Source organism: Dryas octopetala, chromosome 1 (assembly GCF_963921425.1).
Source record: "Dryas octopetala chromosome 1, drDryOcto1.1, whole genome shotgun sequence".
In the NCBI taxonomy this organism is placed as follows: domain Eukaryota; kingdom Viridiplantae; phylum Streptophyta; class Magnoliopsida; order Rosales; family Rosaceae; genus Dryas; species Dryas octopetala.
In genome coordinates this window covers 30,115,568-30,187,656 of record NC_141366.1, presented here as the reverse complement: position 1 = coordinate 30,187,656, position 72,089 = coordinate 30,115,568, and the positions used below count along the sequence as shown (strand labels likewise).

Genomic DNA, 72,089 nt, shown 5'->3' with positions numbered 1-72,089 from the left:
GTAAAAAAAACAAGGCCTAAAATAAGAGAAAAGTTCTAGCTCATTGATTCAAATATAATATAACTTTCAAGCATTTGATAAAAAAGAATGAATAATGAGATCATACAATGACTTGAATGACAAGAAAGTAGAGAGTAATATGTAAATACTTATGAATCAACAACATAGGCTCAACAACCCACATTAGGTCATAAAAGTCTACTCTAAGATGCATATAATCGAATCTCTAAATCATGCAAATCAGAACTTAAGTTCATGAAGACAATAGCTTAATCACATAAAATTGCAAGATAAGTTATGGAGCAATGTTAGAAAGTAAAGATCTTATGCCATATACACAATGCTAAACATGTTTCTTAAAGGTCATATACATTCAAATCAATGAGTTGGGACCAAAAACTATTTGAAAACACTCAAAAAGTTTGAAAAAAATGTTGCAACCAAGTACTGGGACCAATTCCATTGCTTTTGGAATGAAACTATAGCTAGAAGATTGCATTTTTCTGTGGGCAGGGAGCTACTCGTTCTACCAAAAATTATGAAAAAAAAAAAAAACACAGATTTTACCTCTCCCCCCAAACTTATGTGTCCTCAATGTGAATGAAATAATCATGCATGCTCATAAAAGTAAGGGAATTGAAACTAATATCCAACATAAACATAGATAAAACCAAATTAACTTTGTTCTTAGAAGCAAAAATAAAAGAAATTGTTTTACTTGCATTGCAAGCACAACATATAGGAGTGAACGGCCACTGTGGTACGTACTCTTGGTTCGCTTCTTAATTTATTCTTCTAAAAACCTTGGGCTGCCTCCCAAGCAGTGTTAAATTTCATGTCTTCAATTGGACGGTGCTAATCTTCTACTCGAACTTCTTCTTCTTTAATTCCTTCCTTCTTATATATTCTTCTTGGCTTTGGAAAAATTCCCTTCCTCTCTTGACTGTTTGAACAGTCTCACAAGCTCACTATATTGCTTATCCTCCATCAAGTCTTCGAAGTAATTCTCCTCATCTTCCACAATTCCTTCGATATCCTTGTATGGCCATACATGATTGTTGAATGAGAGAATTAGTACCCCATAACGTGCTTGAATGTTCATTACAATTGTGCACATAAAAGGTCTCCCAAGAATGATTGAGATTTCTGATTGCACCTTAAGAGTATCTAATACAACAAAATCCGTAGGAGTTAATAGACCTTTTCATTTAACCAGAACATCATTGATCTTACCAATAGCCTCCATCATGGAGGAATCACCAAAGTAAATATGCGCCTCATATGGTTTCAAATCTCCCAAGCTTAAACTGAGCTCTTTGTGTACACAAAGGGGCATCACATTTACACGAGCTCCATCATCGATTAAGGCATGATCAATCTTATGCTCCCCAATTAGGCAATGGATAGTGAAGGGACCAAGATCTTTTTTCTTTCTTGGAAAGCTTTGAGAAAAGGTATGGTCTAGTCTCACTCGAAGCAATCATGATATTTCTATGCTCTCTCACCATCTCTTCTATTGCACGCAATTCTTTTAGAATGGAGGGAAGCTTCATAGGATCAACAAATTAAAGGTTTGCTTAGGTGGGGAGCGGGGTACGACTTCCTCTTCCTCATCCATAAATAGATCATCCTCCTCCTCATCACTTGAAATGTCGATGACCTCTTTCTCTATCTTCAATTTCCACATGGTTCCTCTTCCCATACTCTTAGTCCTTCTTGTGATCACATTCACGTGCTCGTGCCCCTTTGGATTCATAATCGGTTGACTTGGCAACTCCCCTCTCTCTCTCTTTGGCTCAAGGCATTTGCAATTTGTCCAATTTGGACCTCTAGGTTAGTGATGGCTTTGGCATTGGCTTGAAGTTGCTGCTCGGTCATATTCATGAATGCATTGGTGCTTTGGGCCAATGAATTGGTTGTTCCAATGGTGGCTTCAAGTATACTTTTCGGAGGCTCGTCCATATGATATAAAGTTTTCTCCCAACCAGGTACTATGTGAGAATTTACTTCAACTAACACCCAAGAAGCAGCAGGTGGAAGATTACTTCACTTATTTTTATGATTTGACCATGTTCTCCTTGGCAAACTTCTCTACTTGCTTGGATTGGAGCTACCCATTCTTCCTTACACTTGAGCTAAATTCTTTGTACAATTATGATAGAAGGATGAATGAGCTTAAGAACCTTTCGACTTACATCTGACTTGCCCGATATCTATATTATGAACTTTTCATTGCTAGTCCGCCCAACCATTCATGTGGGAGTAAGCTTTATGGGACACCAGTCGTGGGCCACCAATTTGGCTTTAGGCAAGCATATTCTCCTCCAACTTGTGTGAGGTTTGGTGAGGGGAACTCACTGATACATTGATGGACCAACCTGTTCTCGACAAAACAAATCTTTTTGAAGTCTTAATTCGATATGCCGACATCAATGCATCGGCCGAATTTGTATTTTGGTGGATGAATTTCACTTACCCGTGGTTTAGAGACCTGGCCAAGGACAAGACCGACATCGTATTCACCACTGGCCGGGTGTTGGCCAACTAAAAGAAAGTGACTAAGCCGAAGCCTTCCAAGGCACCTACCAAGAATTAGGGATTAGGGTTTCGATCCCACCACCATCCAAAGGAAGGTTCAAAAAAGTAGCAGTCAAACGCAAAGCTCCCGCCCAAGGTTAGCCTATTTGTCCTTTTGATTTTACCTATTTTTTATAACCTTGATTGCCTTCTTCTTTGTAAACTATGTGAGCAACCAAGAGGAGCTAACCGACTAAGCTCCTAACAAGCGACCCAAGAAATTCGGCCACAAGTTTGTCTCTAAACTTTGTTGTTGCATACTTGTATTTTAGTCAATTTCATGTTCATTTGAATGCATGCACTTACTTTTCTTATTTCAGGGCTCAATCTCCTCCACCACATCTACTCCCCTAACAGATAAAAACTGCCCTACGGCAACCAATGTGGTGACGAAATCAGCCCCCAATGAAAGCCTCTGATCCAATTCATTTCCTCTCCCAACCTAATAGTAAGGCACTTGAATTCATTCTTTGAAGTCTTTTCTAATGCCTTTGGTTCCATTTAAATTTATATCACAAAATTTATATCAACTGGAGGGTAATCGTGTTGTGGTTTGTATGAATAATTGTTATGGTTAGTTTTATTTAATGTTTGAGAAATTTGCACATTTACCACCCAGACTATAAGGGCTATGTGCAATTACCACCCAAAAAAAAAAATATTTTACTATTTGCCATCCAAAATTTGCGCCGTGTAGCATGTGGCACCTCCATCATATTTTGTCCATTATTCTGTTAAATTATAAGGGTATTTTAGTAAAATCATATACAAGAGTTTTAGAAAAAAATTCTCATTAAAAAATTTATTTAAAATTAAAAAATAATTAATCTAACCCAACCACCTTCCCCTACCCTCTCCCCTTCCCTTTCCCTTTTCCCTTTGCCTTCCACGCTCAGCCCATCCTTGTACTATTCTGCTCTTTTTTTCTCTTTCTTTCTTCGTCACTCCCTCTCTTTCTTTCTCTATGTGCAATGCCATTTTCGCCGACCCTTCTCGCACTGCCTATGATAATCTAAAGCCATTCTATCTCTCTCTCTCTCTCTCTCTCTCTCTGTGCGTTGATCTGTCTCGGTTTTGCGGCGAGCTCACACACTCGCCGATGACGGTATTGGCGAAGATGACAATGGTGACAGCGAGTGGTGGGAGAGAGAAGGAAAGAAAGAGTGGTGGTAACAACGAGAGGTGGTGAGGGAGGAGAGAGAGAGAGAGAGAGAGAGAGAGAGAGAGAGAGAGAGAAGAGTGGAGGTGACGGTGGTGATCGGAGGGGAAGGTTGGGTGGTGGTGAGCTGCGCAGTCGGGTGGGGGGAGGGGTATTGGATGGTTTTTTCTTTTTTAATTTTTTTATTTAGTTAATCAATAAAATAATATTTTTATTTAAGAAATAATTTGGGGAAAAATTGAAGTTTTCTAATTTCATATAAGAGTAAATAGGGAGTTTAAAGAAAAAAAAAATGTCTAAACTAACAGAAAATGTGACATTGCTACACACCCCCAAAGTCTAGATGGCAAATAGTAAATTTTTTTTGTTCAGGTGGTAATTGCACACACCCCTAATAGTCTAGGTGGTAAATGTGCAAATTTCTCTTAATGTTTATTATTCTAGTTATCATATAACATTGAAAATGTCGCTAACAATATATTTTTATTCTTTTGATAGAGATAATATAAATATTTTTGTTTGATTAGAGTTTGATCAAAGAGGGAACTTAATATTTATTAAGAACAAATAAAGATCTTCACTATCCTAGTTGAAGGCACAATACTAATTAACAATCCATACTGTACAAAAACATTTATTGAAGATTACAAATTAACATAGATGTAATGCTGCTCTCATTATATATGTTTCAATCAATAATTACAGTACATGCATAATGGAGTTTGTATAATAGCTTGTATTACCTTTTTTAGAAAATCTAAGAATTCTTGTTGTATTGTCAATTATCACCACATTCGTATCACTTAAAAAGACAATTATAATTTTCTCCAGTGTCAACATGTTCTAAATTGCTCCTTCATATATAGTAAGAAGATGATGTGTATATATCATGCTTCAGAACATCCGTGAGATGGCCATGCCTTTTTAAAGGAATAAAAAGATGGGCTAATTACAAATAAGTCAATAAAACTTTTCATAATTACATTTTAATCAATACACTTTTTCATAATTTCATTTTAGTCACTATTGACCAAAATGAAAAAAATATGAATTACAATAAATTAATAAACATACATTACTATTCATATTTAGATTTTTATTAGGTTTGTATTTGACTGCTATGCAGCAAAACGACGGCTTAGAGAGCCCAAAACCCGAGACCTAAACCCAAAGCCATAAGCTCCGGAACCCTAATTCTAAACCATAAACTCAATTTCTAAACCCTAAACCCCATTTATATACCCTATATATATTCAATTTCTCTACCCTAAACTAAATTAAGAGTAACGTCATAATTTTACGCCCATAAGTAATGAAAAAAAGGATGGGCAAATTGGTATTTTCCAGTGCATCAAATACATGACATCATTAAATAGATTGGGCTTAGTGACTAAAATGGACTGGATCATTGACTAAAATGTAATTTCTCAAAATATACTATTAACTAATATGGAATAGGAAATTTTGTATTGACCTATTGTAACATAATACATGACATCATTAAGTGGATTGGGCTAATTAGTGACTAAAATGGACTGGGTCATTGACTAAAATGTAATTTCTCAAAATATACTATTGACTAATATGGAATAGAAAATTGTGTAGTGACCTATTGTAATATTTAAACTTTTTATTGACTTTTTTGTAATTTGCTATAAAAAGATTATAGCGTAGGCCATAAATTTACATTTGGTGAATTAAAATTCATGTAAGGCCTTACCCTAATATAATAGACCAGATCACACACGATGCAAGATTACTTGTTGTAAAGGAACAATATTACATCAGAGGTGATGGGAACAATATTACAAAAACCAAAATAAAAATAAAAGTAGTTCAAATATGTATAGGAATTATATAATATGATGTGGTACCTTGGAGGTTTGGGCATGATGAGAAGTGAAAATATGGGACTCGAGGTCCAATTGCGAGGAGTCGGATCTTGTCAACTTTTGCTCTGAAAATTTCTTCCCTGCTTTGATTTGTTCCACATGATGATCATGATTATATATAACTTCCTCTTCCTGATGAATATGATTATCTATTAAACCTTCTTCAACCATTTCTATTATACCTGTATAATGAACTGCGATCACTCACATGCTCACTCTAATAATATAGACTACTGTATATATTACTTGCTATTTCTCGCTATTGGTACAAGCAGACATATATAATACTTGTAAAAACAGCTTTCAAATAAAGAATGAAAAAAAAAAAAAAAAGTCGACTAGTGAAGAAGAAAGTAGCAATACAAAAACAAAGAAACAACAGGCACCTTGATAGTGCGGTGGTGAGGCAATGGCGTTAGGTGATGGCTGGGCTCTTGCTCTTAAAGACATGCACATAAAAAAGTCTCACTTCAAGTCCAAGCAGACAGAGGCGGCATGCAATTGAAAGAGAAGGAAAAAATGGCAGTCAGTACCTGGAGAAGTAAATCAAGAAAAGCAGTGAGCCCGCTGGTTCTACTTAAAGAGGAGGAATTTCAAGTCTCATGCGATTTGGATTCTTGTTAAGGAAATCCCAATCCAAGGAAAATAAGGATTGTGTGCATTCAGATATATTTCTAACTAGATTATTCTAGTGGGCTTGTTATTGGTGGTAGGAATTGGTTTATCAAGTGTAAATGGGTCTATATCAAAGTTTCAAAACCGTGATGGTAGTTAAAATATAAGGCACAGTTTCAAAACTGTGAAAGTTTACAAAATTGCCAACGGCCATTATTTTAATAATGCTTTGACACGGTTTGCTAATGTATGAATATATTCACTTCTCAATCAGCACCGCCCAACCCAATGCGATGAATTCTTTATAATAGTCACAATTTTGAGTAAGTACTATGTTTCGAGTCATGGTTTTGAGTGAGTATTATGTTTGAAGTCACAGTTTTGAGTGAGTATTATGTTTGGAGTCACAATATACTCAAAACCGTGTGTCAAAATTTTTTTAACCTCACATTTAGCCAACTGTGAGTCAAAGTCGGTGTCTACTGTCCATTTTTCCAGTAGTGCAAGTTTCTTTAAAGTCTAAGGCTCAGAGAAAGACTGCCGCTAAAAATAAGAGAGGAAAAGTGGCACAAAGCCTAGCCCGTATATTGTTGTTGTCCGATTCCCCATTTTAATTTTCAAAGAAGCAAACAAAGCTTGTTGCACCAAACCTCATGTAACAAAGTAAGAAAAAGTTGACCTCACGACAAGAGAAGAGAAATTGGGTTTGTGTTTTTTTGCAAGGGAAGTAATGCACAAGAAGACAAGAAAGCAAGAAGCCCAACGTGTAGAACCAATCCAACTAGAAAAAGAGTTACAAAATAAATCCAATCTTTAAATAGTAGTGAGGATGGAAGCAAACACAAAGAATGCCTGCTATATATCAAATTTTGGAAGTGTTCACTTGTTTTTTGGCCAAGGTTGGCCGGAAGCAACACTTTGGTCCGTTTTTGTATGAGTGTAGGGCGTGCCACTGTCAAGCCAAGTTTTGGCTCGATCGGAATGTGATAGTGATTGAGTTGCGTGATTGCACCTAAAACTGATTCTATCAAACGATTGATCGGCCGAGCTAGGATCCGCTCTCGGCCTAAGTTCTTTTCTAGCCTCGGGGACAAGGCTCTTTAAGGCCTTGTCGGAATCAGAATCCGACCCACTAGTTGGCCTCCTAAGAATTATGTGATCGAATTCGTGCACAAAGTGGTGTAAGTGTCCAAGCAAAACAAAGAAAATAAGAAAATAGCGATTCTCACTGATCGAACTAACTTCAAGATTAAAAGCAACTAAGAAAATAGCAGGCATTTAGATTGAAAGTAAGCAGGAGAAAATTGCATTAAAGTTGAAATAAGAACAACCAAAGTCGCATAGAAAGCAAAGAAACAAAATTAAATCGATACCACAAACCCTTGGTCGAAGAATGGCAGAGTTACAAACCTAGAGAAACTTGAATCTAAGAGCGATTGAAAATCTAAAAAGCACTTTGAATGGAAGCACCAAAGAAAATACGAAATCAAAAGAACTTTGAATAATTCTTGAGACTTGAGAATTTGTGAGTTGATTGTTGTGTGTTGAATGTCTGTTCTTTTTTTCTCTTCTGAATACGTGCGTCTATATAGAAGGGTTAGGATAGTAATGGGCCATTACTTGGCCCGGAATTCCTTTTAGACTCCTTGTACGAATGAGATTTGAACTCTCTTGGATTTAGGATTCGACCGGATTTTTCCTTGATAACCACGTGATCTTGAGCATTGATGGTTGATCGGAATTCTTTCTAAACTTGGACTCTTTACCTGAACGTCTTGGATTCTTAATTCAACTGAGATACTTGGTCTCCAAGACTTTCTGAATTCTTCCCTTGGTAGGATTTGCATTGATCTTGTATTAAATTTCCAAGTTCCTCTCCAAGCAAAGATTTCAACTTGAATTCTGATCTTGAGCGGAGTCCTAATTCGAGTAGGATTTAGTGACGTATTAGAAAAGCCCTACCGCTTGGGTTGAGCCATTATTGGCTAGTGAATTTCAATCAAGAGACTTTTGGGCTTGATCGAACTCCTTGAGGGTTTAAGCTTTAATTAATAAAAATCAGGCCCAAATGTTGAAACCAAATCTTAATTACAAAAGTTAAAAATAAAATGAGACGACCCAGCCTCAAAACTAGGCTGGAATCACCTATTTTATTTTTCTTGCACAATACTAAAATAGCCCAGCCCATTTTTATCTTTGATTGAGTCGATTTCGCTATTTTGTAAACATAACCGGGCCTCACAACTAGGCCGAAATTATTTCTCTTGCTTGAAATTAATACATGGCCTCACAAATTGCATTTAATAGGGCCATTACACTCTATTTTGATAACAATTCCGATCGAAAAATCAATCGGAATTTATTGGAGCTAAAGTTGATCGGAAGGAATTTTACCCAATCCAATCGACATTGTAAAATCAATTGGAACAAGCTCCATGGCGCCGGCCGATAATTCTATAAATTGATCGAACTAAAACAAAGTCGATCGATATTTCTTTTATCGATCAGGCCGCTTGCCTCTTTTTAACCATGAGTCGGAATAAATCCTATCGAACTAAAATTGGCGAGGTCGATTGAAATGTTTTCATATTGGGTCACTTATGTTACTTGGCCTTCTATTTTTATCTCACATTTTGATCGGATTCCAACCCCTTTTCTTGTCTAAAACCCAAATATTGTCGAGACCCATATATTAGAAAGGCCACAATTTAGGCCAATAATTTTGATAGAAAACATATCAGTCTTTGGTTGAGAGTAGCCATTCATATACATATGTACATATGTATTAGCAAACCCAATTCTTTGGGTTGACAACAACGTCATCTTAAAGCCAAGGTAAGGTTTCTTTCTTTCTAGTATATATATATATATATATATATATATATATAGGTTCCTTCTATTAAGGTATACCTCAACTTATTTATGTTAAGGTATGACTTTATTGAGGCCCACACGATTCGTTTTGTGTCGATCTGAACCGTTCATTTTTTACATCTTCATTGATAGATCATCCTTAAAAAAAATTATATATATATACATACACGCTTCTTCTATTGAGGTATACCTCAACTTATTTATGTTGAGGTATGACCTTGTTGGGGCCCACAAGAGTAGTTTTGTGTCAATTCGAACCTTTCATTTTTTACATTTTCATTGATAGATCATCCTTGCAAAAAATTAGTCAAATCGGAAATCATTTGCCTATCTAACTTTGATAAAACAAATGGACGGTTTCATCGAAAATATTTGGTTCGTCCATTTATTTGATCAAAGTTAGATAGGCAAATGATTTTTGATTTGTCTAATTATTTGCAAGAATGTTCTATCAATGGAGATGTAAAAAATGAACGGTTCAGATCGACACAAAACGACTCGTGTGGGCCCTAATAGGGTATACCTCAACATATTTTCAACATTTGCCTATACGAGTCGTTTTGTCTCGATCCGAACCGTTCATTTTTTACATCTCCATTGATAGATCATCCTTGCAATAAATTAGTCAAATCAGAAATCATTTGCTTATCTAACTTTGATCAAATAAATGGACGAACCAAATATTTTCGATGAAACCGTCCATTTGTTTTATCAAAGTTAGATAGGCAAATGATTTCCGATTTAACTAATTTTTTGCAAGAATGATCTATCAATGAAAATGATCCTTGCGAATGGTTTGGGTCGACACAAAACGACTCGTGTGGGCCCCAACAATGGTATACCTCAACATAAATCAATAGAAGGAGTCTGTGTATATATATATATACTTGTTTGTGCGCAGCTGCCCTTTGTGATTAATATTCAAAGAAAAATGATTCATCTCTCCTCCCAGACCAATCATCACCCTTTAATCTTTTCCTTTTCTTTCCAAACTGACACAACCCCACATTACTTCTCTCTACAAATCAACATATATCTTCCAAAACCATCCTCCTTTCAGACTAACAACCATTAAGCCTCAATAAACATATATATGTGTAATATGTCTACTGAGCTGGTCGATAAAAACAAAGAGAAACAAAACTGCCCGATGACTTTGAAGCAAGACAAATGCTGCTCGACCATCTTGCTACTGCATTTTTCTTTCAAATTATCTCCTTTGCATATATACCATTGCCCAACAACTCATCCTAGAATTTCCTCTTCCTTTCAACTTTCAAGTTTCAGCATATGTACATCCAAAGGGTAGGAATGTGTAACTGCCCAACAATTTCTAATTCTAAAGGAAAAGCTGCCCGATGAGAACAAAAAGAAAAGAAACTTTTACTCTCCAGCTTGACGCCCCCAAAGCTTCTCTTTTCTGTTCTTCCAGATCTAGCCAACCAAAACAAAACCATTCCCTTTTCTCCTTTCTTTAAATCCACCATCAAGCTCTCAGTATACATAACAGCTGCCCGACACCAAACAAAGTTTCTTGTTGCCAGGCCGACGTCAAACACATCCACAAGCCACTATCATTTGGTTTCTCACGCTGCCCTTTTCATTTGGTTTCTGTAAGCATAACTAGGATTGTTTATTTTGGAGTGGATTTGATCACTTATCATTCAGCCATCCTCACCCAAGTCGCTCGCACACCATGTGTTTGATGAAATTCTCCAACCAATTGAGATGCCTCAAATGTTTCCCAATGCATAGGCAATCCGATCAATTATGATGTCATCACCTTAGTACAACAAGCTACTCCGATGGGTGTCAATTTTATGCCAAACAGGAAGGGCCAACTCTCTCCAACATGGCATAAAAAAAAAAATCAATAAGTAGAAAGATTGATTATAATATACCTCCAACTGTAAATAAGGCTTACTGAAACAAATTTCGATTCACGAAAACAAGAAGTACTACGATCTTGCCAAGGAAAAACTCGTGCGTGCAACTATATATTCCTACGAACAACTGTTATAAAAATCATTTACAATATCAGGTAAAACAATTTAATAATTGTAACTATAATGCTCAGCCTTCAAGATTTTTGTGGCCTACAACATGACATAAAAATAGACAATTAATAACTAGAAAGATCAACAATATACCTCTAACTGTAAATAGGCTATGATCGGAACAAATTTTGATACACGAGAACAAGACTACGATCGCGCCAAGGAAAAACTTATGCGTGCAACTAATCCTATAAAAATCATTTACCCTCATTGGACCATAATTAACAAACTTAATGTAAGTTCCAAACTAAATCTGATGTCTATGGTTTTTTAAGTTGGAAGTAGCAAACTTCATTGAAGCCTAAAAAACAAACGTAACAAATCAATACAAAAACCCAAAAGGAAAATTTACTCTTCAATATTTGATTTCTCAAAGATTTCCTAATAAACCTTACAAAGTATAAAAATACAAGAGTACGCTGATGTTAAAAAAGAGCTAATTTGCTTGTGAAGAAAATTAAATATGACTAGGTGCTTGTTGATTTTCAAGATCGTGTAATTATGAAGTATGAGGTAATGGTTACTGATATTTTCTGACAGTAAAATTAAAATGTGATTATTAAGTCGTTAAATATAGGAGATATGAATTACGATTTATTAAATATGCAAGAAATGTCCATTGATGAGTAATGGTCCACTTATGTTAAAATGCTTATATATCATATGTATAAAACAACTTTTAGATAATGATATTGATAATAGAGGGGTAATCGTGTTGTGGCTTTGTATCAAAATTTGTTTCGTTTAGTTTTCTTAAATGTTTATTTTTCTACTTAATTATCATATGAATTAATTTAAAATATCGTTAACAATATATTTTTGTTCTTTTGATAAGGATAGTATGAATATATTTGTCTTATTAGAGTTGGAGGATGGAACATATTAATTATCAAGAACAAAACAAAGATCTTAACTATCCTAGTTTAAGGCATTTAGTGATATTCTTGCTCATGTGTTGAGACCAAAACAAGAACATCAAGACCTTTACCTTATATTTTCTTTGTGTTAGGATTGATTAGCTTATTTCACAAAGCTACATCTTAAACCCATTCTCCTAGGACAAACTTATTGTGTAAGTCATAAAGGAATTTCAATTGTAATTCTAGAAATCAAATGAGGAGCTAGCCAAACTCAAGGAAGAGATGGAAATGAGGAGTTTTGTAACTTGGACCTAGCTCCAAGGGTGGAATCTACAAGGGTGAGATTCTCAATCCTATCTTTTGTTTTATATTTTATATTTTTCCATGTTCTGGGCAACTAGGTCCTATAAATTTAAAGGAATGATCCATTGATTTTGAAATAATTTTGAAATCATACTTTCTCAAGGTATAGAGCTTTGATCATCTAAAGATTTGGTTAGAATGCCCACCAATTGATGTTCGGTTGAAACATGTTCTAGAACAAGTGTATTGAATTGCCTCAACTAAGTCGCGTAATGAAATGGTTGCGAATGTCAATGTGATTAGTTTAGAGTGTCAATGTCAACGGGTAGATGAATTCTGATTTGGCCGATTTGTTGCAGGATTGATCTTTGATTATAAACATAGAAAATGAACGGCTTCGATCGTTGAAATCATGTTATGGTCTTCGCAATTATTGAAATCATGTTGTGGTCTACACATTCTCTTGTGACAATATTGTGCTTTGTCGACACATGCCAAACCTTGGGTGACAACCATTTAAATCTCAAGGGACGAATATTTTGTCGCATATAAGTATACAAATTAATTCCTGCCTCACTAAATTTATTTTTTATTTTTATACCCGCCTAAATGAATTAGTTTGCGTCAAAAAAATAGATTTGTCACGCAAAGTCAAATTGTTTTTGTTAAACAGTGTCGTTTTGTATAAAATAAAGAACTGTTGGGACAAAGGGTTGTCTCCTAAGTTTTTCTGGGTTTTTAGTAAGCAAACGAAAAGACGCTCTTTCCTTATACACAACGTCGATTAGTTTCCATATCTATCTCTCTCTCTCTCTCTCTCTCTCTCTCTCTCTCTCTCTCTCTCTCTCAAACCCAAAACCCAATTCGGCTTCCTGCTTTCTCTTCGGCTCCGACTCCAGCTGCGCCTCCCCCTCTGTCTCTCTCCGCCTCTCAGTCTCCGATCTTCCTCTCCCTCCGTCTGTCCTCTGCTGCTTGTTGAGACTCGACCATTGTAGGTTAAGTCTCTAGGTTTTTCACTTCTTAATTCTGTTTTTTAACAATTCTATGATATGTTATATTAAGTTTTCCATAGTAAAGATATTTTACATTGAATTAGATTTTTTTTTAATAGGGATGTGGGTTTTCATTTGTTTAAGACTTCAAAGTAGTAATTTTTAGTTCATGGGATTTATTTTCTAGATTTTGATGTTGTTTAGTTCTATTATTTTTTGGGTTGAATAAAAATTGGGGGTTTGTATGATGAGGGGTTGATGCAGGTCAGACATGGGAGGGGTTACTTATTTTGTTGTTCTTATTGATTGAGAAGTCATCTGCATTGGCCGAGACTAAGTGTATGCCCAAATAGTTTATTATTGTTGGTCTCCTACCATCCTCTAATGGGGGAATTAATGGATTGAGTTATGTATATCTGAATGTCACCATTCTGCTCCCATAAGTTATGTATCTAGCTCACTTCTTATTTGCCATTTTAAATTTCAGGTTGCAAAACAGGGCAAAAAATTTAGTGGAAGTTCTCATCAACTACTTATTATGCTTGAGAGGTATGAGGTGCCTTGTCTATATGCCAAAGTTTTAGAGCAACTTTACATAAAGAAACTCTATGGAAAACAACTGTTTTTTTATTATTGTCTTAGCAAGACAGATTAATATTTAGTCACCCAATTATCTCTTAGATCTGCTTCTTGTATGATATGTGAAGTTTATTCCAAAAGACCGTGAGAGCTATATAGGAGTTCTGTAATTGTTGCTTGTTGATATGGCATAAGAAAATTAATTAAGTGTATGTTAAAGCTTGGTTATTTAGGGAATATGCCTGAGAAAAATACAAGAACTCCCCTTTGCAGTTTGGGTTAGGGTATCAGTACATAAACCTCAAAGACTGTAATTGCATGAAAGACTCTTTAAATTTATGAATTAAAATGTTGCATCAACAGCTAAAATGATTAGCAGTGGATGATGCATGCCTCAGCATAGGGGCTGCACCAAGCTCTATCTCTTTCCCTCTCACTCTCTCTCAACGAATCTCTAAAGTGTTGCTAATATTATTTTTGTTGTCCAATATAAAAATTTCAGATATACTCTACTCACCCCATTACCACTAGATTACCACTAGAGACAAGGCCATTGTCAATATGTTGATAATAGTTTACTATTAAGAAAATACTTTATGCGTTAGGATACCTGTTGTTGTGAATCTAGTCACACATTAGTAATACTAATATCTTCTCTCTGCTAGCTTCAATATTTTTTATTCTTGATTTCTGACAGGGTATACAATCAAGGCGCTGTGACAAGTGTTCTACTTACAAGCCTCCCAGGACTCATCATTATCGTGTCTGCAGAAGGTGTGTTTTGAGGATGGTAGGTTGGATTTGATTCTTATTGCCATATATTTTATTCATGACTCTTTTTCTTGCACATGGATTAAATTGTTTATTTATTTTTTCCCGGACAAAATTGGATGCAGGATCATCACTGTATGTGGATCAATAACTGTGTTGGTTATTGGAACTATAAGGCCTTTTTTGTACTTGTCTTATAAGCAACAATAGGAAGCATATAGGAAGCATGTATTCTACAGTAAATTTAATCTGGTTATTACTTTTACATGTTATGATAGTACTTTTACATGTTAGGATAATAAACAGCCTCAAGTTCTAACAGTAGCTTTTGACATGTTTAGGCCATGATTATAACTTGTACATTTCAGAAGGACTAGGAATTCAGTGGAAGTAGTAGCCTCAAGTTTTCTTACGTGAGTTGGTACCTTTCTTATTTTTCTTTTTCTTTTGATGAGGATGTGAGTTGATACTTAATCATCTGTATATTTCTATTGTTTTGGAGTAAGTTCCTAAGTACTTAAGTTAGATCAGAAATCTAGTTAAGCCTCTTCTGTTTTGATACACCTTTAAGTGAGTTCAATGCAAAAGTAATCTTGTCTACTACAGAGAAGTAATCTTGTCTACTACAGAGAATCTTATTCCCGGGTTCGTACCACCACCACTAACTTATCAGCATGATGCTAGTGATGATGGCTAATGATGATGGAAATGATGAGGATGATAATGATGGTGATGGCGTTAATGGTTATGATGGAGCTGATGGTTATGATGGAGCTGAGATTATGAAGATTATAATGCTCTGAGATGATCTTTAGGGTAGTTTCTTTATCTTAGATTATTGCACAATACACTTTTTGGTATATTTGGGAAACTTAGTATGTTTTGGTTTATATTTGGACCATATGTATGCACGTACATCTTTTGGTACACTACTTCACATTCAATATAAATTAAAAGTAATTTTATTTTTAATTTAGTGAGTATTATTGATTATTGATTTTAATTATATTATTATACGTTTTTATAATAATAATAATAAAATTAAATAAAATGATCAATTAAATTTTGCTTTGGCCGACAAAAGAGTGATTGCCAGAGAAAACTCTTTAGGAACAAAGTCGTTGTCGGCACAGGGTACTCTTTCCGAGCAAGTCAATTGTCAGTACAAGTTAATCTTTCGGAACAAATATTTTGTCAGTAAAAGGTATTCTTTTGAGACAAGCTCTTTGTCACCTCAGTAAATTGTGTAGTGACAAGCCATTTGTCGCTTAAGAAAGTTATCTGGTGACAAGTCGTTTGTCGCCTCAGAAAATAATCTGGGGACAAGCTTTTTGTCGCCACAGGACTCCCTTTCGCGACAAGCATCTTGTTACTATAGCGGACGCTTGCACGACAACAGATTGCCGCGTTAGATTTCTTACGACGATGACCAACGTTGTCACCCAAACTACTTATGGGGACAAACTGTATCCGTTTGTCACGTAAAGTCTAATGCCACGGGGATCTAGCGACAAACCTGGTGACAAAATGTGTTTGTCACCTAACTTCTTTGGAGACAAATAGTAAGTTTTAGTGACAAATTTTGTTTGTCTCAAAAACAAATTCTGTTGTAGTGTGGACCTGGTTTTTGAGGCAGTTCATAGTTGATGTTGGTATTGAGAACAATCACCATTATGTTTTCATAACAGATAAGCAGAAAGGGTTGTACATGCTTTGCAAGATCTTGTCCCAAATGCAGAACATAGACATTGTGTTATGCATTTGTACAATAGTTTCAAGGGGTCTCATCCTGGACTTGGTTTGAAGAATAGAGTGTGGGCAGCTGCCAGAGCAACAACAATCCCTTGGTTCAATACTGAGATGAGAATGATGCAAGAAGAAGATCGACATCTTGGAGCTGCTGGCTGGTTTGATGACAAACCTGTAGCTCATTGGAGCAGGAGTCATTTTAGAGAAACATCCAAGTGTGACATCTTGTTGAATAACCTATGTGAGGCATTCAACAAGGCAATATTGGAAGCCAAAGATAAACCCATCTTGACCATGTTGGAGAGGGTTAGGACATATATCATGGTTAGAATGGCAAGAATGAGAGAACTAGCAGACAAATGGGTACATATTGGGCCTAGAATTCAAAAAATCATTGAGAAAAACAAAGTGGACAGTGGCTCATATGTTTCATTCCTTGCTGGTGATAAGACCTACCAAGTGTTTCATATTGGTGGATTTTCGTTTACTGTTGATTTGGCAACCAACACATGCACCTGTAAGAGATGGGACCTAACTGGGATTCCATGTTGCCATGCAATTTCTGCAATCTGGAAAAGACAAGATGATCCAATTCAGTATGTGAATGAATGCTACAAGAAAGAGGCATACATGAGAGCATATCAACCTTATATTAGGCCCATGGCCAGTCATGAGTTCTGGCCCAGATCTGATAACACACAAGTCATGCCCCCTGCTTATCACAAACAGATTAATTTGGAGGCCCAAAAAGACTAGGATTAGAGAGCATAATGAGCCACCACCACCATCACAAGCTCAGTCCAGACTACCTAGGCATTATGTGAAGATAAAATGCAAAAAATGTGGCCAAGAAGGCCACAATATTAGGTCATGTGGTAGGAATAAGGGACAAGGAAGCTCAACCAATAAACAAGTTAGAACTTGTCAACTTTAATGTTTGTGTGGTTAGAACTTGTCAACTTTAATGTTTGTGTTGTTAAAATTACTGCTGAATTATTAATTTTTGTGGTTAATGCAGCCTGAAGCAGAATCCAATTCACAGGCCACTGAGCAAACTTCATATTCAACACTAGTGGTACTCTAGTTTTACTTTTATAGCATTGTGCATGAATTAAGCAGTCTTGTTGGTTGTCATTTTGTATGATTTTTCTAACACGGAATTGATGTACTAGGTGCAAACACCACAAAATGAGTCCATTAAGGTTGCTAGAGTAAGTCAAGCAGCTAAAACTCAGCCAACAAATGTGCAAAGGAGAAAAGGCTCAGTAAGTATTGTCTTTAGTGATTTGGGTGGTGTGATCTTGGGCTTTATATGTGATAAAATTCATACTGTGGATGTGTTTGTAGGTTCAAAGAGGAGGCAGAGTGACAAGACAAATAGGTAGACCCAATCCATCATATTCACAGCCTTTGCCCCAACATGACACGAGTGGATCCCAATCTCAGCCTCAATACCCTCCAACTGGTTCACAACCTCTGCCCCAGACCAGTGGAAGTGGTTCCTTAGCAAAGAACAAGAGAGTAATGTCCCCTGCAAAGAAGCAGCTGCAGAAGAAAACCACGCACGCAACACTGAAAAAGTCAATCCCTTGGATGCCTTGACATGAATAAATGTGGGAAGAAATGCTTGTTAAGGATTTTGAACTCATTGTGGCAGAGTGTTTGGTTCATTAGTCTGTTCTGTTTTTGAGATGTATATGTTTTGAAACTCTGCCAATGTTTATATACTCATTTGGAGATGTGTATGTTCTAAAACTTGTAGTTCCACATGATTATTTTGGAAGTCTGCTAATATCATTTTGCATTTTGGGATGAATTTTAGATGGAAAAATGTAGGTGAAATGTGGAAGTGCAAATTTTGCCTTTGTTTGATGGTCATTTATTTACATAAATTATGTTCAATTTATGCATCAATTAAGTTCCAATTGTGCATCCAATTGTGCATCAATAAAACTCCAATTATGTCAAAATTACTACAACTTTCATATTATGCTAATTTATTAGAGAGGTAAACATTAAACAAGCTCATTTATTAATTAATTATGTTGGTGTAGTTGTACTCAGTAAAACACCATGTTGGTCCAATTTGTAAAACAACAAGTTGTTCTTCTTACAGCACCTCGCAGAGTTAGAATTCTACTCTGCTCTTACTTTGCTGATGAATGCCTTTCATTTGGTAAAGCATCACAAATTGAATATTAATGCCTCTTCTTAAAGTTTCTCTAACTTTATTTAGTTAGCATCCAGTTTTAAACACTAGCTTTCTCTTTTTTTTCTAGACCAAAGATTTAATTTCAAAAATCAAATTGTTTTTAAACAAAAGTATATTCTCTTTATATTTCTTTTCTCAACTCAGTAGTATCTACCATTACTCCACTCAAACTGCATTTTATTTGATAATTTGAGTAATCCTAATATTGGGCAGCGGTGGACAACGCTCATAATTTGATTAATCCTAATATTGGGCAGTGGTGGACGACGCTATTAGCAGCGGTGGACAACGCTATAGCAGCGGTGGACGACGCTATGAGCAACGATGGAAGACAGTATGAGCAGCGGTGCAGCACGGCATCGTCGTCCATTGCAGATACTTTGTGGGTCAGCGACTAATGGCCCAAACTGCAGTTATGACTAAAAATGGTGGGTTTTGGAGGGAAAGAACCCCAAAAATGGCAGGATTCTAATAGGTTAGGAAAGGGGGGAGGCGCCAAATCTGGTACAGTGATGGTTTAGACATAAAATGATGAAAAAACCCCTTAAAAGGGAGTCACGTGCGCAGCACATGGACATTTTTAAAGAAAGTTCAAACAGAATGAGCTTCAGGTCCTACATTGCAACAAATATTTAATTCAGGTGGTAAATTAACACAATTTTTTTTTTCAGGTGGTAAAGTGAGATTGAGGTCAAAGTTCAGATGGATAAAGTGTAAAAAAGCCTAACTTGGGTGATGATCATTGACAATTTTGGACAAAAAAAAAACTCATAGGACAAATATGTTTATAAATATTTTAGTAAATATCTAATGGTCTACACATAAAAATGAGGTAGCTATCATTATACATGTGCAATATAATTTTTTGTTTGTTTGAAATATACTTCATAAAGCCCAAAAGGAGCTGCTCGAGCAAAACCCAAATTATTAATGATAAAAAGGACAAAATAATTTATGTAAGTATTGGATAATAAAAAGGTGATTGGTGGACCTTTTATCAGGTAGGCTTTTCTTTAACATTTTTAAAAGTGGATCTTTATATGAGGTAAATTTTAGGGTTTTTTTAAAGTTCAAAATGAAAAAGCCCATCATCGGTCGACTCACCTGCAAAAATACGGTGACAGGCCGGTCCACTTTAATGAGCCGAGCGCTCGGCACTTTCATCAAACACTCGATACTATTCATCAAGCGCTCGACAATTGCCACTGTACGACATTAACTATTTGAATTGCATAAAACACCTAGTGGCATTTTTCCCAATTAAAAAAAAAACACACACACACACTAAGCACAAAAAACACGGAAGAAATTATAACGTGGGTTTTATTTGTACAAAGTGAACCTATTTGACATTGTAACCTTTTAGGTGAATTTAGTTATCAAAGTTCAAAAGTGGACTTTAGAATCATTATCTGTAAATTTTATCAACATTTTAAAAATAATAGGTGAACCTTTTCAAGGTTCAACACTTTTATTTTTATTTTTTTAATTCAGGAAAGAGGGGATCCAACTTAGGTGCAAGAGAGCAATTCTATTGCCCTTCCAACCGAGCTACCCTATCAACTGCTAACATTCAACACTTTTAGTGGATCATTTTATTATCGAACACTTACATAGCATAATCAAGTGAATGAGACATGGTTTAAAGATTATATGAAAACAAAAATAGTGACAATTAGAGATTAGACTCAAAATTCAAGGAATCGAGAAGGAAATGAAGATAATTGGCAATATTGATAAGTTAGAGACGGAACAAAGAGGGGTAAGGATTTAATGCGGATGAACAGTAAATAAGCATGAATGCAGGCGCGAACATGGTGCCGACACGGTGTTGACATATCATGAACTGGCTACAGCACACAAAATCGAGATGTGCTGACATTGTGTCGGTACCATGTCTGCGTTTGCATTCATGTTTATTTACTGTTCATCCGCATTAGAATCTGTCCCAGAACAAAGAGATTGCAGTTTCTTGTACACTGATGCTCTCTTTTCACCTTCGATATCTTTAATTGTAATCTTACTTTTTAAGTGAAAACCATGGCTGATGATTTGGGTGAAGACAACACAAAATTTTTTAGATGGAAAGGACACATCCATGGCTAATGATTTTGGGTGGTTGTGTTCTTGTTTTCTTTTTTTATATTTAGGTTTTTGTATTGTCACGTCATCTTTTGTGAACTCTTTATATTTTCAAATTTTTTCTATGTTTATCATAGTAAATATAATCCACATAGTAGATATGTTTATCATAAATAATTGGCAAAATGTATATCAAAAGGAAAAAATTATAATAAGTTTTATGCTTATGGCATAAAATGAACTGACATGGTGCAATAGAAGTAAAAACAAATCGAACATATGTATAGCTTTCAAATGACATTTTACTTCTCTTGATTTTGATTTCAAATGACATTTTGATTTTGATTTCTTAGTTTTGGGGTTTATGTTCTTGATGGAGATTTTGATTTCTAGGTTGGTTTGAGATTGGATGACTAATTTGAAAGCTATACACATGTTCTAGTAACCTAAGAAACTGATTTGGGGTGATGAATTGAAGGAAATTAAAGTAGAGTGAAATTTGGAAAATCTGCAATTTTTTTTGGAAAATTTAGCTGTTTCAGATAGCCTAGTTTGTCACCAATTATCTTGAGTTTCATAGCTTCTTTTTGAATTATTTTTATATGATTGTAAAGAGGAGATTCATAGCTTCAAAATAAGTATAAGATTGTTGATTTTGATGGAAATTTGATAAGCCAAAAGTAAGGATGAAGTTGAGATAAAAACTGGAAAACATGAGGCTTGAGGTTGAAGATGTTGAACAGTAAATTAACATAGAAAGACCAAAATACCCTTATTCTTAACATAAAATGTGACGAAATTGGACAGGAGGTGTCACATTGAAATTTTTAAAAAATTCAGGTGGCACATTGAGTCGAAAAATTTATTAGATAGTGAAGTAAAAAACGGGTCAAAGTTCAAGTGGATAACATGATTAAAAAAAAAAAAAAAAAAAAAAAAAAAGCCTTAAAAAGTAACTATAGCCAACTCATCTTATTTGTAGTTCCTTAAATGTAATTAAATTTAACAATTTATAATTTTTGTAAAAATATTTGCAAAGATATTTGTTTCATAATTCTGACCCGATTATTTTATACATAACAAATAGAAATTGTATTTTAAGAATATTGAAATTTTTATGTGCATTATTAGTCTATATAACTTATAGTATTATTTAAAGCGCCCTCTTTGAAATAAAAGTGTGGCTCCGCCGCTGTTCGGGTGGATTCAAATTGGGAAAGTCCAACGTCTGCTCAAACTATAAATTGGGCCTGAAATTACTAAGTATCTCAGTTGGACAAAAGAAAATGTCAAAATGTTAAGCTTAACTAAAACTTGTCCAATAGAGAAAAAATAACATCAGTTAAGCACAACTTAATATTTTTTTAGTAAACTATTAAAAACCCCCACTTTTGAACTTGAATAATTCAAAACCTCCAGCCTTAATTAAATTAATTCAAAACCCCTATTAAGGATTTAATCTCTCCCAAAACCCTCTGGTTAATTATATTCAGCTAGGTTTGACCTCCCTTTGTTTTCAATATTCCAATTATAACCATGAAAAAATATCAACCGACTATTTTGGAAATTGCTTTCTCTCTCCCCCAACCCGATCTCTCTCTTCTCTCTCGTCACTCTCTCTCCCCGCGCCTGTTGACTGGCGATATCGTCATCGTTCGGCGACATCGTCATCGTCCGACGACGGTTGCTAGCGAGACCACCATCATCAGCTTCGTCTCTCTCTCCTCTTCCTCCCTCTGCCATCACTCGCCCCGATTCATGCCCAAACAGCCCAAATCACCGCGACCAGATCAGTGGTGCTCGCAGGCGATCTGCCTTTTTCGGCGGAGTTGGAATGCCAAACCACCCAAGCCTTCTTCCTCTCGACGTCCTGAGCACGATGGTGTGCTCGGATTCTCCATCCGATCAGCCACGGTGGCAGATCGAAGCCACAAAGGCCGCAGCTTCTCCGCCAGCAATCTGCCTTTTCCGGCAGCCATGGATGACTTCCTCTCGTCGTCCTGAGTTTGCTGGTGCTCTCGAACGTCACGACACTTCGATTTCTCTGGAAATGGCGACCTGAGATGGTGATCGGAGGTGGCGACCTGAGATGGCGACCGACTTAATCCTTGTGTGTAATTTGGATTTGAGCTCATAGATGGTTTTAAAGGTTAATTTCCATTATTATTTAAATTATTAGTTGATGTTCAAAAAAACAATAGTTGGATAGGGAACTTTAAGCCTACATTTATTGATTAAACAGTTCAGTTCGTGAAACATGAGTTTTAAATGAATTTTGAATGAAATTATGGTTCTGAAATATGATGAATCAAATTTGCAGGTAGAAACAGATTGAGGCAGTGGCGACTGTCGTGTACTCGTCGCGCGTGAGGTGATCGGACGACGTTGTCTAGGGTTTCAGTTTCACTAAATTCAATTTCACTGAATTCAGTTTCAGTGCATTCAGTGAACTGAATTTGAATTTAATGAATGCAATGAAACTGAATTCACTGAAATTGAATTCAGATTAAAACTGAATTTAGTCTATAGTTGTTTGATAGGCTCACATCGATGGCTTGCTGTGTTGGCTACTCCTCTCATCTCGATGGCTTGTTGTATTGTTGTTTTTTTTTTTTTTTTTTTTTGATAAGGTTGCTGTGTTCTTTATAGTGAAACGGAATTCAGTAAAGGTGTAACTGTTTTAGTGAAAGTGTAATTGTTAGTGAAAGTGTAATTGTTAGTGAAGGTGTAATTGTTTTTTAATTAAGGTGTAATTGCATTTTAGTCAAGGTGTAATTGTTTCATCACTTAATTCAGTTTCACTAAGTGAATTCATAACTGAATTCTTCAATTCAGTGTAACTGAATTTCTGAAATTCAGTTTCAGTGTAATTGAATCCTTGAAATTCAATTTCAGTGTAACTGAATTCTTGAAATTCAGTTTTAGTGTAATGAAATTCAATTTCAGTGTTTGATTTTAGTTTTAGCGAAATATTGAATTTTAACAAAAACTTCAATTCCAGAAAAAAAAAAACAGTTTCACCAAAATTCAGTTACAGTAATGTCAGCGTGCGTCAGCACGTGTCAGCATGCGTCAGCGTACATCAGCATGTGTCAGCGCATGTCATAAGAGTAATTTAGGATTATAAGTTATAGAGAATTTTGAAACAGTTTCTAGATGGGTGGGGGTTTAGGCAAATTTTTTAGGTGATTAAGGAGTTTAAAATTACGGACTAATATTTTTTTAGCTAAATAAAATGGGATTTTCTTTTAATTGCTGGACGGAATCAAAATGGAAACAAGAAATGACTACTAGACCACATTACACCAGTTTAACTTATTAATATTCCAAGAATTATTAAACCACATTTGTTATTGCACTGTAGTACCAAAAGTACCAATTAAATGTGTGTATATATATAAAGAAAAAAAAAAATAAAGCACTGTTCTTGTATATAGTACCGACTACGTGCATGAAGCTTGAAAAGAAAATGGCCAAAAAAATATGAAATGTGTTAGCTGTTAAGGTTTTTATGTAACTGTGACCAATCAAATACCGATTACATTCTTCTCTTTGCAATGAGCCAAGACTGTAAACAATCAAATTCTTTATAAACTCTGGGCTTTGCAAATCATAAATATTAGGTCTATTAGTTTTTCTGAGAAGCAAAAGTGATGCATGCAAAAATGTGGTGGGAAGATTCAGAACCTTTATTTCTAACTCATAAATTGGAGTGCATGTACACATTCATTGCTGCAACAATGAGTAAGTGAAGCAACAACTATAGGTTGAAAAACTAGTCAAATGTAAGACTGTCATGCAGATTTGGCCGCGTTAACTGCATTCTGAACATGCAAAGGCTTCTTATAAGACTGCAACAAGAGAGAAGAGCATACCACACTTAGAGATGAAGCAGCCATACAGGCACCGGCAAGCCAAGGTGGTAATCGAATTCCAGTGAAAGGGAACAAGATTCCAGCAGCGATTGGCATGCCAAGGATATTGTAGCCAAGGGCCCAGACGTAGTTCAGCCGAATTCGAGACATGGTCTTTCTAGAGAGATCTATGGCTGTAACTACATCTTCCAAATTGCTCTTCATCAGAACTATATCCGCAGCTTCTATAGCTACGTCAGTGCCCGCACCAATTGCCATGCCAACATCTGCTGCAACCAAAGCTGGTGAGTCATTGATTCCATCTCCCACCATTGCCACAGTCATTCCTTTCATCTGCATCCAATTTCAGTTTAACAAGTCAGAAAAGGCTATGCTTTCTCAGAGTGTACTCACATATTTGGCCGGCAAACAAAGCTGATATAGAATAATGAGTGTAATCATCTCTTAGAGAAATGAATTTGCACTAGATGCATCACTAATAAATGATATGAACACCATAATTCAAAATTCTGTGATCTACATTCAAAACCTGAATAAAATTGCTTGTGCAGCTTGGTATTTCTTAGTCCCAGACTCATGATTGTCAAACTTGAATAAAATAATTAAACAAGTGACTGAAAAGCTCTGTGGTTTTCTGAAATAAGTCAACCTAATGATCAAAGCATGCTATCATATTTTAGCTCAATTCTTTTTTTCAATGACTTTTACAAATCAACTTAAAACGCCTTTCTGTAATTTTCAGCTCGAAAATTTGTTGGAAAAATTGACAAAGGTAAAGGCCAGAGAAGATGAAAGGAACCTACACTAAAGTGGAGTGTTTGAGGCATGCATGCCTCACAAGATGCCATGTTCTAGAAAGTAGGAGCTGAACTAGGAAGAAAAGCTCCCAACATATTAGTCATGCAAAACTCTATCAGCGAGTAAAAGCGTATTAACCAGGCTTCATGCAACTACGAACCACCTTCCACTTTTTTCTTAATGCCTTTTATCTATATTACGACTTCCCATTGAGTTTCACCTTATACTCACTTCACCAGTCACTACTCATTGACAAATGTAATTTTCTAGGTAGTAACTTCATAAGCTTACCTGTAACTCTTTGATTCTATCAGCTTTCCCCAGTGGATCTGTCTCGGCAAACACCTCATCAATGCCAACCTCCTTTGCAATGGCTGCTGCTGTAGCCCAGTTATCACCAGTAACCATGATGCTTGAAATGTTCATTGAGTGTAGATACGAGATGACACGCGCAGCCTCTGGCTTGACTGGATCAGTTACAGCAAAAGATCCAGCAACCTTGCCATCAATGGCAACTAACACACATGTTCGAGCCAGTTTCTCATTTTCTGAAACATATTCCTCAACCTCAGGACCAACCTGAACACTACAATCCCGCATGAGCCTCTTGTTCCCAACCAAAACCGTTTTATCACCAACTCTTCCACTAACTCCAGATCCAGTGTGCACCTCAAAGTCCTTCGCCTCCATCACCTGTTCAGTTGATCCAAACTTCTTAAGCAGCCTCTTAGCATGCTTTACCACGGATTTTGCTATTGGGTGTTCACTATTTGCCTAAAAGATAGCACATATACTAGTGAGGTTTCATCATTCATAAAAAATATAAATATGATGGAAAATGATCAGCCATATCAGAGGTTATTTGTGATTATCTCATGCTTAGCTTAACTCTTAAAGTACTCAAAAATTTTCAAAAAAGCTACAAAAAGTAAAATTTTCATGTTAAAATTTGAAATATAAACTCAAACCTCTGCAGCGATAGCCACAGCACAGAACTCCTCCATTGAGTGATTGGAAAAGAGCACAGCACTAACTACTGCTGGTTTTCCAACTGTCAGAGTCCCCGTCTTATCAAAGACAACTGTTTTAACCTGCAGGTTCAAATACATGCATTTTTTAATAATTGAAAAAAAAAAAAGAAAAAAAAAAAGAAGGCGCAGTTAAAGATCCAGACACCTACAAAGTGACAAATGAAATGCAATGTATGAATGTGCACAAGAAAGGAATAGACAAAAAAAAAAAACAGCAAAAGGAACAAAACAACAATCTTTATATGATACCTCTCTGTCCATCAAAATCAAGAGACATTTATCACCATGCTAATAAGAGTATGCTAGTAGCTTACTGGGAATAATATGATACTTGGTGACATGAATAAGGTGTATACAACCACCAATTCTCTGGAACCAAAATCTCATATGAGACAAATTTCAAATAAAATAAATAGTTTCATTTTCAATAATCATAATATTTTTGAGCGCTTATATGTTAACCCACACAGAGACACAGATACATACATATACTCTTACAAGTGAAGAGGAGATGTTTGGTTTGGCATCCCAATATATGTAGAAAAAAACAAAAACATCCCTCCACACCTAATGACAGAGATTTTATTTATCTTCACGTTAAGAGCCTAAAAGTTCACAGAAGACGGAGCATTTTACTGCTCCTAGATGAAGTATAATTCTTGTTATAATTGCAAACACAAACATAAGCTATGTTATGTTGGCAGAAAAAAAGAAAAAGAAGAAAGCAACCTCATAGCAGAGGAAAAAGAAAGAAAAAGAGAGTGCAAACTTAATTCATATATAGAGCTTGTAATCAGCAATTGATATTGTGGTGATGATAATGTCATATTACTGAAATTTTCCAAGTACCAATTGTCACGCTTGTGTTTCCTAATATACCACAAACAGAAGGTTTCTCACATCCTTGGAAACCAAAGCAAGTAGGAACAAGTTTACATGTAGTAACTAAACACAATAGCAAAAAAATGCAAATTAAACACAGATTGTAATTGCAAGATGAAAGTTGTTTCCTAGACTAAGGTGGCCTTACCTTATGAGCCTTTTCAAGTGCATTTCCGCCCTTGATAAGAACACCTTGTGAAGCCCCCTTCCCTGTTGCAACCATTACTGCTGTAGGGGTTGCTAGTCCCAAAGCACAAGGGCAAGCAACCACTAACACTGAGATGCCAAACTGTAGTGCCAGCTCAAATTTATCCATGCCCTTTGGTATCCAATGTTTGGGATAAAGATCAAATTCTCCAGGGACGAACCATCCCAACCATGTTAAAAATGCTACAATGACAACCTGATTTGGGAAAGGAAAACAAATCAATTCTACAAATGAAAAATTGTCATCAGACATGGAGTTCTTTGCCTCCAGCTATCACTTAGCCAGTTTTTCAAGCAACAGCACTCAACTATAAATAAAAATTAAAAAAAAAAACAAAAAAAACAAACTCAAAAGTAGTTGGATATGAAGGAAATTGGAGCATCCAACCCAAAACCAACCAATTGGCAATGGGAGGAGAGGCCAAAGAGCTTATAAACTACTATGCAAGGCTTTACATTCCCAGTGTGGGATATATACATATATATCTCATCACGCCCCCTCACGTGTGGAGTCACTTAAGCCAAACACTTGGACACTCATATTGGGTGACGTAGGAGCATGCATGGCCGTTTGGCCAAACACGTGAATTGTCTGCTCTAATACCATGAACAAGATTGGAGCATCCAACCCAAAACCAATTGGCAAAGGGAGGGGAGGCCAAAGACCATATAAACTACTATGCAAGGTTTATACATTCCCAATGTGGGATATCTCTCAACAGGATTAAAAAAAAAAAAAAACTCAACAAAAAAACACAAGCCAAAATAAATCCAAGCAAGCCAAAGACAAAGAAGAAAATGAAAGTGCAGGAAAATTTTGACAGAAGTGATAAGAAGAAAGAGGAAAAGCATCGCCTGCAATATATGTTGCTGATCTTTTAGAGAGAAGTATCTCATGCTGGCATCCAGATGCAGCTAAGTTCTTTAGATACTTATCAATATCTGACTTTCAGTTCAATTTTACCTTTTTGGTATATTATGATGGGAAAAAATGCACATAAAACTTCAATCATTGGAATTACATATTTTAGAAAAGCAGATAAATGTAGCTGAGAACAGTATAAGTACAATTTATTTTATAAGTAACAGAAATTCATGGTATGCTAGAGAGTAAACAAATCAACTCACCAAAGGAACAAAAAACTTTGAAATCTGGTCAGCGAGTTTCTGAACAGGTGCTCTAGCAAGCTGTGCAGCTTCAACAAGTTGAACTATCTGGGACAGTGCAGTCTCTGAACCAACATGAGTAGCCTTAACCAGTAAACACCCATTCTCATTCATGGTGCCACCAATAACCTATTCAAGAAAAAGGAAAAACTAAAATGAAAAAATAGCATTTTTCTTTAAATGATGCAAGTTCAAAGAAGTAAGGATGAAAGATGTACTACCTTGTCACCAAGTCTTTTAGCAATGGGTCTTGCCTCTCCTGTGATCATACTCTCGTTCACATGGCTTTGACCACTAATTACAATCCCATCAACAGGAACTTTTGCCCCTGGAACAATCTTAAGTATATCATTTCTTTGAATAAGTTGAGTGCTAATTTCCATCTCTGAGATAGCATTGCCATCATCATCTAACGACAACAGATAAGCTGTATCAGGAGCAAGTTCAGTCAGCTTCGCTAAAGCATCAGATGTCTTTCCTTTAGCCAGAACTTCTAAGTACTTTCCCAGGAGTATAAAGGATATCAACATAGAACTAGTTTCAAAGAAATCCTGCCCTTCAAATTTATCCAAAGCCAATGCTTTCACTGCTATATAGACAGAGTAAAAATAAGCAACATTGGTGCCCAGTGCAACAAGAACATCCATATTAGCTGACCTACGTCTTAATGCATGATATGATCCCACATAAAACCTGAAAAGGACATACAAAATCAAAGAGTTTTGGGTTCAGAAAGGTATCTAAACATATATAATTCTCAAAGGCAGTCATGCACAAGTGTTGGCTACACAACTCATAGCAAGAACAAGAAGTAACAGTAGAAATACAGTAATTGAATACCTCCTGCCAACAATGAACTGCACTGGTGTGCAAAGAATCCATCTTAAAAGCATCCCTACAGTGAGCATGTTGTGAATCTTGTAGTCTAACCAGTTCCCATAAGGAGGAAGCATTGGAAGCACCATTGAGAACAAAAATATAGGAACCGAAAATAGGCAGCTCAGGAAAAACTGGTTCCTGTATATCTGAATCTCATGCTGCCACTCAGCTTCCCTTCGTCTCGGGGGAATATACAAGGTTGCTTTGTACAATTTGGGGTCATGGCCAGCTTCTTCAATATAATGTATAAGAGATCTTGGACCAGTGAGGTCTGGATCATAGGTAACAGTCACCTTTCTTTCTGCCAAGTCCACTTCAACATTATCTACACCTTCAACTGACTCAAGGGAGGAACGGACAATAACCATATCTTCCGGAGAATTGACTCCTTCAAGTTTTAGATGTACTTTGTTTACATCATTACCAGAGCTAATGAGCTCAGCTCCAAACCCAGCATCTCCTATTGCTTCAATAATGTAATTGGTATCAGTGACATTTGGATCAAAGTGAACCTTTGCTTCTTCAAGGGCAAGACCTACAACTGCATTTTTCACTCCATCAACCATTTGAAGGGCACGTTCAATAGACTCAGAGCAGCTGGTGCATGCCATTCCTTTTATCCTGAGCCGGCATACTGCTATGTCTTGTTCAGGAAACTCATCAACTGGGAAACCTGCATCTTCTATAGCTTCCTTAATTTTTCTTGCCTAACAAAAAGTTCATCATAATGTTACCATTTTCTTATATATAAAGATATGGTATAATAAAGAATCAAGATAAGCCAGAAAAACATGAACAACAATAAAATTTTCAGTAAGGAAAATAAAACATATTTTTCACTACATAAAATTATGAACAAACTAATTTAAATCTGCATCAATGTTTACTTAGCAAAGAAAAACTTGGAGGAAGAATGTTTTTAAAGCATTTTCTGGTGAAGACTAGTGCAGAGAAAGCACATGCCCACACATTAGCATGTGTTAGCTTGTTATACACTGTTGGTCTATTCCCAAACAACTTAAGGTTGTCTAGCATGGTATTAGAGCTCTAATTGCAGGAGGTTCTGGATTCGAAACCTCCAATCCCCACTCCCTACTTCTTTGTTGATTTGCAAGGTGTAGGGTGGGACTACACCCATATGTTTCTCTTTGTCTTCATCTTCGCATGCAGGATAGGGTTCCACTTGAGGGAGAGTGTTAATTTGACATAAATTGTTTTCTTATTCCCTAACAATTTAAGACAATGGCCGTCTAACAACATGCGTGGTAAAAATTTGAGCGCAATTGCATGCATATGCAATATATCAAAATAAATAAATAAATAAAGCCCTTCCCTCATAAATGCTCAATCCCAAAGAAATTGGAGTTACAGAAAATTTAAAAGTACATAAAACATATTACTGCAGTACCTTAAAAAAAAATTGACAGAACATGCAGAAACATTTTGGTTTGGTTACTATTGTTAGACAACCACTAGACCCCAAAAGCTTACATTTTTAGGTAATGGACCAACAATGATATCAAGCTAACACTCTCCCTCATGTGAAGCCCCATCCTGCATCTGGGGAGAAAATGAAATGCAGACTAAGGAAAACATATAGGTGCAGCCCCACCGCCTGCACCTTCCAAACCACAATGAAGTAGGGAATGAGGATCAGAGGTTTCGAACCCATGGCCTCTTGCAAACAAGACTATGACACCATGTTAGACAATCAATAGACTCCAAAATTTTAAACCGTTAAGGAATGGTCCAACAATATATATCGAACTAACAACTATGTCTAACAAACAAAAATTGAATTTAAGAAAAAAAAAAAAAAAAAAAAAAAAAAAGATAATTTTGCGGAAACATATGCAAAAATAACACCTTAGAGTAGGTCCGTAAACTTCACTCACATTAATGAGCTCTGGTATATATTTGACCGCAGCTTGGCCTTGGAGGGGTGACACTGTTGCATTATTGACCCCATTAAGCTTTCCCAACACAGATTCAATGGTAGTTGCATAAGATGCACACTTGATATCACCTATTTTGAACTTAACTGTTCGAATTCTTTTGTCTTTGTTAATAATACCTGAAGACTTCAACAAAGGCACCTTCAGATCAGCCATCCCAGTAGTATCCATTCCATTAACAGCTACTTCTCCATTCAAATTGTCCAAGTCCATCAAACCTAAATTACAAATAACAATAAATACATAAATAATAGGACTTTAGGAGTCAAGCACTCTATAATTTCCAATCTAACATGGAATCACAGACATTTTCATTGTCGTCTTGAAGTCTTGAATTTATATAATAAAATAGAAAAGCATCAATCTTTAACCAATCACTCATCTTTAACCCCAGTTAAGCATAGCATATGTACACACACAGCAATACACACACATGTTTCTCTATTTATGTATTCCTTAATGTAAAAACAATTAAGTTAGCAAAACAAAAGACTACAATGACTAAAGCTAGCCAAAAGAAGAAAAAAAATCAAGATTAATTTGTAATTACTCATATGTGCGCGAGCAATCTATCAAACACCAAGAAAAGTGATACATAAATAGATAAACTGTGTGCTACTGTTACATACAACACCATATCCAATCAACACAAGAACAAATAAAAAAAAATTAACTAAAATAAATCTGTAGCAAGGAAATTCAGAGTTCCAATTGTTCGAAGCATAATTGACCTAAAATTCATCAAGTCTATGACTCATTTAACAAAACCCGACCCATATATATCATGAACAACAAAAGCTCACATACAAACACATATATATATATATACATATAGTGTTTGTTTGTGTGTATAAAGTACCTTTAATCATTGAGAGAGTGGAGGAAAAAGAGAGGGTTTTGTGAGAAGAAAAAGCAAAAAGCTGAGAGGAGAAAAGAGAAGGAAGCGCGTTTGAGAGGCGAGAAAGAAGAAAATTAGGGTCTGCGTGTGTGAAGGTCGGTGAAACCACAGAGAGTCAGAGTGTTTGAGACTTGGTGCGCCAGAATCTTCTGACTGCGGAATTGGAATTGGAATTGTGGTGGGTGAGGCTTGGGCTTGTCGTTTATATAGTCGCCTAGTCGCCTCGCTTTTTTTAAATTTTTGAAATTATAACGTCTTAGATGGGATTCCCACCTTCACCTTGTTGCTAATCGCCGCTGAATGGGAATGGGATACATACATAGTTTCGAACGCTCTACTTCTACAACTCATTTACTTCTAGGGTAAATCACGAATTTTGATCTTTTGATCAATATTGTCATTGTACTCCTATTGTTTACAATTTTGATACGAGTCATGATAGTACGTTAGTATGCCACTGTGTAAATGTATATTGTCACATCAATTAAGATTTAAAAAATTAATATAATAGTTGATATTTCTAATATTATTCTGAATTTAATTTTAAATTTCAATCTAATTTTGAAAATGTTTGATGCGAAATACATCGAGGAAAACTCTTATAAAACATTGAATTTGCATAACGGTAAGAGTTCGAAGAAAGAAGTGCATTCAAATCAGAGTGAAATATGGCATGAAAAGGCACTCCAGAGAGGGAGGATCGATCCCACATAGAGGACCATATTCCTAATGGCGCTTTTTGTGCATTCTCAACCAAGGATCGATCCAGTGGCCAAAAAAAAAAAAATCAAGGATCAATCCCACACCTTCCAAATCGCAAATTTAGGATTTCTTTTGCTCGAAAACCTTCCCTTTTTATGTTTTCTTAATCAATTAGGATTTTAAATAATATTTTAGATATATTTTATTTTACTTTCAGATTTTATCTTAATTACGATTCTTGTTGCCCAAGTTTTGTAAATTCTATAAATATATAGCTTTTTGGCATTAGGGTGGTTGTATTATTAATAAATTTTGAGGGACTAGGATCCTCTACCTACCCATTTCTCTATCATGCTTTAATTTTGGCCATCAAATAGGGAGTAGAGGGAGAAAGAAAGGGGAAGAGGTGAGAAGGTTGATGGCCAAGATTAAAAGCATGGTAAGAAAATGGGTAAGCAAATTAGTAGCAAATTAGTAGAGGATCCTGGTCCAATTTTGAGACACTTTCAATATCTATCCTATTTTTCTGATAGCTAAGGGAATATTAGATTAGTAGATACCCTTATTTTGGCTATTCTCGTTCTAAAAAATCTACATACCTAAGAGATGTCGTGTTCTAGCAAATTTTATTACATTTACCCGTCACGTGCTACATCAATGTTACTTGTATGTACAAATATTTTCTCACACTTTTTTTTTTTTCGATTTATATGATACATGATAGCACAGCACACCATTGTATTATAAAAGAGAGATTTGATCAAATTAACCCGATTAAATAGTCTCCTTCATTGAGTGGTCATGTGCTTAGGCAACATTTGAAATTGGATTCTTGGAAGAAATTAGTAGATTTATTAATTCGGGGTCAATTGGAATACCCAACTTTAGAAAACCGAAAGCTATTATTCATGTGAGCAACAAAATTTTTTGGCATCTTACTATCTATATATATAGCTATGTGCATGCTCTTTCAAATTACCGATTTGATCGAAGTTGTTACCCATCTAAATACATTGTGTTGCCAAACATATATGCAGATTTTAGGATCAATAAAAAAGCATCCATGCATGCATATATGGTCCAAGACTTTTGTCCTTGGGGGCATGCGCGCGTGTACTATACAATAAAGTGCGAACCCCCACTTTTGAGTTAGCTAGCCCACCAGTATGGGTCGATATTCAGCCCACCACTTTAAGACTCACCTAGAGTGTGATCAATTGCCATGGAATCTAAAAAAGATGATATTCTCTTTGTCATGTACAGTTGTACACTGATATGTTTGTCATTTGTGTACTTCTGCAACTGAATAACATTGGTGATTTGGTGCGACTGATTAATATCATTGGTATCTTAAGGCTCTCACCTAGTGTACGTGTGATCAATTGCCATGGAACCTCAAAAAGATATTCATATTATCTATTCGAAGAGCAACTACAGTACGGACATGGCACTGTCAAACTAAATTTAATGGCTCAAAATTTATACCCTAAAATAAAAATGTTAAACTCGTCATTTCCAAAGATAAAAATGCGTATGCATCATATATAGTATCTAGCATTACATACGGTATCTGTATTTTAACATCTTTAAATAAGCTAGTGGATTCAAATTGTAGGTCCATCATGTGCATCGGTCATTTTTGTCATTTGTGTAGATTCTGCAATTGATCATAGCATTAGTGCATCTTAAAGGCGACAAGGGAAATGAGTCAAATGACCATGATAAGTCATCATCATACCTCTTTTCAAAAAATTATAAGATATAACCAATATACCGTCAAGTAGTATAACTAATTCAACGTGTAAGGGTATTATTGGACGATGTGTTTATATTAGTAAGGTATAGTATTAATAACATTCACTCAAATGAAGACATGTTCGATGGCGTGAGTTGTATCTTATTTTGCCATTTCTAGTTTGCTTTGCTTATTTTGTCTTTTCCTATTTTATGTTTTTCCAGTTCTAATTTAATTAGAGTAGATTGATTTAGTACTTTCCTTATTCTTATAATTGCTTTTAATTAATTAGTTTTCTTGTCTATTTCGGGTTGCTTATGAAAATAAAATTGTATATATAGGTTCCTTTAGGTGTGGAATCTCACATTTAGGCTTATTTGTGGAATCCTTCAAGGGACCCCACTCCATATAATATTTCAACAATCCGAATTATTTATTTTTTAAGTCTATATTCAAAGATCATCCTTGCAAAAAATTAAGTAAATTGAAAACCATTAAACTATCAAACTTTGATCAAATAAATAGATGAACAAAATATTTTCGATAAACACTTGAAATTGTGATCATTTAATCAACGGTCAAATGGTTTCCGATTAACCTAACTTTTTTCAAGCACGATTCTTGAATGGAGACCAAAACAGTAAACGGTTCCGATTATCAAAACATAATGTGGAGTGGGCCCCATGAAGAATCTCACAAATAAGCCTAAATGTGAGATCTCACACCTGAAGGCCCTTGTATACATAAATATATATATATATTGTAACACCCTATAGAGGTTTAAAGTTGAGCTCTAGTACCCTTGAGTGTAATTTTGGTGATTATCAAGTTGGATTATATTTTTGAGAATTAAATTCATTAGTGTTGGATTTTTCGTAATTTTTCTAGAGATTAATTTATGGTTTTGAGTTTACAAGAAATTAGGATTAATTACTACGAGTCTGTAAGACTTTTCGGGGAATTATTTGGAGTCCCAAGCTATTTTTGGTGATTTAACGAAGTTTGGGAAAATAGGAAAAATGGAAAAATGGAAAAACAAAAAAAAAAAAATTTGGAAAAAGGCTAACGCGACGCCACATGGCACGACACCATTCGTCCGGACGTGCTGACGTGGTGACAGCTGGCGCCACGCGGGCGCTGCACTTTTGACGCAGGCGGGCTCACGCAAGCCTCTGTGGGTGCGTTTCACCGGATCGTCAGCTCCGACCTTTTTTAATCTGAGCCATTGGAGCTCATTAAAAGGAGAGAGATATAGGCCGTTGACTGGGCTGAAGGGACCGGCACTATAGCACCGGGTCGGCTGACCTGCGTGTTGGTTTCTGGGCTGACCCATGGGCTACATGTGAGAGAAAATGGGTTTTTAGTTGGGTTTTCTTAACGCAGTTCCACTTTTAAGCCACTTTTGAGCATTTTTAGTGCACTTTGTCTCACATTGGAGATTTACAACTTCTTCCAATCCTCTAGTGCCTATAAATAGAGACCATTATCCTTCATTTTCACTTACACCACCAAGTGAAGTTAGAGTTACTCACTCCTTGGTTATTTGGGAGTCTCTCTAAAAAGAGACATACCAAAGGGGAATAAACTTCTCATAGTTTAAAGTTTTTGGAGTGCAAGGAAGAGACCATAGGAGTGGAGTCTAGCTTTGGAGGTCTACAACTGGGCAAATATTTTATTTATTTTCAGCCTTATTTATTTATTCTTAGGCTTTAATTTTAGGATGCATGCTTAGATTAATTGAGTATGATTTATTTATTAATTAAGCATGTCTAGCCTTATTTTTGGAGTTTTAATTGTTTATTTAAGAGTAATTAGCACGCTAGGATTTGCAAGTTTCAATTGTAGAGATTAAATTAGATTAATTTAATTTATTTCAAGGCTTTGCTTTGAGTTAAATCAACTAGTCAATTGGTTTGACTTCAAGATAAAACTTAAAACTTGTGAACCCTTAAGTTAACTCTAAAGAGAAGAGTTTAGTCTACTTAGAACTAGAAATGAGCGACGTGTGACTACAAGAAATGTCATATCGTCTTCCCTTATTGTTAATCGTCTCTAACTTAGAGTTTGTTTTCTCTTGTCGTGTTTGTTTCTATCGGATTTCTCAGTCACCCAGTTGCTGAGTTATTAAGAGGTTAATGTTGTCGTAATTGTCTATTTACGACGGATTTGCCAAGATAGGACCGTATGCAAACGTGGAAGGCTTGTGGAAGAGAATACTTGAAGTTCATCGGATTCCAAGTAGGGGGATTTATCCTACATTTCTCACTATGGACTTTTTGTGTGTATATGTAGTTTTTGATAACATGCTATTTTTATTATTGTGATTAGTCTGAGAGTTTGGGTAGCGTAGTATGTGACCTTGGGTTCAAATTCCTAAACTTTCTAGAAGAATTGATCTGTATATTATGGGGAGTCTAGCCAGGTTAACATGTGGCTACGTGTGCTTGTGCGAAACGGGGACCCATGATTGATCAGGTGGCAGTGATACTGTTTCTCAATTGCGAGTTTCTATTTCTGTTTACCGTGGCACTCTCGCTATGGATGCTATTTTTTTGATTATAGCTGGTCATAGTTGTACCTAATGTGTATCGACCATAGGAGTTATTATTATTTATGAATTTTTATGCATGTTTACCATATACTGCTGCATCTGAGATGTTAAATCGAATTTGTGGAAATGTTTTGGGATTTTAGAAATCAATCTTTCACAGAAAAATGTTTTTAAAGGTTTTCAAACTAAGTAGGGTCCCCTGAGGGAAGCTATGATCGTATGAGATACTTACTCCCTACTTTCTCTGTTTGTTTTGTTTATATTCTATTGCTTATGCAAATTTGCCTCTTGGAGGAGATCTTGACTGAAGGGGTGCGCAATTTGGATTCTCTTGTCGGGTGTCTGAAGGTCTCTGTTATCATATTTTTTGCTATCATAGCGGTTCTTGTTTTCCCATGTATGTTTTACATTGGGAATCCTTTTGAAACAATGTTATTTTGTAATTTTTTTGGGTTTTACTTATACTTTGATAATTCCTTTTTTGGAGTATTGATTTAACTATTTCACCCAAGTGGGTTGGTTAATCTTTATTTTGATTATTTATTTATTTTGATCTTATTATTTCCATCAAAATCCTGTTGTATAATGAGTACTCTGATCTAACCCGATCCATTTAGATACAAAACGCTCAACATTTCTTGAGCATCTTGGAGGATTAACGCCCGTGAGACACATGGGTGTATACACAACTACTAATCATGTGTGTACAATTAATCTTTTATGACTCATGTTTCTTTCACGGTTTCTCAGCAACTTGTAGTATATTTTCCCATTAATTTGTTTCTCAATTTCCATCATTTTTCTGGAAAAGACGATATGCATTTTTTTGCCAATATAGTAGAAAACTAGAAATAATGGATATTATTGTGAATCCCACATCGCCCAGGTGAAAAGTTTTATAAAGCTTTATATACTAGAGTGAAACAACAGCGTTTGGCCAAGTTCACTAGAATTCTGAATCAACTAAAATCTCAAACTCTCTTGGGTCTGGCCTTTTTTAATGTTGGTTCACTTGCTCTGCAACCTTTATTTTTTGGTCCAAGTTCTGCAACCTTTTTGTTTTCAGAAGTCGATGATTTTAGTTTGGGGTTGTCCATTTTTTATAGTAATCTCCCCTCCAATTCTGGACAATTTATCAGGTGTAGTATTGTCTTTTTATACGATTTGGAGAAGAATCCATGATACTATATTTTTAACACAAATTTTTAATGGGACTCATTCTATATAAAATTTTAACGATTCGAACTGTCTATTTTTTAGGTTTATATTAAAAGATCATCATTGCAAAAATTAGATAAATCGAAAACCATTTATCTATAAAGATTAAATAGTCAACATTTTAAGTATTTATTTTGTTGACTATTTAATCTTTGTAAGTAAATCGAAAATCAGTTACCTAAAAAATAGACGAGTTGGATCATTGAAATGAATCTGATTAAAAACTTGTGTAAAAAATATGGTATCATAAATCCGTTTCCATATATTTTTTATCTTCTTGTTTATGCATTTATGGTGGGCACAAATTTGTTTGTAAACTTGCTGGTTTTTTACACACATGTATTTATAACATTCTATTTTTCTTAAGGAAAAAAGTTACGGGAAATTCTATACATATTCTATTAGAGGTGTCAAATGGCGGGTCTTGTCATGCCGGTCAACTTTATATATGTTGAGCATATTCATGCTTCGTGTTGTATTCATAATGGCCAATTTAAATTGGGTCTATTTGTACTTTGTTTCATGTCTATATCAACCAAAATAGTTAAGAACTAGGTCGGCACAACCCATGCCTCATTCATGCTCGTTTCATGTCTTAAATAAGTGCTTTTGCTCAGTACTAGTGCGTTCCCTCAATCGTCCTATTAATTACAGAAATAATATAATTTAGTTTTCAGAAGGGGGGAAATGGATCCAGAAGTGCAAACATTAAGGTCAATTAATCTCTTATTAGCACCCTTAACCAGTTAACCTCTATAATAAAACATTCATGATTGGTCAGAAGCTGCAGAAAAACATGTATGATATCATGCATTTTGCATCTCATTATATTTTCTTTTATTTGTTTTCCTCCGCCAATTAAACCCCTAACCAGTGGATCACACACGCGACAAATATATATGCAAAAGAGCAACAATACAAGGATAATTCTTTCTGTGTAACCAACACAAGAGTTACGTGGTTCACCTCTAAAAGCTCTACGTCCACCAATGTTTACGACCAATTGAACGAAGAAGATTACAATATAGAACAAATAAGTTCTTCCAATCACACTAACTAATCTCACTCCTCTAAACCCTTCTCAATAGAGAATCCCAATTACACCCATACCTCACAAGCACTAAATCTCACTAAGTTTTCTCTCAATTGGTCTTTTTCAACACTAACAAGAGTCTTGCAAAGAATCTTAAAGGCCTATTTATAGGCTCACTAAAACCTATAATACATTAGGAGTCTTAATTCAACTAGGAGTATAAGATGAATACCAAAACTAGGCTCAAAACATGTCATGATCAAAACAGAAATGCAGGAATTGCACTCCAACTCTAGAGATCACGCTGGAGCGCACAAAAGCTCCTCAAAGGTACCTCTCTGGACACTGGAATGCTTGAGCCTCAAACTCATCTGCAAATTTGACGCCTCGAACCACATCGAACCACATCGCCCAACATTGGCATGGACTGCGCGCTGAGTAAACAACAGACAGAACAACGGTAAGCAGACGAAGGGAAGGGTCCCTGGTGGAAACAACTTTGCTTACTTCAAAACTTAGCTTACCAGAGAAGAATCCCATCAGCTTGAAAACTTCAATGCCATTTTAAATGCTTGAAGTTTCAATTTGAGCTGTACATGTAGCTTGCTGTGATTTTTGTATACAATAGATACATAATAACAGGACTTGCCCATAACCTGAATTAAGAGAACTATAAGCAAATTCCAAACCACCTAAAGATTTATTTGAAATTCCGTTTCTGGAAAGTTGTGCAGAACATAGATAGTACCCGAGGGTCGTATTGGGACAGCCCAGCCATCACAACTTTGAAGCCTGAGACGTAAAAGAAAAATTGGATTATTGCAGACAACCATTAATGCCAATCATATGACTTAATGAACCACAAAAGCTCTTTTCTATGTACCAAATACAGTGTGGATGCATGGATGAGTGATTAATTATCAGGTTTTTACATGTACCATATAAATCTGTTTTAATCTTTCTTATAATTGTAATCACAAAGCTCTGCACTTACATGTATCTTGGAGTAATCGAACCAAAACTGTAAAGACCGATGTACTTGAATCGGGATTTGAGTTCCAGCATCAGAGGAAGCACAACATCATAACCAACCTCATGGGGGTTCCGTCAGATATGCATCCATATTCCCTACAATACATAACCTGAAAACAACCCAATTAGACAAAAAAAGGCATTCCAACTTTTTAAATTCAAAAATACATAACATATTGCCTAATTCAGTGTGAATGAGCCCTCATTAATTTTGCCCATTCCAGTTTTAATGAGGCCTCATCATGTGACATTAATCTCTCAGAAAACCATCTGATGAATTAATCTCTCACCATGTGATATCCACAATGCTTTTCCTCTAGCTAACAAAAGTTCTGGTTGCATATATGTTCCAAGAGGAAGTTGAAGTCTAAATTAAAATAAAAGGAATGAGACCATGAACTTAGATTTGGAATTAAAATTGAAGGAAAAATACCTTGTCAATTTTCATAGAAGATCGAGCGGTCGCTGATGGAAGATTAAAGAAAATGGATGCCACCTGCCTTGTGACTTGCGAGTCACCATTTGACAGTAGTGATTATAACAACTGAAAGTAAATTAATGATGGATCAATATATAATATTATACATCAATAAACCACAACCGACCATCAAAAATACTTAAATAAATGCTTCAAGCTTCAATGTGAGCTGTACATGTAGCTTGCTGTGATTTGTCTACAATAGATACATAATTAGAGGACTTGTCTACAACCTCAATCAAAAGAAAATAATCAATTCCAAATTAACTACGTAAAGATTTATTTGAAATTTTGTATCTGGGAAATTCTGCAGAACATAAATAGGACTCGAGGGTCCCATTGTCTTGGGGAAGCCTAGCCATTGCAATCTTTCTGCACTTTTCATGACCATTAATAATTATTTTCTGCACATATATAATTATCTCGTGTGAGCAACTTAATTTGCTAATAGCTCCAGAGACTAAATCGGAGCATTGAACACGACCAATAAAGCTGATTCTGAGTTCCAAATAAGTAAAGTGTGGATGCATAAAGGAGTAATTATTAAATTTTTACATGTCAAAGCTCAGCACTCACCAGTATCTTGAAGTAACCAAGCCAAAAAAGTAAAGACGGGTATACTTGATAAGGATCGAGTTGAGTTCCAGCATCAGAGGAAGCACAATAACATCTTTGACCCTGCAGTACTCTCATGTGTTCCATCAGATATGCATAAGAGAAATAAGCTGAAAATAAAGGTAATTCCAAATCTTACAAATTCAATTTGATGCATTAAGCACCATGTTACAAATATGAGAGTACAAATGAGGCGTCCAAAAGGCTTTTAATTTTCTCTAAAAAAGGTTGTGGTTGTTCCAAGAAGTTGAAGTCTGAATTAAAAGAGGCCAAAACCTATAAGAGCGCAACTATGATGGAATATTACAGATAAAAAAATTGTAGTAATTGACTTTTACTAAGAAAAATTGAAGGAAAAATTAATACCTTTTCAATTTTACATTTGACATTGCTTCTTCAATAAAAACATGCCTAGCGAGTACGGATTATTAGAAGTGAAAATAAATGATCAATTTTCCGTACAACTAATATATGAATATTTGAATATGATAGATCAATAATATATACATTAGATAAATAAACAAGAGTTTCCTTACAAGAAGAATAGAGCTCGATGATCGATTGAGATTGGCACAGCTCCTCACCCAGGGAAGATGTAAAGCTGGGATGAGGTTTCCTCGTCTTCAATGTCAATCTAAATGCTTCAAGCTTCAATGTGAGTTGTACATGTAGTTTGCTGTGATTTTTGTCTACAATAGATACATAATTAGAGGACTTGTCTATAACCTGAATTAAAAGAAAATAATCAATTCCAAATTAACTACCTAAAGATTTATTTGAAATTTTGTGTCTGGAAATTTCTGACGGAACATAAAAAATACTTTGAGAAGCCCAGCCATTGCAACTATGCGGCTTGCAATCTTTCTGCAATTTTCATGACCATTAACAATCATTTCCTGCAGATATATAAATATCTCGTATGAGCAACTTAATTTGCTTATAGCTACAGAGACTAAAAAACGAAATGGAAGCATTGCACATGACCATTAAAGCTTCTTTCTGAGCTCCAAATAAATTTTTACATGTCAAAGCTCTGCACTTACCTGTATCTTGAAGTAACCCAGCTTGAAATGTAAAGACAGGTGCACTTTATAGGGATCGAGTTGAGTTCCAGCATCAGAGGAAGCACAATATCATAAGAAACCAGGAACATTTCTCACCCTGCAGTACCCTCACATATGCATAAGAGAAATAAGATGAAAATAAAGATAATTCCAAATTTTAGAAATTCAATTTGCAGCAGTAAGCTCACCATGGTACAAATATGACATTACAGATCAGGTGTCCACAAGGGCTTTCCTCTAACAAAAGTTCTGGTTATTCCAAGAAGAAGTTGAAGTCTGAATTAAAAGAGGCCAAAATGAATAAGAGCTTAGCTATGATGGAAAAATTAGAGATAGAAATGAAGTAAACAACTTTGACTAAGAAAAATTAAAGGAAAAGTACCTTTTCAAAATTAGATTTGACATTGCTTCTTCAGTAAATCATGCCTAGCCAGTAGTGATTATAACAAGTAAAAGTAAGTGAGCAATTTCCCATACCATGAATAGGACTATGATAGATCAATAATATTATACAGTACATAAGATGTAATGTATTACTTACCAGAATAGTAGAGCAGCTGGATGATGGAGATTGGCAGAGCTCCTCACTCATGGAAGAGGTAGAGCTGGGATGAGTCAACTAATAAAAGCCATCCTCAGTTTCATCATCATCCTTGATACCTTGGTCGTCCTGGATCCAAACTCCGTCTTTTTGTACCTTCTCAGAATCAATTTGGATATTTAGGGTGTGAGAAATCTTGGCCCACTCACTTCCTCTTCCTTTTTTGTATACAGGTGCGAGAAACGGACAATGGATGATCCACAACATCTGTAGTGGTGTCTTCCGCAGGAAGTTGGGCAGTGCTCTTAGCATTCTGCAGTAATTAAATTCTAGGGTAGAGAGGCAGGGCATTATTGTTATCTGATCAGAATCCTCTTCCCTCCACCCCTCCACTCCTTTCCACTCTTCCCAACTATCCATGTCTATGAATTTGAGTTGTTTCAATTTTGGGAACAAAATATGTGACGATGATGATGATATTAATGATGTTTGCATGTCTATTCCCAAAAAATCAACTCCTATCTTTCGCATACCAGACCTGGAAATTTCCAGAGATTCCAGGGACGACAATTTCCCGAAAGGAGGCGAAAACATGCAATATGGAATGCTAAAATAAAGCTTTCTCAAGTTTTGTAAAGACATCAGCCAATTGGGAGACGACCTGGTGTTATAACACCTCTTGATGACTAAAGACTCCAAACCTGGATGTGGTTGCAAGGAATTCAGTATTTCTCCATTGTTTTTGCCATGCTTACGGTTACAGCCACAGCCACACTCGAAATCCAGTTCCAAATGAAGGAGTTCTTTCTTATTCACCAATTGTGCTTTTTCACCCTCACTCGCATCTTCTGCAGACCCTATGTTTCTAATGGCAAGATGCCGAAGGTGGTCCATGTTTTTCAAATCTTCTAACTTGGGTCGTTCAGTACCACCATTGACATGTAACTCATCTACCATTTGCAGATTTCTTAATCTCCCAATCCCTTCCATCTTTGGACTCCAAGTGCCCTCAACATGAAGATGCTTTAAGTTAATTAGCCTTCCCATATTGGGTATATTTATGAGACTACCGCACCCATTAATTTGCAAGGTTTGCAGGTAGTATAATTCACCCAGAGCATTGGGTAATACCTTCAAATGTTTATTTTTAGATAAATCAAGATATCTCAAATGTATCAATTTGCCGATTTCCTTTGGAATTTCTTCAATATAGTTACAACTCAAATTTAATGTCCTTAGGCATTTCAATTGCAAAATTAAATCTGACCCAATGGTAGTAATTTGTGAATCAAAAGCTGTAAGGGTACGCAGATTTTTAAAATTGCAAAAAGAAATTGGCAATGCACACCCAAATGCAAACATCAGAGTCAAATGAAGAATCTTGTCATCTGGTCGCTCTACTCTCTCATAAGCACCCTTTATCTCCATAATAAAGCTTTCCTTCTTGGTCAAATACTGCACAAAATCATGTACAATATCATGCATTTTGCAACTTATTATATTTCCATCATCATCTTTCTTGAAATCTTGGAAAAGATCGCATTGCCAAGTCATATAAATATGTTTGACCCATGTCTTTTTCTTCATGGTTTCCCTCAACATTCAAATAATCTTGTGACATCCACAACTTAATCAAATCATCTTTATCAATCACATAATCTTTTGGGAAAATCACACAATACAAAAGACAACGTCTGATTGGTGGGGTCAAATCATAATAACTTAGTAATAACGGTTGAAAAACCTCTTGCTCAAACCCTTTTAATTCCCATATCTTGCTATTCAAAACATCTTTCCATTCTTTTAGTTTGCACTTTCCACGCATGAGACTGCCTAAAGTTTTTGCAGCAAGAGGCAAACCCTTACATTTTTTTACTATATCATTACCAACAGCTTCAAACATTTTAGACTCATTGTTTCTTTTCCTGTCAATGAACGCAATGTGATAGAACAATGACCGACAATATTCTTCACTTAACCCCTCCAAATGGATCATGTGAGTGGTTGCTCCCATCATATTAGCAACCTCCTCCTTTCGCGTGGTCACCAATATTCTACTGCCTAAATCACCACTACGTAAAGGTTTGTTCAATTGTTCCCACTGACTAAGTTTTGGGTTCCACACATCATCAAGGACAAGGAGAAATTTCTTTCCCTGAATCAATTTACATATACATTGCACTAAAGTTTGCAACTCATTTGAATTTGGGACATTTTCAGTCAGACCTTCAACGATAGCTTTGGCAATTTTGATCTCGTCAAAGGGGTCTGAGACACAGACCCATATTCTCAAATCAAAATGAGTCTTCACCATTTCATGGTTATAGGCTAGCTGGGAAAGAGTTGTCTTTCCAATTCCTCCCATCCCTACAATAGGGATGATAAGGGGGCCCCTCCCTTCCTGACTACTCTCACTTACCAACTTACTTACTAAACTGTTGGTTTCATTTTGTCGACCAAATGATATATCGACAAGAGATGAAGTTTTTTGTCGCACAAGTTGCTCACCAAGTCTTTCAGTGTATTGAAAGTTATACCTTTGCCTTTCATTAGCAATCACAGTTAATCTTTCATTTAGATTTTCTATCTTCAGAGCAATGTCCCGACGGTGAATTACTTGATTGACTTTGCCAAAACAATTGCAAAGGGAGGGAATGGGGAGACATACCTTCTTAGTAGCAAGAGCATTTTCACCTTCTTTATCTCCTTTTTCAATTTGCAGCTTTAGAATTTCAGTGATCCACTCATCCAACACGTTGTCCATCTCGTAGGATACTTGTTTCAGATTATTCAGCCAATGTCTCACGTTGGCATCCTTCACTTGTCTCTGCTCTGCATCCTCAAGCACACCTCGAATAGCTTCAAGATTGCTGGTGAGATTTGTGACTTCTTTGTCAACACCTATGACCAATTCGATCTCTCGTTCTACCTTGTTATGGGTGATCGAAGCCAAACGGTCTAAGAGTACGTTAACGAGCGCTTCAGCCATAGTGTTGACGTAGGTTTGAAGCAGATTGGGAGTGAAAAAGAGAATAAGTATGAGAGATGTGAAGAAAGAAATGCAGAATGCGCGTTCCATGGTCTTTGTTCCAGTCAATGTATCCCTGATGTCTTCCTTATAGCTTGAAGATAAGGCATATGACCCGCAACCGTTTGTGAACTGTGATGGGCGATGGGTTCTTTAAATGACGTCTTCTTTATAGTCAAATACTACTCAATAGTCAAGACTAGGTGGGACTAGGGACCAGAAAAAACATAACCCTTTCACACTACTGTTTGTCCACTATATATATATATATAATATATTCCTTACTTTTTCTTTTTCTTTTTTTTTATCACGAAAAAACAGAGACTTTATGTTGTCTCGGTTGCAGAAACATCGTGTGGAGCTTATTTTATAATATTTATTTAATCTCAAAATTATACATTTTAGTTATTATTTTTTAGTATTTTAGTGATTTAATTATTATGTTAATTTTTTGATTAATTAGTAGGTTTTATTAAGGAGTAAAATTTCGGTTTCAAAAAATTTTTCGATTAAAATTTTCACTAAAATTTCGATTTTGACAAAATTAAACAAAAATGACGAAAATTGCTATCAAAATATAAAAATTGTGAATGAAATTTGACCATATGTTTATTTAACATATTATCTACTACATTGATAAAAAATATATAGGCCCCGTTTAGGATTGTGGTGGAGGACCCAAAAGCTGCTGTGGATGGCAATTCTCAATCACCTACAGCAGTTTTGGTGTTTGGTAAAAAAATAAAAAACTGATTTTCCCCACAATTCTCAACTCCTCACAACAAAAATAGAAAGCAAGTTTTTAGGTGCTTTTGAAAACTGCAGTGACTCACAGCAACAATGAATATTTTATTTTACCCATAATACCCTCATTGATTTCTATAATTTTTATTTGTTTATTTTAAATTAAAAAATATGTCTATTGTTAGTTATATTTTATATTGTGATAATTAGTTATGATATTTTATTTATAGGATTAAAATTATAATATACCTAAAAAAATAATAGGCATACTTATTTAATAATGTTGTTCTTAGAAAAATTAATGCTAATAAAAATTTGTAGTCAAAAATTTCAAAAACAAGTAAAAAAACATATTATTTTTACTAAACAAATAAGTGAAATGCATTTTCAGCATCATGTCCATTTTAGTAATTATACACAGTCACAGCATTTTTATATTAACATTTACCAAACACTTTGATACTGGTTTTTGCACTCACAACACTTTTGAAAACATAGTTTACTAAACACTCAACTGCTTTACTTTACAGTTGACTTTACTTCACAGCTGTTTTTTCTCACAGCAATACCAAACTGGCCCATAGTAGGTTTCATGTAATATAATGCGCCCTGTAGACAAATACTGTTAAATAAAATTAGTATAATGAATAAATAAAATTAGTATATTATTTATACTCTATAATTTATAGACTAAATTTTAATACTAAACCCTATATACTTAATATACCGTAATATACTCTATAATCTATACACTAAACCATATATACTATATATTGTTTATGATATGGTATAAAATATTAGTGTTCAGGCCCTTTAGTGTATTTTTAATTATTTTTTATATAGAAATGTATTAGGGTTTAAAAACAACTAAACGAGACACCAAAACGGCCAAACGAAACCCCAAACTTTTTTTTTTCTTTCCAATTGCCTAAAGGCCCCAAACCCCAATCAACTCTAAACTTTATTTTTTCTTCTTTTTTATTTTTTTTTCCCTTCCTTTTCCCCCGTGACCTTTCCAAGTCTCCAATAGTCCAGTCTTCCTCTCACCTTTTATTTCTCTCTCGGACTCTCCCAGTCCCTCATTCCCTCCTCCTCCCCTGATCTTTTATCTCTCCTCCTTCTCCTTCCTCGATCTCTTTCTTCCCCAATCTCCATATCTTCTACCTCTCTGTCTCTTCCTCTTCTCCCTCCCCAATCTCCATCTCTTATTTCCCTTCGACGACGGGCGGCTCGATTTGCCTCTTCCTCCCCTCTCTCCCTCTGGTCTGCCTCCGATATTTTCGTCGAAATTTTTGAAATCTTGACGAAAATATCTTGGTATTTTCATAAAATCTCCCTTTCCCTAAAACACGAAAATTTCCTCCTTAGGTTTTATTATTTTTTATCTTATTTCTTAGATTTAATTAGGTTGTATTTGTTTTATTTTAGTTTAGAGTAATTTTACAAGTTTAAATATTAATTAGTTATTTTTGTTTTGTAGGATTTTTAAAATAGCTCAAAAGAAAGAAGCCCAAAAGATAAAAAGAAGAAAATCTGCCTAAGCCCAAGAGAAGAAGAAATAAAGAAGCCCAGTTCGGCCCAATTTGCCAGGCCCGGAAGTCAAACAGCCCGGCCTGCCTGGAAGCCGAACAGCTATTGAGGGAAACTTCTAAGAAGTTTCCGCACCTCACTCTCACCCTTTCTTTCCACACAAGCTAGAGCCGAGTTGAGTCGTCCTTCATGAGCCGCCAAGCCGCGTGAGCCACCGATCCTCTCTCTCTTTCTTTCGCCCAGCTGCTCTCCGCACTCCCCTAAGAAGCCAACGACTCCTACTTTTTCTGCTGCTATCCTCTCACGTGGTGACACATGGCAGAACAGCTGCTGCCAGCCTTTTTGGTAGCTGTTAACAACCCTCTCTCTTTCCTCTCCTGGCCCATTCACATTGCGACAAGTGTCCCACACAAGCCCTAAAATTCCTACTGCTCTAGCCTATTTAAGAAAGGCTCAGCCTTCATTCTCTTTTCTTCATGCCTCTTTCAAGGCCTCTGTAGCGTACAATATTTTAGGTCTCTTCTTTATTTTCATTTATTTATATTCTCTTATTTGTACTTTGTAGCACATTTCCATTTAATATTATGTTTTTTATTTAGTTATTTAAATTCTCCTATTGTCTCTTTATTTGGTCTATTCTTATTTCATTAATGTCTTTTAATATTATGAGTTTAGTTTATTTATTCTCTTGCTTTTTAAGTTTTAGTATTTCTTTCTTTGTTTTTATTTTCACAATGGTTGGTCACTAGACTCCTTTACCTTGGTTTCTCTTATCCTAACTTGATTTTTGTTTATTCTCTTATCTATATTTCATAAACGTCTCAATAACAAATTACATGTTCCCTTTCTTCTTTTGTTATAGTTTTAGTATTTTTCTTTTTAGTGCTTGCATTGGGGAGAAGTTTGCAAATGTGTGGTCATCAAGAAAGGGGAATTGCTAGCAAAAGTTTGGTTGCCTTCTCTTAGTGTGTTGTGGCCAATGTCACCACACTAGTGCTATTCTATAAACCTTTTCTTTTTAAAGCTTTCTTGAGTGGTGTTTGCCTTACTTGTGCAATTTCAATTTCCATATATCGTTGTTTTGTTGGATTGTTGCATCTTCAATTAGCATTCTTGCATAATCAACTAGTAAGGGCATTCACCCCCCAACAAGATAAGGATTGGATTTCATCACCAAGTCCTTACCTACCTAGGCTAACCATCTCTTGCATTTGTTAATCCCAAACTCAATTTAATTAATATCAAGTAGACATTGGCCAAAGGGTTCACGAAGCTCATAGGACCCTCTTGGAAGGAGTCAATTAGTGGATACTTCGGTGAGTGTTTTTGAAAGTACAATGTCTAGAAAGGTTCTTTAAGGTTGCAATCATCTTGATGCTTAAAGGGGACTGGTTTTTAAGAGAGACCGTCTGTGACTCCTCCACCTCCTCCGGAACCGGCCTGGTTGTATTTTTGAGAACCTTATATCGGTATGCCACTAATTTGCTTTGAAAGAGAGGAGGAGCTTGTCTAGTGCTTAATCAAGATTAGGATTGTCTAAAAGACACCTCCCAATTGCTTGTTTGGATTAACTCATTGTTTTGTGATTTTTTTTTTTTTGCTTTATTTGTTTGTTAGTTTGTCCATATATTCGTCTAAAAAAGGTAGTTAGTTAATTAATTAAAAAAAAAAATTTTTGAAAAATTCTTTTCTTGAAAGCCGTCTAGTGTATGCTTGGTCGCCGTTCATTGAATCACAATTTAACACCTGTTGACCTTAAAATTGAGAGAACACTTAGACATTTAAGAAAAAAAATTGAACCGATAATTGAAATGGGTGAAAACATTGAAATTCGTCCGTTAAGAGAGTATTTTGCTCCCGTCATCATTGACACCCCTTCTTGCATAGTTTTGCCTTATACTACCGCAACCCATTTTGAGATTAAGCCCCACATCATTCAATTGTTGCCCTCCTACCACGATTTGGATCGAGAGGACCCGTACACACATGTTAAAGAATTCATTGAAATTTGTTCAATCTCTAGATACCAAAACTTTTCCGATGAGTCCATGCATCTTCGTTTATTCCCATTTTCAGTTAAGGACAAAGCGAAAACTTGGTTGAATTCCCAACCCCTCGGTTCCATCACTTCATGGGATCAACTTGTTAAAAACATTTTGTCAAAATTTTTCCCAATGTTTAGGACTAACGTGCTTAGAAGAGACATTTCGGAGTTTAGAAAAAAAGACGATGAGCAGTTTTATGAGAGTTGTGAGTGATTTAAGGATTTAATTTTGTGATGTCCTCACCATGGTTTTGAGACGTGACGTTTGGTGCAATACTTTACAACGGTTTAACTCAAATAAATCGCAATATGGTAGAGTACATGAATGAGGGTACGTTTTTAAATCTTGGGAAAGAGCAAGTCTATGATTTCTTTGAAAAATTGTCCGAAAATTCTCAACAATGGGACTTCTCCAACCCACATGATAGACAAGCCAAAGAACCAAAGTGTGGGGGGATGTATGAAGTGAGAGGCGATGTAGACTTAGGGTCTAAGATTGAGAGCCTAACAAGAAAGTTGGAGGCTTTGGCCTTGAGTCAAACCATGAGTGTCGTTAACCATGTCTAAAATGAGGTTTGTTCTCATTGTGCTAGCCCGATGCATAATGTCCAAGCGTGTCCTTCCTTGTATACTTTTTCCGAGAGTGATGTTGAGCATGAGAATGCCCTTAACAATTTTAGGAAGTCGTTTGTGAACCAAGACACCTTTTCCGAGACCTACAACCCCAATTGGACGAATCACCCAAATTTTTCTTGGAGACAAGGCCAACCCCAAACACATTTAGAAGGAATTCAATGCCAAACAATTCATTATGTCCTCCTAATCGCTCATATTCTCATGTTCCCCATGTTCCTCGTCCCACTCCACAAAGTGTTGCCCCACAACAAAATTCATCATCACCTTTAGAGGACACACTTCAAAAGTTCATGCAATTGACCGGTCAAGCCTTTGTTGAGGTTAAAGCTTCCACCCACCAAAATACACAAGCCATTGCGAAGCTAGAACATCAAATTGGTCAATTAGCTAACATTGTGGGAGAAAGAAAGAAGGGAAAATTTTCAAGTCTACCCATTCCAAATCCAAAGGGTCAATTTCATGTCGATGCATCTAGTTCATCCAATACTCATGAGCATGTCAAGTCCATCACAACCCTTAGGTCGTGTAGACAAATTGATAAAAAGGTTCAAATGCCCAATTTGGAAAAAGAAAATGATGAAAATGAAAAAAATGAAAAAAATGAAACAAATGGATTAGGTGGTATAGAGCCTAATGTTGATCACATTGTCAAGTCAAAGGAAAAAGAGCCTTTAATTGTTGGTCCTTCTCCAACTCTTGTCCCCACAGCCCTATTTCATCACAGGTTAGCTAAGACAAAGAAAAATGCACAATTTAATGATATCCTAGAAGTGTTCAAGCAAGTTCATATCAATATCACCTTCTTAGATGCCATCAAACAAGTGCCTTCTTATGCCAAATTTTTGAAAGACCTTTGCACCATAAAAAGGAGAACCAACGTTCCAAAGCAAGCCTTTCTCACCAAGCAAGTTAGTTCAATTATCGAGCATCGAATTCCGATTAAGTACAAGGAGCCCAGTTGTCCTACCATTGCATGCACGATAGGAACTCATCATATAGGAAGAGCATTGCTAGATTTAGGAGTAAGCGTAATCCTTTTACCATACTCCGTTTATGTGAAACTTGATATAGGAGAGATGAAACCAACCTTGGTGACTCTTTCTTTAGCGGATAGGTCGGTTAAAATTCCTAGGGGAATGGTGGAAGAAGTTTTGGTTAAAGTGAATGAGTTTTATTTTCCCGTGGATTTCATTGTGCTTGACACCCAACCCATGACCAATGCTTGTGATCAAATTCCGGTAATTTTAGGACGTCCATTCCTGCCACCGCAAATGCCCAAATTAATTGTAGGAATGAAGTCATGAATTTGTCGTTTGAGAACTTAACTATGGATCTTAATATTTTTAACATAAGTCACCAACCACAAGAGGGTGAGGATAGCATTTGTGAGGTTAATTTAATCGAACAAATAATGGTAGACTCTTTCCATAGAGATAATGTTAAGGATCCACTAGAAGCATGCTTAGCACACTTTGGTTGTAACTTTGATTTTAATGAATCCATAGAAGAAGTCAATGCACTTTTGGACTCCACGCCCATAATAAACACCACCAATTGAAAACCAAAGGTAGAACCTCTTCCTCTTTCCAAAAATCCTCCACTTTCTTCCACTGTTAAACCACCCAAGCTAGATCTCAAACCTTTACCTGATAACCTCAAGTATGTGTTTTTAGGATCTTCTGATACCTTGCCCGTGATCATAGCCTCCGATTTAAATGATGAGAAAGAATGCAAGCTTGTGGAAATTTTGAGGAAACATAAAGAAGCCATAGGTTGGTCCATTGCTGACATTAAAGGCATTTCTCCATCCATTGTCATGCATAGGATCCACTTAGAAGATAACACTAAGGCTTCTCGTGAGCCCCAAAGACGTTTAAATCCTGCCATGAAGGAAGTAGTGAGGAGTGAGATTTTGAAATTATTAGATGTTGGTGTCATTAATTTACCCCATTTTCGATAGTCATTGAGTGAGCACTGTCTAAGTTGTTCCAAAAAAATCTGGCATCACCGTTGTGAAAAATGATGACAATGAATTAATTCTCACTCGAGTGCAAACCGGTTGGCGTGTGTGCATAGATTATAGGAAATTGAATGTCGTCACTAGGAAAGACCACTTCCCTCTTCCTTTTATTGACCAAATGTTTGAGAGGTTAGCCGATCATGCCTATTATTGCTTTATTGATTGTTATTATGGGTATAACCAAATCCCCATTGCACCCGAGGACCAAGAAAAGACCACCTTCACTTTCCCATTTGGTACTTTCTCTTACCGTCGCATGCCCTTTGGGTTATGTAATGCACCCGCTACCTTTCAAAGGTGCATGATTTCTATTTTCTCTGATATGGTAGAGCGGTTCCTTGAGGTTTTTATGGATGATTTTTCCGTCTTTGAGTATTCTTTTGATGAATGTTTGCATCATCTTTCATTGGTTTTAATTCGTTGCAAGGAGAAAAATTGTTTTAAATTGGGAAAAATGTTACTTCATGGTCAAAAAGGGCATTGTATTGGGGCATACCATTTCTTCTAAGGGAATTGAGGTTGATAAGGCTAAAGTTGATCTAATTTTTAATCTTCCACCTCCACATACTGTTAAGGAAATTATATATTTCTTAGGAAACGCCGGTTTTTATCGAAAATTCATCAAAGATTTTAGCAAAATTTAATGTCCCTTGTGTAATTTACTTGCCAAAGATTCCTCATTTGTCTTTGATGATGATTGTATCCGTGCCTTTGATAAACTTAAATCTTTGTTAACCTCCGCTCCCATCATTAGACCTCCTGTGTGGAGTGAACCCTTTGAGATTATGTGTGATGCATCCGATTACGCCATAGGTGCCTTTTTGGGACAACGAGTTGGTAAGTTGCCCTATGTCATTTGTTATGCAAGCAAGACCCTTATTGATGCTCAACTTAACTATTCCACCACTGAAAAAAAACTTTTGGCAGTTGTCTTTGCATTAGACAAGTTTAGGTCTTACCTTTTAGGCACTAAGGTTATTGTTTATTCTGATCATGCGGCTTTAAAATACCTTTTGTCTAAAAAAGATGTTAAACCATGCCTAATTCGTTGGATCCTTTTGCTTCAAGAATTTGACATTGAAATATGTGACAAAAAGGGGTCCGAAATTGTGGTTGCCGATCATCTTTCTAGATTAATAGTTAAGTCATGTGAGGAGTCCATTCCCATCACTGAGACATTTTCTGATAAGCAACTTATGTTTGTTTCCCAAACACCATGGTATGCGGATATTGTGAATTTCCTTGTCACTAATGAGATGCCTTCCCATTGGACCAAGCAAGATAGATTTAAGTTTCTAGCTAGGGTCAAATATTATTTTTGGGATGATCCTTACTTGTACAAATATTGCCCTGATTAAATCATTAGGAGATGTGTCCCGAATAGTGAGTAATCCAATATCATTTTTTTTTGTCATGACCATGCTTGTGGAGGCCACTTTAGTGCTAAGTAAACTACCGCCAAGATTCTTCAATGTGGTTTCTATTGGCCTTCCCTTTTCCATGATGCCCATGTGTATTGTCAATCTTGTGAGAGATGCCAAAAGTTAGGGAGTCTCACTAGGAGAAACATGATGCCTTTAAACCCAATCTTTGTTGTAGAAATCTTTGATGTTTGAGGCATTAATTTTATGAGACTTTTTCCTAATTCCTTTGGTAATTTGTACATACTTGTGGGTGTGGATTATGTGTCCAAGTGGGTAGAGGCATTTGCATGTAAAACCAATGATCATAGGGTAGTGCTTCGTTTCTTGAAGGAAAACATTTTCACTCGATTTGGGACCTCATGCGCTATCATTAATGATCGTGGGAAGCATTTTTGTAATAAGCTATTTGATTTCCTCTTCAATTACACATGTACATACGGCTCTTCTTTGCTTTTAGTAAATTCAAAGGATTTTACTATTAGTGTTCTTCAGGGGCATCTAGGTTCAGTTCTTTAAGCAAAAGTATGTTTCATATTCTTTGATCCAAATTTTGTCTCGATTAAAATTAACATATATAGAGTAATTTTACCTGGAAAATGAAGAAATGAATTCCAAATTTATTTTTCTATATCATCTTCCATCAATGGTTGTCCAGAAATTACTTTCTAACTAAAGATGCTTTTTAATTTAAAAGAATATTAAGTCAATTCTTAACAATGAGATCAATATATATAATTGAACTCATGAAAAAATTGCAGAACTTAATAACAATTATCTCAAAGAATTAATGGAAAGAAGATGGAACAACCAATGATAAAAGAGTATACAATAAACATGTAATGGATCAATTGCAAAGAACAATTCACTTACATAATAAAGAACATGCCTTAATTAGTCTTAGCTAGAGTTCTATCAATTCATTACAATGGAAACTATAACTAAAATTCGTAAGCAAGAAAGCTGAAGAGAGCTAGCAATTCGATCTGTCAATTTATGGAATGGTGTCTTTTTTTTCAGCAAAAATGAATAAGGTTTATGAAAAGTAGTGTAGGAAATATGAGAAGGTGAAACTGATACATGTATTCATGGTTGATTTTTTACCTCATTTAATTTGTAAAAAAAAAAAAAAAAACAAGTATAAAGGGATACAATTAAACATTGCTTAGCTCATTTAACATATAGAAGTCCTCACAGTACATTTGAAAAAAATTAAGCCTAGAACAAAAATGAGGGGAGTAGGAGAGGAGAAACAACTACTTAATTTTCTCCATCTCTGCCAAACATACTAATTAAAATAAATGCAATAAACCAATTCTTATTATGGTAATGTCTTTACTCATTTATTATTTTGGTCAGCATGCATATTATTTCCATAACTGCTAGCTGCAGTTAGTGGTCAGCTAGTTTGTCACTTGAACTGAGCAAAGGGGTCAAAGGCACCCAAAGCATTTTGATTCTGAAGGGGGGAAGAGGAGGACGATCCAGCTCCAGCTCCGCCAGCACCCGACCCATCCCTGAAGTACCCACCCGCCATTGCCTCAAACATAGCCGGATGAGGAGGAGGAGGAGGAGGGCCCATAGGGAAGCCCATAGGCCCATAAGGCGGCGGGGGGCCCATCATCCCAACTTGCGGTGGAGCAGGCCCATAATGATCCATTGCACGCAGCTCACGCTTCACAAACGACATGTCACCACGCATGGAACCGCGGTCAGTCTCAGCATCACGGTAGCGGTTGAGAAAAATAGTCAAGGGCTCGACGTAGTTGTCGAAGCCCAACTTCCCCATGGCCCACAGAACGTCCTCGGCCGTCACAGTCTTGCGCTGCTCGCGCTGGCACCGCTCGTTGGCTTCTCCAGTGATGAAGCTTATGTACTCCGACACGCACTCCTGGATCGTCTCCTTGGCGTCGTCGGAGATTTTCGCATGGGGCGGTAGAATGCGCCGCATTATGCGTATCACATTGGCTATTGGCATGTACTGGTCCTGCTCGCGTACCATGCACGGCTGCAGAGGTCCGCTCTTTTCTGCGCCAACGCCGCTGCTGTTAGCTACGGCGTTGGCCACAGTGTTGCTGGTGTTTTCTGCATTGTCCTTTTGGGTGTTGGAGTTACTGGCCTGCGCTGTGTTCTTCACTGAAATGGAAATGTAAGTCTCAAGCAATTAATCACTGTACAGATACGATCATAAATGAGACCCGCTACACTCACAAAAAAATAAAATAATATATATATATATATATATACATTTTTTATGCTAGAAGTCATACAAAACTTATCCGAGAAACATTGAAATTAACAAATTCTGAGTCTGTTTATTAATGGGTAAGAAGGATATCAACGTATTAATCAAGGTCTGTGTTTTTATGGGTGTGAAACTGCGAATCATTAATTTTGTAGACAAATAGAAACATCAAACGCATGAGATTTATTATAATACTTAGGCTCAATTATAACTACACCAATTAATTATAGGGAGTATTTCAGATTGGTCTATTAATAAAAAAATATTTCAGATTGGTCTACTAACTAATAGAAATTTACAAAATAGCACATTCGTTATAAATTTTGTTAATAAGGACATTAAATGCTAGTGTAGACAGTGCTGACATGAATTTTTTGAATGATGTAGATACCAAATTTAAACCACATGGATTGATGATATCATATTTAATTTTATTTTTAAAGGATTTAAAAGTTTTGTTAGTTTTTTATTTATTATTTTTTAAAACAATATGACATTATTAATCTATGTGGAATAAATTTGGTGTCCACATTATTCAAAAAATTTCACTTCATTGTTATCCAAAATGGCATTTAACTTTTTTTTTTTTTATGAAATTCATAATACATATACTATTTTGTAGCTTTCTATTAATTAATAGACCACTCTAAAATATTTTTTTGTTCATAAATTAATTTGAAATACCACTTATAATTAATTAGTGTATTTTGTAATTGAGCCTAATACTTATATGGGCCGATTATAAAAAATGAAAGTGAAAAACAGAAGAAATATTGAAAAACAATTGGGAATCTATATCAACTATCAAGTATCAAGTAATGGTGCTAAGGTAGAGAAGATAACCCGTCACATTTCACGCGCGTCTCACCAAGCTAAACCAATTAGCTTGCCCCAATCAAGACAAAAGAGAAAAAGGTCCCAGTCTTTTAGAAAAACATGTTCCTCTTTCTCACTCTATTTGTGTCTGTTTCTACGGCCAGATAAGAAAATAAAGAGAATAAAACTGACATCTCACGCGCTCGCCAGCCCACGTACCACCGTGGATGCAAAAAATGGTCATTTTAAGCACCAAAAAAAGGGTCCCACACAGAAACAACAACCTTTTCTGGGTCCCACACACCTACTCCCACTGTTCAAAACTCGTTTCCTTTTTTTTTCTTCTTTTTCTTTAGGCCCCAAGCCTTATTGGCTTGGTAATCCCAAGCCAAAACCCTCTCACCTCCTCCAGGTTTTTCATGTGCTACTATTTGGACCTTCTAGCTAGTTTGCTTAAGATTTAAGTACAACTCTTTTCTTTTTATTTTATGAAAAAAATGATTTCATATCTAAATATACGTATACATATAGAGCCTGCTTCTTGACCAAAATACATTTGGTTCAGATGGATTTCTTAGCTAGAAAATCTTTCAGAGAAGAAAAAAGTACAAAATTTTTTAATGAATTAAGCAAACCGATTAAGTGGGTTTGCAAAAATGAAAAGAAAAGGCAGATCGATCTCATGGAATTAATTTTTTCCATAATATAAATGAATTAATCAGACAATAAATAGGCACATATACATATATGATATATGGCTTAGAAAGGATAGAGTCATAGTAAGGCATGTAGGCCTTGAAACAAATGCTGAGAAAAAATTTAAAAGAATGAAGGAGGCCGGAGGCTGATTTCATATGTAAATCAACCCATATACACTACATCAAATCAAGAACCCAAAAAATAACCTGGCCAAAACAAAAAAAGGACCCAAAAAATAGAACCAATATTGGGCAACGTTACAGCAAAACCAGACCAAGATAAGGTAAAGAAGGTGACCAAAATTTTTTATATTTTCTATTTTTTTTCAAGCAAAAAAGAAACAGAGTGCTTCCCCATACACAAACAAAAGCACAGGCTTGCACCCCACCCTTTTACCAAAAATAAAACACAGACTTGCACCCAAAAAAAAGACACAGAGAGAGAGAGAGAGAGAGAGAGAGAGAGAGAGATTGTCAAAAAAAATCTTGATCGATCCCAGCAGCCCTCAAAAACCTAAACAGATAGAGAGATAAATACCAAAACAGATGGAGAGCTAGCTGAAGAAAAACATGGACTTGCATGCAAAACCCACAAAATGCAGGATCCAAAGGAAAGGCTTTGAGAATATCATTCATACATCATGTTTAGAAAAACAAAGGCCTTGGAAAAAAAAAATATATATTGGAAAAGAAAAGAGAGAGAGAGAGAGAGAGAGAGAGAGAGAGAGAAAAGAAGAAGAAGAAGAAAAATATGCATGCGAATCCATATAAACAAATTAATAAGAAAATCAAAGAAAAAAAAATCATAAATCCACCAAATTTATAGCATCAAGATACAGATGTAAGATGTAGATATAAATAAATACAGTAATAAATAAATAAAAAGAGAGCCATATACCAGGGCTTGATTTTGCATGTCTGCTGCGAAAGCTACCCATACGTTCCATGGTGGTGTCTCTCTCACAGTCTCACTCTTTCTCTTTCTCTGATTTTTTTCTTTTAATTTTTTATTTTTATTTTAGTTGTCTCTGAAGTGGGGAGTGGTCTAGTCAAGTGAATTTATAGAGTAGCACGGGTAGGGTCCAAGTGGGGCCGGCGTTGTAAACGAGAAACCCAGAATAACCGGTCACAACTGCCTCTCTTATTGGACAAGGGGGATGCCTTTACCGGGAGTAGTAGGTGGCCGGTCAAGTCCCTGGACTTGGATTTGATTACTAGGGGCTAAAAGCAATTAAGGCACTACATGGCCCTTGTTTAATGACAGCGATTTCTGTTTTGGAGACTGAGAGGATTGACTTGTTGTTGGACATTACCATTTTGCCCCCAACACTCAAATTTAAGAAAGTGTTTTTGTTTTATTTTATGAATTATGCACTTCTTCAATTTCTTTGGGTTTTAAATTATGAGCTCTTGTCAAATTTCCCTTGAAAATATTTTGAAGTATTCTCCCTCTACATTACTTTGGTTTCACTAATATAATAGTTACTATTCCTTGTTTTCTTTTTCTTTTTTATATTCATTTTTTAGAAAAGAAAACCATCTATCCTATAATTTGTTAGGACACATAATTATGCACCTCATAAGCTTCTTTCTTTTTGCATTTTTTCTAATATAATTGTTACAAATTGTGTAATTTAGTATATTTTCAATAAATCCATATGTTAAGTGGGGTTTTTTTGTAAAATCAGCGCATATAAATGGGTGAAAGGTTTACGTAGTATTTTTTAGAAAGTTCTATATTTGTTTTTTAGTCACGGAATTCCCATATTTGTTTTTTTCCTTACAAAATGTGTCATATTTGTTTTTTCTTGCGAAAGGTAACATATTTATAATATGAGTAATCATTCGTCCTTGTTTTCCAATGAACGATTACTATTTTCTACGTCTAGATACACTTGTGATAAATTCATCTCTAAAGTTGGCGTTACTGACAGCTTATCACTTTTATAATCCATTGGCACCAACTCAGAATACACGCATTCAAATTTAAATTTATCGATGATGGTCATAAGCGTGTGTCAAACACAAGGTGTTTATTTTCTTGTCGATTTTCCACGTGTAAGTAGTTCATTGGTAAAATCTATATATGTGTTTCCTTTGGTTTACTATTTTTTTTTCATTATATGTATGGTGACAAAACAAATAATTGGTCCACTTATCTACCGTTAATTATGACATTCTCCACTCAAATAATTGGAGTTTTGTTATACTGTTTTGTCTATTATCGAGTTTGAGCAGTTTTTGATTATCTTGTGGCGGCTATGGTATGAGCTCAATGTCTTTGTGCATAACAAACCTTTTGTGCCACTTGACTATGTATGTGAGGTGGCTTTGCGATATCATAGTGAGTACGGGGCTGCTCAATGTCTTTCCAAGAGAGCCAGGCTAGCTCCGCCTATTGTGGAGGTTTGGTGCGCCTCTCCGGAGGGGTGTTAATTACAAGCTAAATGTTGATGCATGGCTCTTATGATACCGTTTCTGGGGCTGGTGGTGTTGGTGTTGGTGCTATTGTCTGTGATTGGATGAGGGAGGTTGTGGTGGCTATGACCCTTCCTCTCATCGGCATCACCTCTCCGCAACAAGCTGAAGTATTGGCAATCTTGCGTAGGATTGAGTTTTCTTTGGGGGCTGGATTTAACTATATTTTGTTGGAATCAGATGCACGTTCTATTGTCACTTGTTTTAACAGGGTTGAGTTGGATTTGGCCTATGATAGACATTTGTTGGATGAAGCTAAGTAATTTTGGTGGACTAATTGTTTGAATTCTTCTTGTAAGTTTGTGTCTCGGTTTTGTAATGTGGCTTCTCACTTTGCTTACTCTTCATGCTTTGCACTGTGGTTCTTTCCAAAGTTGGGGGTCCTATGTTCCTTCTTAATTGGTTAGGGGCACAAGTGCTTTTGGATTGTCCTTCTTTCTAGTTCTAATGAAATGTTTCTCTTTTGGTCAAAAAAAAAAAAAAAAAAATTGGGAAATTCTATATATACCAAAAAATCTTCTTATTTTACCCAACTTCTCAATTTACCTAACTATCATTTTTTTGAAATTAATATTTCCTCATTTTACCCAACCTAAATTACTATCATACCCTTATTAATAATACCCAACCTCCCTCCCTCCCAAACTTACCTTAAACCTTACTCTCATAACTAAACTTCAAACCCTAAACTAATTTTTGTCTTCATATCATCTAATCAAGGTTGTTTTGATGAATGAAGAGTAAAATCGTCGTTTGGGAGCCTTCAAACGAGGGTTGTGTGCAAACTTTTTTGTGTTCTGAATGTTATGAACGAATCTTGGTTTGCGCAGTGTTTGGTGGACCAGTGTCGAACATTTACATTATGTTTGGCATGTGCCTACTGAACATTTGCATTTTATTCGGTAGGCACCTGCCGAACATTTGCATTATATTAGGTAGGTGTCCACCGAATAATGATAGGATGTTCGGCAGGTGCCCACCAAACGATGGTTGTATGATAATTTTAGACATTTTGCACTATTCGTTGGGCACCTGCTAAATATTCTATCATTATTCGGTGGGTACGTGCCGAATATAATGCAAATGTTCAGCAGGTGTCTGTCGAATAAAATGAAAAATGTTCAGCAGGCACCTGTCAAACATAATGCAAATGTTCGGCAATGATCCACCGAACACTACGAGAATCCAAATTTGCTCAAGGTTTTAATACTCACGAAGAAATGCAAAAATTTGGCACACATACGTACCTTATTTGGAGCCTTGAAAATAATGATTTGATCCTCTATTCGGATTAAAACACTTAATTGGATGATATGAGGTCAAAACTTTGGTTATAGAAGATGTTGAAGATGAAGATGAAAATGAAGATGAAGATATGATGTTGGGTATAGAAAGAAACAACGTTTTTTTTTTTTTTTTTAAGTTGCATTTGTCCTCAATGGTCATTTCATCATGGAACATAATTGTCCATTCATGATTAACAATTTGGTTGGTAAAATAAGAAGAATGTTGGGTATGTATGAAATTTTTCAAAAAAAAAAGTATGACATTGTCCATGCATATGATTAAGGGTGTTCATAAGTTTAAGATTATTAATTTTTTAGCAATCTGCATCTGATCCAATGTAGATTGGATTATAAATTTTAGAATCCAATCCGATTCAATATGAGATTAGAATGAATCCAATGTACTGGTTTGGACCATAAATTTTTTAATGAAAGAAAAATTTATAAAACATAAAAAAATTATAATCAAATCAAATGTAATAACAAATTCTAATAGAATTATATGTGAAATGAAGTCGAATGCTAAAGAAAATTGTTTTGGTAGATACTATACCAAACATATATTTTATCAAAAAATTTAAAATACTTATGATATTTATTGTTTTAAAAACTTACAAAACCAAAGAAACATGAAACCAAACTACCTTGGATTGGATTGGATTGGATATATTGGATATGTACATTCTCGCGAGAGAGTCTGCCATCCATTTCAATCATGTCGGCTTTTGAATTTAAAGATCCAATCCGCTAAAGTCATTGAAATGGAAAAAGTCAGCACATAAAAATTAATGAGTGAAATGTTGTACATATTTTATAACCTTTGGAAAGTTCTATATTTTTTTTAGTTACAGAATGTTTGATATATATATATATTTTTAATTATAAAAGGTACCATATATATTCATAATATGATTATTGACTTGTCCTTATTTTCCGGCCAATGAATGATTGCTATTTTATACGTCCAGATAAACTTGTCATAAATTCATCTCCAACGTTGGTGTTATTGACAACTTATCACTTTTTATAGTCAATTGACACTAACTCATGATACACACTTCCAAAATATATTGGTAACCCTTATCAGCGTGTGCCAAGCACGAGAATAAAAAATTTATGGTATTTATTTTCTTTTCAATTTTCCACATGTAAGTAGTGCATTGGTAATTAATATTATATACATATATGTGTGTGTGTGTGTGTGTGTTTCTTTTGGTTTACTACATTTTTCATCATATATAAGGTGACAAAAACAAATTATTGGTTTGCTCATCAACCACTAGGTTTGACATCCTCCATCCATATGCCCAACTTAATATAGAAAGCTAATTTTTTTTTTTTTTTCTAATATTAGTTAGGAGCTTAGGATACTTAGTCAATATTTTTTTGAAGCACGCTAGAAAAAATATCTAACTAATCTAATATTTTTTATTTAGCTAAATATTATTTCAAAAGATGATTTTTTTTTTTTTTTTAATTCTTGAAGTAACGTATAATTGTGGGAGTTAATGAAAGTTAATTAATTGTTTCTTAATGGGAACACATGTACGTATCCCAAAGGTAGTAAGAAGATGAGACTATCATTGACAAAGCGAAGTCTACGTTGGCCTCTCCTAAAGAAAAATTCACCTCATTTGGCATAGTTGCAATCCATTATAAAAGCATAAGTTATCCACTAGGGGGTCAACTCTACTTTGCAAAGCTAAGCCCCCAAGCCATCAACGCAAAGTAATTGTACAAACTCTTCAACTTAAAGTTCAATCTTTCAAAATATTAAAGGGATAACGTATATGCAAGGTTGTACAGTTCAATATTTTAGTATTGACATTATTTTGTTAACAAATATATGCATGCATGAGTCTGTTTAATTTGGTCATAATTCTACTTTCATTATGATCCTTACTATAATTTGAGCTGCGCAGTTCATCTACAAATACAATTCTACTTCTTATCCATCTAGGATCGTAAGTAGCTTAGTGAATTAGACTCTTGGTGACTAGACAACCCTATCATATCATACATAATTTCATCCGGGATATTTTCTTGTGCACACACATATGCATTTAGAAAACACTAGTGTCTTAACTTGTGTGCCATAATTATATTTATGATTTGTTTTTAATTAAGTGCACTGACGTCATCACCAAACACGCTGACGTTGAAATCATAGTTTTAATTGCCGTTCACCCACTCCAAACTGCTATCGCTCGGCAATGTTTGATATATTTTGAAACAAAGTGCGATTAGATTTCATATTTTGGGTTCTATGAAAAACTGCGATCATTGACATTGCATTGACCTGCCTTTCTACCTTGGGTTTCTCCACTCGTTTACCCATGGATCTATCCATTTACACTCACAAAAAACTCGTGCGTTGACCGGACGGGTAGCGCATGATTCAGTTCGAATTTAGCCTTTGGATTGCATATTTTTAGACAAATATCAACCTTTGATTGCCCAAAAAAAAAATCCTAACCACCCATTTTCAAGAGATGATCTCCACCATCCATTTTCAACACTTTCCTTATAAATAGGAGGCCACCCCTCCCATTTTCTTCAAAAGTTCTTAGCAGGGTTTTGGAGAGTTGAGAGCATCTTTCTCTAAAACACTTTCTCTCTCTAGAATTGTGAGAATTGTGAAAATATACCATATTTTGGGAAGTTTTCAATTCTACCCTTTTGAGACAAACTACTTGTTGGGAGTCTCTAGTTCAAACATTTTCTTTGGATCAAGTTTCATTGTGAAGAAGTTCCAAGTTAAATATTTGATTGGATTGTTCTATAAAGTGCCCAATAAGGATTTTGCATCCATAACATAACAATCAAATATTCGGCAGTTTGTTAAGGAAACTCTGCCAAATTTCCGACTCATCTTGAAGGTAAGATATACTGGTAAGATATACTGGTAAGATACTTTAAGAACCTTGAATTTGGTTAAGTTAATTAGATTAAATTTTGATTATTAATTAGACTTTAATCCCTTGCGTTAGCTTGTTGATCCATTTGATTTAGGATTTAATCAAAGGAGGTCGTCAACTAGGTATTTTTATCAACCTTCTCTATTTAATTATTTTTAGGCTTTAATTATAAATTAAGTATGTTTAATTACTCAGTTAATTTGGAGAAAATATAATAATTAAGGGTTACTACATTTTCTCTAAATTAACTGAGTAGGTGTATTATTTGTACATATTTAGGAATTGCAAATGTTAATTGCTACCTTAGACAAGAGGAAAAACATGTGGCTCGATCACTCAAACTCTCACAATTTAAAATTCTTTCCCCCAAAAGAATACAAGAAGAAAATTTCACACTTACCTCTTATCATATTTTTGACACACTCAAACTCTCCAAGAAAAAAAAAAGAACTATTTTGCTTCTCCTACTAATGTTACCAAACACACTCCCAAAGGGTGACAATGGTCTTATTTTTAATAATACCACAAAGTTCTATTCTAATTCATATATTAAAGAACCCAACTAAGACTAGGAAACCAACTATTCTTAGAATACAAAAACGCCAAAAAAAAAAAAAAAAAAAAGGGGGAGGGGGGGGAGCACCTAAGGAAAACCAAACTGTAAAAGATATATCCTTATCACATAAGGATTCATACATGTTATCCTCTCAAGGATATATTCCTTTATAACCAGGAATCATAGTTCTAGTTGTATTTTCACATGTACTTGTAATCCTCTTCCAATTTGATGTCCTACCTCAATTCATAAAATTCTATGGTACAACTTTCTCATGAAAAGTTTAATTATTTTCACGTGTTTACCTTCCTAGCCACTATATTCATCATGTCTTCTCAAGCTCAATCCTCCACCACAATTGATGTTGTCACCTCCTCTTTTCCTTGACTCAACATTGGTTGCTTTCTTAAACTTACATAATCTAATTATCTTTTATGGAAAAGTCAGATGTGCCCCTTTCTTGTTTGGCATAATCTTTGATAATGTGTTGATGGCTCATTTATTTCCCCTTCTAAAACTCTTCCTTCTACAGATGCCGCACCATCCTAGCTTCCCAGTCCCATCTATCTTACCTAGCATCAAAACCATCATTTAATTGTTGTTTATCTCATTTCTAGTACCCTTTCTTAGTCCATTCTTGTTATAACCGTCAACTATACTACTTCTCGTGCCATCTAGGAGTGTTTGAAACAACATTTTACATATTAATTTGTTGCCAATGCTACTAATATCCACTTTCATCTTCTTGATATGAACAAATTGAAGGCGTTAAGACTATCTTGATCAGAACATTTTCAATATGCCAAATCACTTACTAACTCTTTGAATTGGCCTCCATCACTGATTTTGTTACTATTGTCCTTCATGATTTGGATTCTGATTACACGTACCATTCTGGTCACCACTATCTTCAATTTTCCACCACCATCTAGCTAACAAATCTTCAAGCTCACATTCTCTCTTTTGAATTGCAAACCAATTAGTCCTTTGATCCTGTGACACCCATCATCGCTTTGTTAGCCGCTCCAGCTCTTGCTAGTTTCTCCTATGGCCCTTCTAGTTCTTTCAATTTGAGCTCTTGCGGTCCTTACCGTGGTTCTTTCTATGATCATAGTGATGAGTGAGGAAATTGGAATTGTCTGAAAGGTAACTAGCTAGGGTACTAGCATAACATTCTAAACAAAAATTAAAACATGGAAACAGAAGATTAATAAAAATGATAGCTTTAACATCCAAAATGATATGAGTTGTAATATGCAAACATGGCATATTGAAACTTTGAAACAAGTGAGATATAGAAAATATACCTCTTGCTCTAGATTGGAGCCCTAGCCAAGTGAACCGCCAAAGCCTTTCTCCTTCCACCTTGAGTTGATCAACACACAAAAGTTTAAAACTATGAACTCTCTAGAGGTTAATACACTAGATAAAATGATGGGAGGAGTGTGTATAGAGAAGGGTTGCTAAATCTCCCTTTGATCTCTATGGAGTGGGTAGAGAAGACAAGAGAGAAAAGATGAGATGGAGAGAATGTGAGAGGGGTGTGGCATAGGCTTAGAAATGCTATTCTTACCACATTTCTTATACCACATTCTTATACCATCTCACGTGTCATTACTTTATTGGACAAAGTTTTTCTTTTTCTTTTTGGATTTTTATTTTTATTTTTTAGTATCCAATGTATGAATGCCATGTAAGTTGACACATAAGGTGGTATGAAATTATGGTATAAAAATGTGGTATATCTAGCACTACTGTAGAACTTTAGTGTTTGAGCCCTTAAGGCTTTCTTTTATCCATCTCCATCTTTTCTTACGACCCTTAGAATAAAGTGACCCATCATTGTCCATTAGATCTTTTATCCTTTTGTCATTTTCTCTTTTTATCCACTAACTATTTAAAATTATGTTTGTGACCCCATGTCTTTGACTAGTCAAATTAAGTCTTAAGGTATATTTTACACATTAAATGTGACATGTGTGACAACACCATACCTTATGAGAAATTAATCATACTAATTCTCATACGTAGTTATCCTTTAGAATAAATTCTCTCATTTATTCTTTCATTCCACATGTGTCATTTCCATATTCATCTCTAGGTGTGAGACCCCATAGATTCTTCTTCGTTTGGCCATGAAATTTAAACCAAGTTAAACCCTTTTAACTTTTCCGAATAATTAGAATTAATGATCGAAACCCGTATTAATTCTCTAGGTTCTACAAACTCATGATTGGCACTTAGCTATATATGCATCATGGCTACCCAAACAAAGACAAATGACGGTGTGAGAACCGGCCTATTCGATTATGAGTATGATATGATTCAGTCTTTCTCTCATTCATGTACATATGACTATAAATATGGGCATGGTTTTAGTGAACGTAAATCCCATTGCCTATAGCGTATAGTCAATATTCACGACTCTAATGCTATAGCCAAAGACTTTATGAGTCAACACTCCCTTGGACAATCCCCTTCGTTTATGGAAGGTGAGAGATTCTATGTTATGCACTCATATGTCTTCATGTGTGTGCCACTGTACCCAATATACGTACGTAACTTGTGCCTAATTGCGTTGGTCTATTTTACGTAGTCAAAGTACATTGATGCCACACACAAGACATCAATGGTGCCTTAGTTCTAAGGACTATTCCATACCTGTGATAACCCAAGAGGAACTTGTTTGACACGTCATAAACATTTTGTGTAAGTTCTCTCTCTTTTGGTATGTTCAGTATACATGTCTACTAGCACGCACTCACATGTCTGCTCCAGTGACTCTTTATTGTTGCTCGAGACTCGCCAACTCCTCTAACAAGAAAAGCATCAACATGCGCTAGTCTTCTTCTAGGTTGGAATGTTAATATATGCCTCAATTAACATTCTCTTGACTAAGGACATTAAGGAAATTAATCTGGAATTCAGATAACATTAGTCTTGAAGGCTCTCCCTTGGCTCATCATGTTTCATCTCGAAGAAATTCAGAGACAAATTATTCTAATGTAATGATAACAACAAATGTATTAATTAACCAAAAGAAAAATGTTTTGCCTATTAATTAAAATAGCCTTGAGTCGTTAATTCACCAATCTCCTAGTTGGCTTTAGGGCATCTTTCCTACATTTTCATCCCGTGGTACTTGCACCAACCTATTGTTGGAAATATGCCCTAAAACCAATGGTAACTGGTTAACCAAAGGTGGTTGGTTGAAGTGACTCGAATGGATATTTCAATTAATGTGAATGTGCAACTAATAGGGCATAAGAATTATTCAATACACCGGAAAATCTAGGAACATCATGTAAGTGAATGAATGTGTCTATAGAAATCTACGAGAAGAAACATGATCATTTAGGAAGCCATTGAGACTCATGTTATCAAATACTCCTAAACGTTCTTAGCCAAGGAAGACAATGTTAGATGGGCATTAACATTCCAATGTAAATCAAGACTAGCACATACGCTTGCTTAAATAAGATAGTGAGTTTCATGACATAGTGTAGTGACACTAGAGCAGGTTTGTGGGTGCATTCTATGAGATATGTCATTGAACTTGACTGAACAGAGAATCCTAAATGGAGCTTTACGGCATGTCAAGTAAGAACTCTGAGGTTATGATAGATACTAACTAGTCCTTAGATCTGAGACTACACCACTGATGTCTTGTATATGTGTTCAATTTACTTTAACGTACTGCATAAAATGGACCAACGCAATTAAGTTCGGGTTACATATGTAGGCTGAATGCATTGACACACATATGGAGGCAACAGTTTTAGTGGAGAAACTATTGCTCTAGTACATTTATAACAACATATTTTACAGAAAAAAAATGATGTGCATAATTAATATACACAACACTTCTAAAAACCAAACTGTTTTCTAGTAATGGGGCCAACAACAGATCTAATAGTCCATAAACCAAAAACACAACGGTTATTGAGTCAATACTGATGTTTGGTGGCTGTTGGCATGGATAACCTTTTAAACCTCAAAACTACTGTCCAATACGTACATTGATGCAGTATATCATTGCGTATATTAGATATTAACATCACTTTTGTAACTAAAACTGTTGTTTACTTCAAAATCCTACAACATTCTTGACCAAACCCTAGTATTTTCAAGGTCCATATACAACGGTTATTGGGAAAACTTGTTGTATAAGTGAAATCTAGACGACAATAGATAACCATTATATAAATCTATAGTATAGTCGTCGGTCATATAGATAACGGTATTAAATGAACTTACACAATGATGATTCACCGTCGATGTCTAATGACATTTTTGTAGTAGTGTATGTTAATCATTTGTTTTCTGATTTTTCAAAGTGATGGTGGTACTAAATGTTCAAAATTTTCTTTCATGTCCTCACACGCCTCTAAAACGGTTTTTGTTGTGGTTTTAAATAAACTCACAAGTGAACGAGTCTAATGTAGAATAGACTTGTAAGTGCGAGGTTGATTCCTTGAGGATATATTGTATATTGAAGGAGCTAGGAACTAACTAAATCACAATCAATCTAACACTAACCTAGTTGAGAAATTGGATTCTTTTGGATAGAATTAAACTAAGAGTGAAAATAACTAAATATTGAATAGAAAGTGCAACTAAATCAATAAGAGAAATTACCAAGATTTTAGATTTCACATCACCATTTAATTCTAAAATTCTCATTCAAGAGTAGCATCCTAAAATCAATTTAGTGCCTTCTCAAAATGTATCATTGAAGCACACAAGCAATTTCTAAAATAAATTATCCTTTTCTTGCAAAGGTACAAATTTCAAGCATTCTATGTGATCAAAACTAATTGAACAATGAGAAATCAAAGAGATTTGTTATTGAATATGTAAAATCAAGCAAGATTCAATTGATTAAACTCGATCCTAACTACCACAAGTACATGGCAAGAGTGGTGGAAAGAACATTAATCATTGAATAATTAAAGCAAGAATCCTAAACTTTAAAGTTCAGTACAAGGAATTTTAATAGAAAACTAAAATGAGTTCATCTCATAGTGGTGTTTCCTCCTCAAACTTAATGAGGGGATTAAAAACCCATAAAAATGAGAATCATCCTCAAATTCATAGAATTAAAATACATGAAAACTAAAGAAAGAAGAAAAATAAAGGAGGAATAAATTATTTCTCCCCCATGAAAGGATGGGAGGTCGCTGACAATGAGGGAGGCCGCAGCGGTGAGGAAGGGAGTGGTGGAGGTGAGTTTGCTGCCTTGGTGGTGCTGGTGGGCTTTTTGGCTTGTTCTTTGTTCATGTGTTTTTCTTTTTCCTTTTTCTTTTTTTACTTTTTAATTTGATTTAGAGTTAATGACTAAATACAATTTTTTTTTTTTTTTGCCAGGAATGACTAAATACAATTTTAACATATATACTAATAACTTTATATACAGAGAATTTTGAACTTTAAGGACAAATATCATGTCGATGGATTTTGGAATGCAATTATGCATTGCCAAAAAGTAATTGCATTGCCTAAAAAAGAAAAATTATACTTATATTTCCTTAGCAAAAAAAAAAAAAATAGAAAATAAGGTTTTTTTTTTTTTTTTTTTGGTATTGTAGAGGTTGAAATTGGCTTTGTTGGGAGAAAAACACATATGTTAACACAAATCATGCTTTTTGTGTCCTTATAAGCAAGGAATGAAATTTTAATTTTCGTTTTTTGGGGATCCCGAAATTTTATAACATATCCGTTTATTTTCGTTAAAATTTCGAACACGCTCCAAGTACTTTTTGGTTATATTTCTCTGAATTTCGCCGAAATTTCACAGAAATTAAGCGTAGAGACCGGAGGTAAAGAGGGAGGCAGAGACCGGAGGGAGAGAGGGAAGCCGTCGTCGCTAGAGGGAGAGAAGAGATCCAGAGAGGGAGAGGAGGAAGAGATCGGGGAGGGAGAGGGAGGAGAGAAAAGAGATCAAGGAGGGAGGAGGGACTGGGAGAAAGAGAGAAGGTGCGTGAGAAGCTATGAGAAGGAAGACTAAAGGAGCAGGAGAGGTCACGTGGGAAAAGGAAGAAGCAAAGAAAAAAAGAAAAAAAACACGTTCCATTTGCTTCTACGCGCTCATTGACCCGAGATCTTTCCAACAAGATTAAAATCAAGATAGGGCATTTCCTAATTTTTATTGTTTCTTAATGACTCGCCGAAATCACTTAAAATTTAAATAACTTACCAAAATTAATTTCAAGGTCCGAAAAACGTTCTGTGAAATCCTGTGAGCTCGTCTCGATAAATCTTATTTTTCTATGACTTCAAATTCATT

At 35.5% G+C, this 72,089-nt stretch overlaps 3 protein-coding genes, 1 long non-coding RNA gene, 1 other non-coding gene and 1 pseudogene across 8 annotated transcripts; 1 reads left to right on the top strand and 5 right to left on the bottom strand.

Moving 5' to 3' along the window:
• The first annotated feature begins 16,614 nt into the window (after positions 1–16,614).
• LOC147299657 (uncharacterized) lies at positions 16,615–19,038 on the top strand (annotated as a pseudogene).
• A 5,355-nt stretch (positions 19,039–24,393) lies between these two features.
• LOC147299656 (copper-transporting ATPase HMA4-like) lies at positions 24,394–32,569 on the bottom strand. 3 transcript variants are annotated; one of them, XM_086248913.1, is made up of 10 exons: positions 32,376–32,569; positions 31,636–31,734; positions 31,457–31,509; positions 29,523–30,268; positions 28,904–29,375; positions 28,644–28,811; positions 27,457–27,711; positions 26,364–26,486; positions 25,687–26,169; positions 24,394–24,930 (listed from the first exon to the last, which is right to left on the bottom strand). In XM_086248913.1, exons 1-10 carry the CDS (start codon positions 32,383–32,385, stop codon positions 24,517–24,519), a joined length of 2,823 nt encoding a protein of 940 aa, XP_086105039.1. In that variant the 5' UTR covers positions 32,386–32,569; the 3' UTR covers positions 24,394–24,516. The 3 variants fall into 3 exon arrangements, with proteins under 3 accessions (XP_086105039.1, XP_086105026.1, XP_086105031.1); XM_086248900.1 differs by having other exon boundaries at positions 31,457–31,734; XM_086248905.1 differs by lacking the exon at positions 32,376–32,569 and adding an exon at positions 32,248–32,294 and having other exon boundaries at positions 31,457–31,734.
• Positions 32,570–39,582: 7,013 nt separating this feature from the next.
• LOC147299655 (uncharacterized) lies at positions 39,583–41,712 on the bottom strand. The gene is made up of 5 exons (XR_015119866.1): positions 41,119–41,712; positions 40,648–40,795; positions 40,402–40,445; positions 40,178–40,309; positions 39,583–40,087 (listed from the first exon to the last, which is right to left on the bottom strand). It is a non-coding gene; the product is annotated as an uncharacterized LOC147299655 (long non-coding RNA).
• Positions 41,713–42,542: 830 nt separating this feature from the next.
• On the bottom strand, positions 42,543–46,514 carry LOC147299654 (putative disease resistance protein At3g14460). 2 transcript variants are annotated; one of them, XM_086229036.1, is made up of 6 exons: positions 46,052–46,514; positions 43,384–44,838; positions 43,225–43,268; positions 43,031–43,118; positions 42,822–42,939; positions 42,543–42,674 (listed from the first exon to the last, which is right to left on the bottom strand). In XM_086229036.1, exons 1-2 carry the CDS (start codon positions 46,460–46,462, stop codon positions 43,462–43,464), a joined length of 1,788 nt encoding a protein of 595 aa, XP_086085162.1. In that variant the 5' UTR covers positions 46,463–46,514; the 3' UTR covers positions 42,543–42,674; positions 42,822–42,939; positions 43,031–43,118; positions 43,225–43,268; positions 43,384–43,461. The 2 variants fall into 2 exon arrangements, with proteins under 2 accessions (XP_086085162.1, XP_086085161.1); XM_086229035.1 differs by having other exon boundaries at positions 43,031–43,091; positions 43,384–46,509.
• A 4,360-nt stretch (positions 46,515–50,874) lies between these two features.
• LOC147299653 (small nucleolar RNA R71) lies at positions 50,875–50,981 on the bottom strand. Its single transcript, XR_015120125.1, has one exon. It is a non-coding gene; the product is annotated as a small nucleolar RNA R71 (small nucleolar RNA).
• Positions 50,982–56,217: 5,236 nt separating this feature from the next.
• Positions 56,218–56,814, bottom strand: LEC1 (Histone superfamily protein). Its single transcript, XM_086247368.1, has one exon. The coding sequence runs from the start codon at positions 56,806–56,808 to the stop codon at positions 56,218–56,220; it is 591 nt and encodes a 196-aa protein (XP_086103494.1). The 5' UTR covers positions 56,809–56,814.
• Positions 56,815–72,089: the final 15,275 nt, after the last annotated feature.

Coding starts and splice junctions, on each gene's coding strand:
- LOC147299656 (XM_086248900.1), bottom strand. Junction 28,812..28,903: donor CTAAAAGACTTGGTGACAAG/GTAGTACATCTT, acceptor TTTCTTGAATAG/GTTATTGGTGGCACCATGAA. Junction 26,487..27,456: donor CACTTGAAAAGGCTCATAAG/GTAAGGCCACCT, acceptor TTGAACCTGCAG/GTTAAAACAGTTGTCTTTGA.
- LOC147299654 (XM_086229036.1), bottom strand. CDS start 46,462: ATGGAACGCGCATTCTGCATTTCTTTCTTCACATCTCTCATACTTATT. Junction 44,839..46,051: donor ATGCTCTTGCTACTAAGAAG/GTATGTCTCCCC, acceptor GATTTTGTGCAG/TATTTGACCAAGAAGGAAAG.
- LEC1 (XM_086247368.1), bottom strand. CDS start 56,808: ATGGTACGCGAGCAGGACCAGTACATGCCAATAGCCAATGTGATACGC.